Here is a 63,998-nt window from a genome sequence, read left to right on the forward strand (position 1 = left end):
TTTCTAGCATAAGCAATCAAATATCAATCCATCTAGAAAGCTAACACGAATTATTATATCTAGTTCAAAGCATATTCATCACATACGAAAACATGTGGCACCATAGAATGTAAATGATCTTATAAATCAACTAAATACTTGAGAATTTTATCTTACATCATTTTATGGGCCTTCAACTGACATTTTATATTTTTCAAAAAAACAATCACATTCAAGTGGCATGAGAGGATTCACTCGCCAATGAAAGTTACGAGTCATAATGCAGCCAACCAAGGTCATGATCAAAATCGTTTGACCAATGATGCTCCCATTGATGGAAGTTTCCACAAGAAAGTGCCTGTGCCAAGCTCAAGGTAAGTTCTGTGGCCACAAAGGGTGATGAACATTGGCCAACAAGCCAATTTTTTTATGCCTTTGATGACATGCCCTATAGGTCATCAACTCCACCAACCATGTGAACGACTTTGCAGCGACGAAATCAACGACAACTGTAGTTGGAGATGGGCAGGCAAATGGTGTGGTGTGGAGGTGTGTAAGAGTGTTTTGAGAAGAGAGAGAGGGGTATAAGGATAGGCCACTTTTAGTCTTAAAGAGAGCATAATAATTGAGTTTGGCTTCCATGAGGAGAAAAATATTTATGACATTGGTTTAGAAGAAAACACCATCTTTAACAGCAGTTGCATGGGGTCCAATCAACCCCTTTTCCATTAGTGAAATGGAGGAATAATAGAACTTGATCAGAAAAATTGGATATTCTTAGGCCTAGTTTAGATGTTGAGATGAGATTAGATGAAAAATTTATAAATAGTAGTGAAATAGTTTGTGAATAGTAGTGAAATGCTTTGAGTTAAAATGTTTTATGGAGTTTTGAAAAATGGGAGGAAAAAAAAAGTAGAATTAAAATATTGTTAGAATATAATTTTTTAATATTATTTTTGTTTTTAGATTTGAAAAAGTTGAATTTCTTTTTGTGTTTTGTTTGAAAGTTTGAAAAAGTGATAATGATTAGATGAAAAAGTAAAATATTTAAAATTAAAAAATATTTGTATTTGAGTAATGTTTAAATGTTGAAATAAGATAAGATGACATCGAATGAGCCCTTAGTGTCGACACAAAATAGAAAAACAAGAACGTCTATATTGGGTAAACAACAAGGAATGAACAACATAACTTAGCTATTCAAGTTTAAATATGCTGGAGAAGGTTATCTTTGGGACACAGAATGTATCCAGGGGCGTCAAACTTTAGGTTTAGTTTTTACTGCAATGGACTAGAGTTGTAGGTGTAAGCAAGGCAAGAAAGTATTGATGATCTTCTACTTCACTTTGATATGGCTAAAGATCTTTGGCCATTGATATTTCATTCCCTAGGGAGCAAGTGGATCATGACCCAATGGGTGGTGGACTTGATGGCTTATTCGCAAAGTTAATAGCCATAGCAATCTAGGGGTTTGAAGGATGTCTCTTTTGAGTTTAATGTGGTGCATCTGGCAAGAGTCAAAAACTGTGAGAACACTACTAGAAATTGGTCTCGTTTGATTACATAGATGAGATGAGAAATATGTGAATAGGGCATACATTTTTGTAACTGGCAGTTGTTGCCTTTTTGTTAATAATACTTATCTTACTTATCAAAAAAAAAAAAAAGAAATATGTGAATAATAGTGAAATAGTTTGAATTAAGATATTTTATGGAGTTTTGAGAAATGAGAGATAAAAAGTTGAATAAGGACTGGTTTGGTTTCATAAACCTTTAAAACCATCTCATCTCAGCGTCCAAACACTATTAAAACACAAACATTTTTTAATTTCAAATTTTCAATTAATCATTACTTAATCATTATAACTTTCTCAAACTTAAAAAAAAAAACACAAAATAATTCAATTTTTTCAAATCTCAAAACAAAAATGATATTAAAAAATTATATTCGAACCTTCTTTTAACTTTATAATTTTTTTTATTCAACTTTTTCTCTCTCTTTTCAAAACCCCATAGAAACCTTAAATCAAACAATTTCATTACTATTCACAAATTTTCATCTCATTTTATCTTTGTAACCAAACAAGACCTAAAAATATTATAAAGTTAAAATATTGTTAGAATATAATTTATTATTATTATTGTTTTGAGATTTAAAAAAGTTAAATTATTTTTTATATTTTGTTTCGAAGTTTGAGAAATTTATAAATATTAGATGAAAAGCTGAAAATTTGAGTTTTTTTCTTTTTTTTTTTAATGTCGGGAAACCTCTTCAAGGCAAAAAATTTGAAATGAAAAAATGTTTGTATTTGAATAGTATTTAGATGTTGAGATGGGATGAGAAGAGTTGAGACCATCTGTGAAACCAAACGGGGCTAAGAGCCATAATGCACAGTTCTCTTTTCTGTTTGGGTGGCAGTGCACAATAGCTTCTGGTCCCCTAGTTTTCAATACGTAGTGCAATTTTGTTGTTGTTCTTCACCCCTTTAGCTAGGTATATCCTTCTAACATATCAAAAAAAAAAAAATAGGTATATCCTTCTAAACTTTCAGCATAACCGTGTAATTGGGTTGGCATCCATCTGTGCCTTGAATAAAATTAAGGGTGTGTTACAGTGCTCCATCTTTTATTAACAAAATTTCCTCCGATCATCGCCACATGTGGACATGGGTCTTTGTATCAAACCATAAAAATATTACATATCTTGTGTCCGATTGTTCAAATTTGTTTTTCTCTTCTCTAATAGTGTTCCATCCAAATCATATTTTTTTCACAAAATTGATATACCAAATAGTACATGACTTTACTTATCAAAAACAGTACACGACTTTGATAAAACAGCAAGAAACAATTAAAATCAACAATAAAATTATGTGACCATACAGATAGAACTATAATAAAGCCGTGTATGAACATTCAAGCTGTGTTCATTTGATTTTTTTCGAAGATTAATCCATCTTGAGCTTATCAGCAAGCTACATATTTTGTTCAAGTTCATATCTATATTTTTCAAACAAGTTCAATCATGTACACAAGCTATTTAATTAAACTAATAGTTTTTGCATAAAATAATTTTTCTTTATTAAAACTATGCATTTTCATAAATTCATAAGTAATCACATAACTGCTGTTAAGTTAATTCTTAAACTTAATTTGAAAAAAAAAAGCATATTTATGAAACTTGCAAAACTGGAATTGGCCACCATGTATTTGGAATAAACCACATGGAATTTTTTTTCTGCGAAATAGCACATACCAAGTTTTGCTTGTTCAATAAATTAACCCAAACTTTTGCTCAACCTTGGCTCATTTAACAAATCAACCAAACTCGAGTTAAGTTTATAAGATAATACAAGTCAAGCTCGAGCATACCATGAAGGGTCAATTTATTTGTTACCCTAACCATACACACAATAAAAATAGCTTAGAAAAAAGTCAACAATAATAAAGATCAACCAAACAAGTAATTACCAATGAATAGATATTAGCTGACTAGACACAAATCTGAATAAATATACAAGAGAAACAACTAACTAGGAATAAGACAAAAGACAAGAAAATTATGAAGACTCAATAATACAAAGGCTATCCAAAGGAACAAAGTTCTTTTTAATTAATATTGTTTAATTCTTATACACATGTAAAAAAAAATACTCTTCCTTTTTTCCCAATAAAAGGTAGCTTACATTTGGTCATTGAGTGGGATTACCAAGAGTGGAAGAAAGCACAAAATGAAATCGAGCAAATTTTGGGGATGTCACTTTAATAAAACCATGTCTATTTCATTCGTATGAATAAAATTTACTTCTTACTTATAAAATTAAAAAAAAAAAAAAAAAAACCAGCAAGTTTACTTGTTTACTTAAGCGCAACAGCAATATACCGAGACCAAAGCGCTTTGGTTACAAAAAGTGAAGCATATTTACAAAAGAAGTGCTTTAAGCGCACTTGTGTGACCTAATTATGTAAACAAATATTCTTAAATATTTAGATAATATTGAAGATCATTTACATACCATGGTGCTATGTGTTGTCATATATGATGTATATGCTTTGAACCCGATATGATAGTCCAAGTTGGCTTTCTAGATGGGTTAACAATTGATTGCTTATGTTAGGGGTGATCAAGAACCAGCAGGACCGATCGTCACCAACGGAGACCCGCTGATGGAGTCAGGAACCGGCTGAAACCGAAGGAGAACCAGTTGATCGGCGGTAAAAAATGAGTAGAACTTACGTTGGTCGGTTCGATCCCAATTTGAACCGCCAAACCAACCAATATAATATATATATATATTTTATATATTTTTTATATAAAACGAAGCCGTTTCAAATGAAACAGAGTCGTTTTACTTTAGTCCATATGCAAAAAAAAAAAAAAAACTTAAAGGAAACGACGCCATTTGGTTGAGACCAAACAGCATCGTTTTTGGGTTAAACCTTCCCTGGGACCTTTCTTCTTCTTGAGACTTTTGTCGTTTCACACTTTCACGTTTGATCTCTCTCCTCTCTCAACCTCTCAAAAATCCATCGCCAACGAATCCCCATGCCCCACGGCGGCCATGTCACGGCCAATGCCTCTCGGTCCTCTCACCTCTCTCAAACTCCCAATTGGGAGTCTTCGTCTCTCACTCTCATCTCTTTCCCTCTCCCCCACGTCTGATGTTGTGCAACGCCGATTCCTGAATCCCCATTGTGAGTGTTTTTGTATTTTATCACTATATTTTTGTTATTTGTTAATTTTTTACAGCCTCTTCACTGTATATTATCATGCATTTTTGTTATTTGTTAAATTTTTTTTTTCAATCTAATTTACAATTTATCATATTTTGCTATGTACAGACATTGTAATTTACAATTTATCATATTGTTTAAATTATTTATTTGTGTATGTACAGACATTATTTATTCTTTTAAGTATTTTGGTCCAATTTGGATTGAAAGAAACACAGGGTGACTAATGTCGTTTGTGGTTAATCAATTAATCAATATGGTTAATCCGAGAGCTATTCCCGAATCCCCATTGTGAGTGTTCTTAATACGTTCGATTTAATATTTATTTTAGCATTTTGCATGAAAAAAATTATTATTGTTAATTTATGATATTCTAATTGTGTTGTAAAAATAGTTTGATATAAATTGAAAAAAGATGAGTGAACTAAACCTAGATTAGAATCTTAGACTTGTATGTTTGCCATGTTGCAAACTAGCTGTTGTGTAATTATAATTTGTGTTATGCACTATGTGAATGTACATGTAACATTTATGTTTTATTTTATAAATTAGATGGATTCTTCGTCAAGTCCAATTGATGTTGATTCAAATGAACCAACCATTAACTTGGAAGATAATTTGAAGGAGACCCAAACATCAAAACCCCCTAGTGCCCATATTAGTAGTACTTGTCCATTACTTAAAAAACGGAAAGGGAATGATCCATCAATTGTATGGAACCATTTTACAAAGGTGGAGGTTGTCCTATAGATGATCCGAAGGCTAAATGTAATTATTATAGCAAAACGTATGCTTACCACTCAAAGAGGAACGGAACTTCCAACAATGCAAAACTATTTGTCTTCATGTCCTAAACATCCTCATAAACGTGGGCCTCTGGATAGGTACTAAAAAATATTGACAGGTGAGGCAACATCTAAGGGGTCTGGAGAGAGTGATGGTACTACATTAAGGAGTCTCTTGTAACCCACAAATGCAGTGAAGAAGCTGTGAGATTAGCGATTGCAGATATGGTAATTATCGATTCAATCCCATTTGAAGTTGTTGAAGGATAAGGATTTATGAAAGTGTGTTGGGCTCTTGAACCTCGGTTTAAAGTGTCATGTCATGTCATAATTGCAAGAGATTGTATGAAATTGCATGAATTAGAAAAGGAAAAATTTTAAAAAGTGTTTAAAGATGGTGGCATGCGGATTTCGTCGACAACCAATACATGGACATCAGTACAGAATTTGAATTATGTGTCTACTAGCACACTTCATTGATAAGAATTGAAATTGCAAAAAAGAAATCATTAATTTTTGTTTAATCCCTAATCATCGAGGGGATACTATTGGGAGATATGTTGAGCCGTGCTTGCTTGATTGAAGCATTGATAGAATATTGACTATAACTGTTGATAATGCAAATTCAAATGATACTGCAATTTCATATTTGAAATATTTTTTTGCTAAGAATCTATTGGGGGGTAAGTATATACATATGAAATGTGCTCATATATTGAATCTTATTGTGAATGAGAGCTTGAAGGAGTGCAATGACGCCATCACAATAGTTAGAAATACAGTTAGATATGTGTGTTCATCCCTCGCAAGATTAGACAAGTTTAAAAGATGTACAGATATTTATTAGATGGTTGTGAGGCATTCAGCCCATCATTTGACTTGTTAACTTAGTGGAAAATTTATGAACCTAACTATCCTATACTCATGAGGATTGCATGAGACTTATTAGTCATGCATGTTTCCACAATTACGTCTGAGTCAACATTTAATACGGATTGTCGTGTACTTGATCCTTTTTTAAATTCGTTGGCTCCGAGAACCGTTGAGGCACTTATTTGTATTCAAAATTAATTAAAGTATCCATCAACAACCATTGATATCCGGGAGGTTTTGGATAATGTGGAGAGCTTCATAGTATAATCGGATAATGTTTTCATTGTAACTTAATTTTAGTATTTTTTATAATTCAAATTCACTAACATTTGATGTTTTATTCTTATTATTAATATTTATTAATATTTGTATATAGAGTTGGGTACACAATCAAACGTGACAACTATTGAAGATTGAAGGTTGAAGTAGTAAATATGAAGATTACTCCCAATTTGTTGTCATTTATCTTCTTTTTTTTTTTTTTTTTGCATTGCTGCCATGTTTAAGACAATTTGTTTTAATTTATTTATGTTATGTTTTTTAGTTGCATTCTGCTATGCTTAAAACAATGTCTTTTTTTTGTAATAAGTATTATGTAATACTAAACATCTAATGAAGTTATTTTTAATTTTTTTAATTATGTACTAAGTAATAAGTAATATCGTTAGTAATAGTAGAAATTTACAAATGACATTAAAATTAAAATGAAATTGACTATTTAAAATGGGTTTTAAAAATTTAGCAAATTTGAATTTGAAATCAACTAAAAAAAAAAAGCTCAAAAAGATCTTGGATAATGAATTGAGAAAAAAAACAGCCCAAAAAAATGTTGAATTGGGTAAGAACAAAGGCCCAAAATAGGGCCCAAACCGACCGGTAACCGGCCAGAACTGGTCCGGCTGGTTTCACCCCTCTACACAGGTCAGTTTCAGCCGGTTTTTAGGAATGAAAGTAACTAGTCGGTCGGTTGGTCTCGGTTTTGGACCAAAACCAAACCGACCGGTTCGGTTTTCAACCCGAGCTTATGTTAGTACAAAAGTCAATACCTCCATTTTATGAGCTTTTCTGGTCATGGAATTTTTGGTAAGTTTTGAGTTAACATAGAAATTTAATTTGACTATGGATATCAAGCAACATATATGTATGCAAGTAAAACACGAGAATTATATAAAATGCTATGTTTAAATTTTATGTAATAGATGATTACTTGACTGTCATGTTGGATTTTTTTATAGTATACATCATTTTTTTTAAAATGTGCACTTTACTTTGATTAGGCGCACACTTGCGCTTCTGTACCTAAGCTCTAGATGTGATTACTCTTAAGAGCACCTAGCACTTTCACCAACGCTGAATAAAACATCAATTCAGAATCATGAACATTACAAGACTAGAATATGCTTGTATTCAACTTACTATTCATAGCACACAAGGTGTTCTAGCATATACCTGCCATTGGTCAGCACTTGAATCAACTTGTCTTTTCAGAAAGATGGCCTCCCGAGCCAACAAAACCTGCTTCCACATCTCCTCCTTCCCATGAGACTTCCATTTGGACCATTCTGGTAATGAACCAACAGCACGATCACAAGGATTCTTTGCCACACCTGTAATCCAGCTGAGCATTCCACATAGAGACTCCCGCTTCCTCTTAACACAAAATCTCCCTGGGTCCAAGATCACTACATCATCGTCATCAATATCGCATCTCTTGCCCCCATCCTGCTCAGCTACCAAACTATTTACCTCAGTGTCACACAGGTTTCCACCATCCTGCACATTCGCAACACTCTCACTCGAATCCAAGCACACCTGTTTCTCCTCAATGATTACATCATTCTCGTCCCCATCCAACAGTATCTCCTCTCTTTCTCCTTCATTGCATAATTTCTTACTATCACCAATTTTTCCCACCAAATCCAAACCCGACAATCCCTCAACACCAGCACACTTTTCGCCCCCATTCGACTCCACCTCCTCAGATAATAATTCCAGATGTGGATACTCCTCGTCCTCGTTCTGCTTCTCACCCGGAGCCTTTGTTAAAGAAGCTCTAAGGTCAGCATGCGCCTCCATCAAAAACCCACTGAAACTTACACAGCTGTTATTCAAACCGCATTCCAAGCCCTTATTCTCGACAGCCCTCTTCGACCATCTCTCAAGGGTATCCAAATACTTTATGTAAACCAACTTCACCGGCGAAGCAAGATTCGAACCGAACAAACCAGACTCTTTAGCCACCAAATGCCACAACCCATTTTCCGAAACCGCATCGCACCCACCCTTCTCTCGCACAACCAAGAAAAGCTTAAGCAAATCCACGTGTTGCCCATCTCCAAGCATTGGAGGTAGAGGGAGAAAAGTGTTTTGGGTGCAGATCTCCTTGCCGGAACCTCGAAGAAACCCTTCGAACTCGCATCGGAGCTTGTCAGGTTCTCGTTCGCTTTCGACGCAAGCTTCCGAGGACTTATTGGACACTTTCCAAGCCGGTTCAAGGTCGACGCAGAAGCTCGGCTTGAGCTTCTTTCTTGGGGATTTGTCGCAATCTACAGCCGATCCGTCATCAGCTAGCATCGACCACCCTGCCATTTATTCCGAATTCAGACCCTAAAAACCAAATCACTCTCTCTTTAATCTTAGTAGTCTTATACAATAAAATCATCCAAGCAAAACAAAAAAAAAAACAGCACGCATAACCAACCAAAGAAAAAAAAAACGATGAAAACCGCATATAATCGATAAAGGAGAACGGACGTGAAAGACGAAGAACTTTGAGCCGATGAACTACAAAAATGAACGAAAAAGGGACCCGATCATCCATCTGGGTCATGCTCGTAAATCGTGTTTTGGGCGGGAAAATATCGACTCTAACGCTTTGAAGCTACTAGCCAGTTTGGAACCCATGACCACGCACTTTCTCTCTCTTGATTGCAGATATTTGTGGGTGCGTGCGAGAGAAAGAGAGGGAGGGCTAAAATTCAAGTTTTGAACAGATACAGACCCTCTTCTTCAAAATCCCAAAAAAACGGAAAATTGTCATTGGAGTAAATGGGAAAAAAACGTACCAGTACTATTTTTCTTCGAGAGAGAAAGAAAGAGAGGCTTTGACGACTGTTGTGGGGGTTTCCTATTCAGCTTTGGCCTCTCCCCCTTTCCCTACAAAATTACTAACTAAAAAAAAACATAGGCATACGAGGGTTTTATAAAAGAAGCCACGACACCCTATTTATAAGGATATCGTTATGCTACCTTGGTTAGTAATTAACTACATGCTTGAGTTAAGGGCATATTGTTTTCCCTTGTTGTGGGAAGGGTTTGGTTAACCATGGTTATTCTTGCACCAATGGGAAGGAACTACGAAGCTCAATGGACCCCACAAGTGTCTTAAGATCGATCATAGAACATCAAATATCATTATGTGGATTCCACTCTTGAACCAACCTGGAGATTTATATGGTTGATTAATCAGGTTTGGATGATTAAGAATTGAAAATATTAAAAAACTTTTTGCAAGTTTTATAACAACGTTAATCCAAGACTTCAAAAACTGGATTCACGTTTAAAATTGGTCTAAATTCGATTTGAATTGGTCTGAATCAACCAACTGAAATTATTCAAACTAATTCGATGAACGATTTAAGAATATACTAAAAGATGTTTGATTTCTTAGAGCATTCTTATTAACTTGGCTAAATGCATCTTTAAAATTTAGTCAATATCACACTTTTTTGTATTTGCCTATTCTATTTAAATTCAATCTTCACATTGCATTAGCCATTCACTTTCTATATTTGGTGAATCAACTGTGGTTCTCTATATTTGGCCAATCACTGTAACAGAAATTCAAATTGTTTTGGAGATGCCCAATCCAATGTTGAGTGTTTTTTATACAAATTATTTAAATTTTATCCATCCTTCAATTTTGGCCAAGCCAATGAGAATGCTCTTAGAGCATCTATATTGGCTTTTTCAAATAACATTTCATCTCTAAATTTAACTAATTTTATCAATTGTTAGCCCACATTGAATTAACCAAACACTTTTCATCCTAAATATTAGCTACATTAATTTTATCCTTTTCTTCAAAGATGAAAAGAACTGTTTCACCTCCAAATATATTGTTTATTAATTTTGGCTCTCTCTCTCTACCGCAATTTCTTTTTCTTTCTTCTTCCATCTTTCTCTCCCGCGTTTCTCCTTCTCTTCTTTCTTCTCTTTTTCCCTCTTTCTCTCTCGCGTCTCTTCCTCCATTCTCTTCTTCTATTTTTTTTTCTCTTCTTCCGCAACCATTCTCTCCCGCAACGACACTCTCCAGCATGGCACAGCGGCAACTTTTCTCCAGCACGACAAGCACACGGTAAGATTCGAAACCCTAGCCTTGATTTTACTCTTGATTTTTATTGTTGTTTGATTTTGTTGATGTTGTTTGGATTTGATTTGAAACCCTAGCCTTGATTCCACATTGGCTTATTGTTTAGGTTTGATTTTGTTAATGTTTGGGTTTGATTTTGTTGATATTTGAGGGTTTGATTTTATTGATGTTTGGGTTTGATTTTGTTGATGTTTGAGGGTTTGATTTTGTTGATGTTGTTTGAGTTCCCCGAACTGTCGATTGAATTATTTGGAGCGTGGGCTGAGTTTCTTGAGTTCCCCTGTAGTTGCATTATGGTCTTGGGTAGTTTGAAAGGGCCTCTGCTTCTTCTAATCCTGAAATAATGGAAATTCAATCATTTTTACAAAACTTTATTAGACTAATTAGTTTGAACCTCTTTTCCATTTAAGTTTTTTCTCACCAACTAGAGAACACCGAGAATATCATCACAATAACATATATTTGAACTACTTAGAGTAGTTTTCTAAAGAAAATTTAACTTCAAAACAACAAGAATCTTACATGTTAATTGAATACAACCCCCTATTGAAAAAGATAAAAATTTCTTGACTTATAACACTGATGGTTTCTAAAACCAAGCAAGAATAGTATGAAATTAAGAATAATACCTCTGGCTGAGGGAGCAAAGTAACCTGTATATAGACCTCGTCATTCTCCCTATTAGTCTGTTTCAAGAGAAAACAAATATTATTACCAAATTAAAAGAAACAAAAAGATGTTAAATTGTGTGGAAGCAAAATTGGAGGAAGCTGTAAGAAGGAAGAACACAGCATTCAACCCAGAAAATATATATATATATATATGTATTAGTTAGCAAAAAAAACTCGAAACTCACAAGTAGTTGGACATTTACAACCCTGCAGAAGATCTGTGGTTGGAGATCAAAGGTTGCAGCAACTAGAATGGCAGCCTCTAGGATGTTCATAGTTTTATAGGTTGGTTACCACCCTATTCATTACTCTTATTTTGCATTAGTTGTTATCAAAGCCTTGTATAGCCTTCAAATGATGGCAGCCAATCTTCTTTATATTGAGTGATGATGTTTGTGGGAATGGGTTTGGTTGCATTGAAGATTGATGAAATTATTTTGATAATATTGATATCGTTTGATAAAATTTTGTTTATTGGATTGTGAAAACGAATATGAATATGATTGTTGGAAATTATAGGTGATTATAGGAAGTTATGAAAATATAATTAACTAAAAAATAAAAATTAATTATAACAATATAAAAATAAAAATAATAATATTTTATTATTATAGAGAGTGTGATGACTAATCCAATGTAGACTTTAAGTTTTGAATGATTAGCTAAAAGTGAAAAAGTTACATATTAGTCAAAATTTGAAGAGTAAAATAGCTAATCCAATGCCAATGATCTTACCGATTAATATTGAGTCGACTGAATTGGTCTAGACTAAACCATTGTTTCGAGCCTTGCATTTTATGCATTCATTATAAGTAAGGCCCAAGCCATGGCCCAGACCCAAACACCCTCAAGTGTAGACTCCAAAAAATAACGTCGCTTCTATTGGTAAGTTTCTCTTTGAATTTCCCTTCATCCCAGATGCATTTCTTCCACCCCTCTACAATTTACTTCCACTTATTTCTCCCCTCCACACAAGTTCAAATAATTTCTATTCTCCCGTCCGTTGAACCACTTTGGTCTTATTTCCTATATTTTCCTACAGATTCATTCTCCATCTCTCGGGTTCTCTTCCTCTCTCACACGGTGCTCATCTTCCTACAGCTCTCTCTCTCTCTCTCTCTCTCTCTCTCTCTCTCTCTCTCTCTCTCTCTCTCTCTCTCTAACTTCGAACCCCACAGCCTTCATTGTAGACTCTCTCTCTCTCTCTCTCTCTCTCTCTCTCTCTCTCCACTATAGATTTCTTGTGGGTTTGGTGCTACGCGAGTATGTGTTCGTTCTTGGAGTTCTGAGTTGCCGAACTGTGGTAAGGCTCTTCTCCTTCTCTACTTCTTACAAATACACCCACATTCACTCCAAGTTAAATTCTACTCCCATGAAATTTTTGTGAAATGAGTTTCAATTGTGCAATATGTTGGTTTTGGAGATTTTTCCTACGTTTTATGCGATTTTGGGTTACTGTTGAGAATCTCTCACAGTGGTAAGCCCCCTCCCATTTCCCTTTTGTTCACACAACACACTTCAGTTTTTCACTCACAAATTCACTAATCACAGATCATAACTACTCTCTATTTTGCTCATCAAGTTGTGCACTTCCAGATTCAAGAAATCGTAAACTCAGTTCACACTGGTAAGACCCTCACTTAGTTCACATTCTTTTTCTCATTAATTAGTCATTGTGTTTTGTATGGTATTACTTAATTGAAAATATTCACACCGACTCTGTTGGGTATTGAGAGTGGTGGGCTTGTAATTTCTTGGTTGGATGAAAACGTGGATAGTGTGTGGTTGATGTGGTGGTTGTGTGGAATTTTTATAAGCGAACACCTTGTGTTGATTGGTCTAGAGTTTGGATTATTTGGTTTGGATGTGCAGTAAATGGATACTCGGGGTTTGAGTAGTGGATGTTTTTGTCCTGTTTAGGTTTTATACCGATTGTTGGAGTGGAGGTTAAATTATTTGGAGGTATATTATTGTTGTTTTGGTTGAGTTGTTGGTGGTTGCTTTTAGTTATGAGCTGATGAAGTGGGGTGATATATTGATTATTTGAGCTTGACGTTGGTTTTGGTGGATGTATAGGTCAATATTGAAATTGGTATATGGTATTCTAGGTTGAACTGTGGGATGTCTGCGTTATTATGTGGCTGTTTTGGTTGCGTTAATTTGCTGAAATATAGTTTGAAATTATGGGTTTTGATTATTTAGATCGAAGTTGTGTTGTTGATCATTAACACTTAGTGTATATTATTTTTATGAATATGTGACGAGACTAATAGAAGTCGAATTTAAGGTATAGATAATACGCTGCAAGAGTCAGATAAATAGGGTTTCTATACTAGATTCGTATAAAAAGAAATTAAATGAGATTGGTTTGTAAAAATGTGCATGTTGTTTTAAAAAGAAAAGGTGAAAAAAACCTCAGTATATGTTTTGCATTCACTCATGAAATATGTGTGAAAGAGAAAAGAAATGTTTTTGACATGAATAGTATAGACATGAGTAATATTTGACATGTTTATTAAATGTACAAAAGAACGAATATGATATCTGTGAATTTTTGTACATGTGATATGAAAATGATTTGGATCTATTTTTTATCATATGGAAATGATATGAATATGTTCAGCACGTGATTTGATATGATATGCATCTAAAAAACATTTGGCATGACTTATCTATTTTTACTTTGATTCTGATTCTGGTTCTGATATAATTATACTGGTTCACATGACATGATTGGTACCAACATGATATGATATGATATGAGTGCACTCACTTTGGAAACAAAGTGGTATTTTATGTGTTCTTTCCTATGTGCACACTCAGGAATCCGAGAATGAATAAGAGAAAGTTTCACAATATACTGCCTGGTTTGGCCATTGGGAATAGCACAACCCTATCACGGGAATTAAACATGGTGTGAGGGGACTTTCCCCCACTAAGCCCAAGAGGCATGTGAATGAAAGAGAAGCAAGATCAAAAGCCCAGCCTAGGGCAGAGAGTCCCTAACCCGGCCCACGGGAAAACTCCTTTGAACACAACCTGCAGGAGGGATGGTGCTGCAGGGGATGAGACTCGACGGTCTGAAGACCCCTCGAATAGTGTATAGTCCTCAAGTATCCGCCTGCATAGCAGGCATAATATACAGGGATCCCATGATCTACTGACAGCTAAGGTATGAACAGATCAGAGAGGAGACAGACTGAGAGGAGGAGGTCGGAGAACCATACCACATTAATGGCTCCACCACCCGAGCAACACGCCACATTAATGACGCTGTCACAGAACCACATTACATTTAAAAACTCTAACACAAGGAACAGTATGGAGGACACTGACTTCATGGGAGCAAGCATTATCTGCTCCTCAGACATGTAGTACAGATAGCATATCTCAGGTACTGGAATATCTCTCTGATGACTGATCCCTAAACTCCTTAACTTATTTACAAACTTCTAAGAATATTTACTAACTTTGGCATCGGAGGTTACCCGACCCCTAAGCCACCCTCTCCAAGTTGCACTTCTCTCCACCTTTTGCAGACCTATTATTGAAGACTTGAGTTGTCTGATCTTAGTCTAAAAGTGTGCAAAACACGACGTTAACACATAGTATATGATATGATATGGTGACATGACATGATATGATACGATACGATACAGTATGATAAGATGAAGATGTTCAGTTATATTATGCTAAAGTGTTTTTTTGAATATGAACATTTGGTTTTTGAATATGAATAGTTGTTTTTTTTTTAATATGAAAAGATTTAAAAGTCGTTCTGATTTTCTAATAACACGTTTTGAGATATGCATACGAAAATGAAATGTTTTGTTTCTGCATACCGAACTTTCTAAAAATGCCCATGTCTACATACTAGTATGTGTTCTCTGCTTATTAAGTTATTAATAACTTACTCATTATCTTCATAATATTTTCAGATGATATTGATGACCCAACTGGAGGTCAAGAATAAAAATTGGAACTTGGCTAGCTATGGATAAAAGGTCGAGTACCTAAGGGTTCCAATGTTAATAGAAGGGTTTAATTTAAGTATTTGGAGTTCTTTATGCTATTTGAATCTATTAAGACTTATTAAATTATCAGTCTATTATGTTAAGATTATTGGAAGCTTGTGGGGACATGGATTTATGTTAATTGATTTTCGCTTTGATGACTTTATGGAGGAATTTAATTATTAAGTTGAAAAAGATGAATTTATGATTGTTTTGAAATCTTTAGAGATTTTATTTGTATGTTTGAGTGGTATTTGAATGTTGAGATGAGATGGAATGAAATGAAACTATCTAAATATCCAAGCAACCCATAAGAGTCCAACTCCAGTAAATCACCCACAACAAGAAGATTGGATGGAAGCATTGTGATGAACCTTAGACTCCCATAGAAGATAATGATCATTAGAGATCTTGCATTAGTAGTATTTTGGAATTAGTTAGACTTTTAAATAAATAAATATATATTTTTTAAAGAAAACATAGTAATCTTTATTGAAATAATCAGCAAATAAAAGGAAGAATACATGAATGACTTTCGTCCAATCTAACCTCATCCTCTTCACTCTCTAAAGCATACTTAGCCAACACATGTGCTGCCATATTGACATTTCTTCCCACATGAATGGCCATATTGACATTCCAGTAATCAAATTGAGAAAGAACAAACTTAGCATCCCATAATAGAATCCCCGAGATATGGAACTGTGAAGTGTTAAGTTTGATGCTGTAAATTACTTGCAATGCATCCCCTTTCAAGATTATCCTCCTCAATCCTATGTCTCTTGCAAAAATGATGGTCTGTCGTGCTCCTTGAGACTCAGCTATATAAGAATCAGTATGCATATTCCTTTGCATGCTTTTGGAAGCCACCACCCTTCCCTCAAATCCCTTATAACGATAACTATACCAATGCTACCAACCTCATGTTTGACCGCAACATCCCAATTCACCTTATAAGTGCCTAAAGGAGGAGGTTCCCAACTAGTATGATTGCTTTCTGATGCACCTCTGGAAACTACCTTTGAAACTTGGCTTTCTTGATATTCTGCTAGTAGTTGTTTTGCTTGTTGCATTACCAAGTTTGGATGAATAAAATTGTCTTGAAAAATGAAGGAGTTTCTCCTCTGCCAGATTTTCTTTGTTGTCATGATAAACTCTTCTAAGGATTCCTTCTCTAACAAGTCAATCAAATTAGCTAACAAATGCATAAAACCCGATGCAAACAAACCACCTTTTTGGACTTTCTTAGAAGAAATACTCCATACGTCCTTAGCTACAGGGCAATCCCATATTGCATGAATGATTGTTTCTGCTTCACTCAAACAAATAGGGCAATCTAGAGACTCAACAACTATCTTCTTAAAAAGGTTAGCCTTTGTAGGTAAAGACTCAAAGCAAGCTCTCCATGTAAATACATTTGTTGCATTAGGGATATTCAGCTTCCATAGCTTCAGCCATACCTCTTTTTGAGAATTAGAACTCGATCCTTATCCTTTAACACTCCCTAATATCTTCTTATTGCAAGCAGTATGCACTCTTTACACTTTACAGAGAATATACCATTTTTCGAACATCTCCATATGATCCTATCTGGACAATTATAAGCACTAATAGGAATTTTCTTAACAATTTCAGCTTCTGTACTTGAAAATATGGAATCAATAAAAGGGGTACTCCAGTACTTCTGATCTGGGTCAATGAGTCCAGAAACATATTCATCACTATCTAACTCCCGCACAGGACTATGAATTCGAAAAGATGATGGTTGAGGAATCCATCTATCTTTCCAAATTCTCACATGCAGTCCATTGCCAATCCTCCACAAAGATCTTTCATCTACCAAGTGCTTTGATGTATGCATACTCCTCCAAATATCAGAAGGGTTTGACCCAATTTTAGCTTCAAAAAATGAGGAATAGGGAAAGTATTTCAGCTTCAAAATTTTACTTGGAAGAGCATCGGGTCTTTGTAGTAATCTATAGCCTTGTTTTGTAAGTAAAGCCATGTTGAAACTTTCCGAATCTCTAAATCCCAAGCTACCTACAAGCTTTGCCTTTCTCATTTGACTCCATGAGACCCAATGAATTTTTCCTTCACTATGCTGCTGATTCCACCAGAAATGCTTCATAATTCTATTGATCTCTCTTAAAAATGAGAAAGGAAGCTTAAAAGCTCTCATATAATAAGTTGGAAGGGATTGTACCGAAGTTTTTAATAAGATCTCCTTACCAGCTTGTGAGAGGAATTTAGTTTTCTAGTTACTGACTCTACTCCTCACCCTGTCTAAAATGCTACAAAAAGACTTTACTTTTGATCTACCTATAAGAGTAGGTAGACCAAGATATGTTTCATATGAATTTGAAGCCCTGGCCGCTGCTATACTCAGGATGAATCTCTTGGTCTCCTCCTTTGTGTTTATGGTAAAATGAATAGATGTTTTATCTTTGTTAAGCCTTTGTCCAGATGCTTGTTCATAAAGACTTAGAATCTTCAGCAATCGACTCCACTCCAAGGCATTTGATCTACAAAACAACAAGATGTCATTTGCAAAAAATAAATGGTTAATAAAGATTCTACCATTGGCAATTAGAATACCAGTGATAACTTTATTTTCCTTAGCTTGGTTAAAAAGAGCACTCAAGGCCTCTAAGTAAAGGATAAATAAGTAAGGTGATAAAAGGTCACCCTGCCTAATATCCCTTGTGGCTTGTAGAGTAGTTTGAGGTAAGTCATTAATAAGAATGGAGTAAAAGACTGAGTTGATGCATCTTATAATCAAACTGATCCATTTTGAATGAAAGCCCATTTTGGTCATCACAGCATGTAGGAACTCTCACTCCACCCTATCATAAGCTTTACTCATATTAAGCTTTAAAGCCATAAAACCAGATCTTCCTTTGAGCTTCTTATCCATTGAGTGCATGACTTCATATACAATAATTATATTATCCACTATTAATCTCCCAGGGACAAAAGCACTTTGAGTGGGGGTTATTACCTTTTACAGTATTCCTTTTAACCGATTGGCCAACACCTTTGATATTATCTTATAAAGAACATTGCATAGGGAAATTGGCCTAAAATCAGCAACCTTTCTTGCATTCTTCTTCTTTAGAATGAGAACAATATGAGTTTAATTTATCTGCTTGATATCACCATCTGAGTTAAGAAAGTCCAGCACAACTCCACATACCTCCTTACCAACCGTTCCCCAATGAATTTGATAAAACCCTGCAGGGAAACCATCTGACTCTGGTGAACTGATTGGATTCATTTGGAATTATGCTTCCTTCACTTCATCAGTTGAGAAAGTCTTAGTCAAGAACAAGTTCATGTCTTCTATGACTTTAGTCTTTAAATGCCTAATACAATCTGCTATATTAACAGGATTTGAAGAGGAAAACAAATCCTGATATTGATGTAAGAACGATCCTGGAATTTCCTCTGATGAATTAGCAACAAACCCGTCCTCCCTCTCAATAGTCTTTATGGAATTAGTCTTTCTCCTCTGATTTGCACAAACATGAAAAAATTTGGTATTCATGTCACCATCTTGTAACCATCTTTGTTTAGCACGTTGCTTCCATCTGGTTTTTTCCTCTTCCAACAACACATCAACCTCCCTTTGTTTCTGCTTAATACACTCATTAAGATCTCCTGTGTTAGTATCCCGCAAGCTTGAAATTTCCTTCAACTTCTTAAGAATGGCTCCCCTTCCATTTTTTGCATCCTTTTTACACTATTTAATCAATGATTCTTTGCAATTTTGGAGACCTTTTGTGATTGCCATTAACCTTGAAGGAAACAAGGTTGATTTCTTCCAACTATCTTCAACAATCTTCTTACGTTCCTCTTTCTTATCCTAGCTCAGCTCATATCCAAAAGGCCTAACTCTATTAAAGCCTTCATACCTGCTCTTGCTCACTTCAACCAACAGAGGACAATGGTTTGGAGTTTGAGCAGGGAGAATGAATACAGTAAAGCAGTCAAATAAACTTGCTAAGAAATTATTCCCAAAAGCCCTATCCGGCGTCTCATTTGTGAACATTTGTCCTCCTCTATTATTGCACCAAGTGAACTTGCTTCCTTCGAAACCCAAATTACTCAACCCACATTCCTCCACTGCTATTATGAAATTTTTCATCTATTGATAAGGCCTTAAAGCTGCTCCATGCTTTTCATGTTGGTGAAGGATTTCATTAAAGTCTCTTACACAGATCTAATCGAAATCCACTTTAGGTTTGATTAGTTTAAGCAATTTCCAACTCTCCTCTCTAAGGGCAGTGTTTGGATTTTCATAGAATCCTATGAGCAAAATCTGCTTTCCAACTTCTTCTGTTGAAACTGTAATGGCAATGTGATTTTGAGAATATGAGTTCAGACTAACATTGCTTGTGCTGTGGCAAAATAAAGCTAACCCTCCACTGAAACCCCTACTATCCACCACAATACTATAATCATATTCCAACTTATTCCTCACATACTTCACCTTATAATTGAAAGATACAATATAATTGTATCGTAAATAATAGACTTTCCTTAGCTTTATTATGTGAATTTATATTATTTAGCTATAATTAGGGATGGGCAAAAACTCTGACTGTGCCGATTCCGACTTCGTCAGAGTCGAAAAAATTAGAATTCAAAGTCAGAATCGGAGTCGGAGTTATTCTGAAAAAAAATTGACAGAGTTGAAGTCGGAATCGAAGCCGATATCCGCTTCGACTTTCGAACTCCAAACTCTAACTAAAAAGAAAATATATGTTGTGATTTCCTTTTCCTTCTTCGAACAAACAAAGAAAGTCTACCTTTTTCTATCTGTCTCAATCTGTATATCTACCTGTCATCAATTTTCAGTAGTCTTTCACCGTCTGTCTCAGTTTGTATATCTGTCTATCAATTATTTTCAGCAGTCTTTCTCAATCTTTATATCTCTTTGTCACTATTTTCAATAGTCTGTCACCGTCGTTTTACATGCTTTTATCAGGGTTCAAAATTTAAATCGTTGCCGAGCTTTGAGATTTTTATTTTAATTTTTTTTTAGGGCCCCGTGAATGTTATTATGTTAGCTTCGAGGTAGGTCCAATATTCATCTCCTCTCTTCACCACCACCTACTCTTCTCCATTTTCAGTTTTCATTTTCTATTTTTGTCGCCTCTTGCAGATGCCAGACATACTAATAAACGATGGCTTTAGTAGCATTGAGGATGCTACCACCGTCTAACGGAATGCGTCAACTTAGCCATATATATATATATATATATATATCTCTGTGGCTTTGACCCTCCGACTCTGATTTCAGTAACTCTGATTGGAGTTGAACTCCCACTCCCATCGGAGTCAGATTCGGAGTTCGAAATTATCTTCGACTACAGTTGGAGTCGGAGGTCAGAGGTGGGCTTTCCGACTCCGTCGAAGTCAGAGCCCACCCTTAGCTATAACTAAATATAATAAATAACGTAATAAAACTAAGGAAAGTTTATATTTACCATTTACAATTCTTATTGTGAGTTTCATTATATTTATAAAAAGTTAAAATATAAATAATTTTATGCTAATTAATCTTGGGTAGACTTCTTTATCAATATTATGCTTGATGTGTTAGTAAGCAGGATTACATGAAATATATTTATTTTTATACATGAATTATTTATTCATATACATGCCGAAACAAGAATAGAACACAGACTAATATTGAGATTTTGTACAGATTTAATTGGTTTGTAAGCCATATTACTAACACCATGCTAGTATCAGTTGGATAATCATACACCTATGATTATTTTCTAATAATTTTATTAATCATTTTTTAATCAATCAGTTTAATTATATCTATGACACCCACAACTCCAATTGGGATTATACAGAGTTTGAATTGTCGGGATATGTAACACAAGGTTACATACCCCCATTCATGACAGTTAAAGATGCAATCCACCTAACATGCATATAACAATATGTAATATTTGTAGTAGATAATTTTTTCTTTGAACAATACACAAACTACCAAAAGTACTATATCCCAAAAACATAAACATACTTAATAAATTACATAATAAACAAATATCCAAATGGGTTACAACACTTGTCTAACATATTTGTAACAAAATAAGTACTGGAGATAGAGCTCCATAATTATAGACTTGAATTAAAACTAATGTAATAAAGTGCTTAAGTCGCTCACACAGCTCAACGATAATATCTAAAATCACATCTAAAAAGTGGATAACTGAAACAATTAGTTGCTCGTTGTCACATTGTAGACTATTCGACCTCGTCCAGGCTGTCATGTGTGGGTTCTCTAGATATTAACACATCGTTTACCATTTTGGAGGAAATGGTAATTGAGATTACCAAGTGAGATTTGTTTACAAATCTTAGCAAGTAAACTACTAAACTACCAATAATATATATATACATGCATGCCTGTAAAATGACATGGATGCATCATGACATGGACATGAACATGCATGACATGACTTGGCAAATAACATGACATGTGCTTGACTTGAAAAATAATGTGACTACACATGGGCATAACATGACTTGACTGAACTGAACGTGACATGGACTTGACCTTCTACAACATATACATGGTTGATTAATTATGAAATTGCGGATGCTACACTGGTCCCCTTGAGTCATGTGCTCTTGTCGATACCATATTACATCATAGACATCTACACCAACTGTTGAGTATGTCATGATAAATGAACTGGTTTAAAATTGATAAACATGTAGTTGGCACCACCGGCATTGGATGTTTGACTTCGCTCCGTTAACTAGTTACTTAGGTCTCATTTGAAGTCTGTTGATGGTATTTTGTTCAAGGTTTTGAATTTCGTTCTGTACCGGCCGATACAGCCAAAATTTTTTGTACCGGCCGTCCGGCCGGTATAGGGACTATATACATTTCGTACCGGCCGATATTTCGGCCAGTGTTTTTTTTTTTCGTTTTTTCAAACTCTAAGTTTATTTTTTAACCCTCAATTCAAACTAGACTATTTATAATTTATGTATATGTATTTATATATAATTTATTTATATATCGACCATTCCGAAATGTTATCCCGAAATACTATCCTGAAACGGTACCGGTACCGAAATATTTCGTTCCAATGCCTTCACCGGTACAACGTCTGGTACGGTATTCAAAACATTGATTTTTGTTAACCCAATGAATTCCACAACTAATTTAAACACTCCATAGTGTATAAATGAGTTCCACTAGGATAACACTTCATCCTAGCACTTTGGGTCTTCATAAAAATAAAAGACTCCAATTGACTAGAAAATATTTCATGACAAACTCAATGCATGTGATATGACATGTCATGTAACAAAATGAACGTGTGATAGATGACGTGGCATATCATAGCATGTAACATGTAAATCTAAACAGTAATCAATGACATGACACGGCATATTATGAAAATTTATAATAATCATAAGTGACAAGAATATAACAGTAAAAGTCTTACCACCATACATATATAAATACTCCAAGAATAAGTTAGAAGCTAACTTACAATGATTTAGTGTACAAGTCGTGAACTGAAATGAGATATTTAAGGTTAGGATTACACACTAATTTCTTAGAAACATAAAAAATACTAACTTCTGGCTAAAATTGCAAAGTTACCCCTCTACTTGTGAAAATTACAACTTTAACTCTAAAATAATGATTTTTTATACTAACTCCAAATCTTACCAAAATTTACATTACCCATGTAAATTATGTATTAAATCAAAATATCAAATCAAAAAAATTTAAAACAAAACATAATTATGAGAACTACTCATTCGCCGTTTCATGTTATAGGCAAAAATATTATTTTTGTTGCAATTTGACAAATCATCAACCTAACATACTTAAACCGATTTTTGCAACACTAAAAAATCACATCATAGGTCCTAAAATCATGTTAGGTCAAATATAACTAACCCTTGATGTTCTTGGTCTAACACTTTTTAAATCAACTCGAAGGACTCCAAAAGTCCGTAAATACTCTCCTAACACATTTATCATTCAAATCTAGGTGCTATCATGATTGACTAACCAACAAGAAATACAAAACATTTCATAAACCAATTGGCTTGTACTGAAATACCAAAACTGAGTATAGCATGCTTTGGATATGAAACAAAACCACTAGATCCGTGATTTTCATGCAACAAATCTTCAAGAACTATAACCATATACCTCACATTCAAGTTCTAACTTGATCTAAGTACTAAATCTAGCATGATTTGGCAAAAAGTTCCTCCAAATAACAACTCATACCCGAGAACCTCTATATTGAGTTTTAAACAAACTCTTGCCTGTATAACAACATTACATTAAAGATCTAAACCAATATTCTCAAAAAATAAACCCTTAAACATATCAAACAAATTCTCAAGAGCAAAATACATGAAGACCAAGGCCATTAGATCAAATTTCTAGAACCAAAAATCACAACTTCACCAAAACATAAATTGTTTTGAGTCATCCAATTTCTAACACTTCAAAATCATGCAAAACTCTTTTATAAAAATATTATCATGCTATGAATCCAAACCTAACTTTCATATAAACATGTTAAAACTTCACCATCGCAAGATCGACCCAAGATTTCACCAAAAACTTCACAAAACTTTCAAAATTGCACATAAACATCAAAATTGTCTCCACCGAGACCTTTACATCAACATATTTAACTTTCACCAATTAAAAGTCCATAAAAGTTTTTTCAACATTTACCCACGTAAACTAGACTAAAAAAGGAAATAAAATATACGAAGATTTAGTCATAGAAATCGACTTAAAAGGATCTGGAAATGCAAGGGCAAAAATTGCCTCATGAACTCTCTCAATTTCTTTCTAGAAAAGTGAGGGAAAAAGTGTTAGGTGTTAAGTGAAATGTTGTGAGAGGCGTGTGACATAAGTGAGGGGATAAAATGAGGGTGGTTGAGTGACCCTTGGATGGGAGGGTTGAAGCCGAAAAGAGGGGGACAAAAGGGCTGCACAACTGCTGTTTCCAATTGTAGTTTGGCCGACTATATGGACTGATGTTGTGTACCATTTTTTATTGCCATCAAGTTACTATTTGAAGCTAGAAAATGAGTGGCACGTAAGCCATGGCCTTGGCCCTAGGAGGAGGAAGAAGCTTGGCTTGGTGGTGGTTTTTGGTGGGCCACAGATGGGCCTAACTGAGATTTGGGATATAGATAGGGTTTCATTTAATGTTTTAGTTGGATTAAGTCCAAATCAAACTTTTCCTGATCCAATATAATTACCAAGATGTATGAGAGTGCTTAAGGGTATATGAATATATAATTGAGTTGTTAAAATCATGCAAAAGTGGTTTAATCTAGTGATTAAACACTTAATCGAAACTAGCCACTTTAGGGTTAGCAAACCAAGTTTAAGGTTTCGGCCAATACATGGGATGTAGGGTTTCAGATGGTTTCCAATGGTTCAGGATTTCACTAGGGTCGAAACCTTATTTGGTTGATCAAATAGTATTTGGTTGAAAGGAATAGTAGTTCGCATAGGTGGCATGTTCACATGGCTTGATCTACCTATCATTCAATCACACTTCAATCTCCATGTGATAAGTGTCCTATTACTATTCCCATGAATGGGTAGGATTATGCCATGTGTCCAACCAAAAGTAATCCTAGAGATTCTAAGTGGAATTAGACATTTTACAAGGCGATTTGACAATTGTTTAAACTGGTTGCCACGTGGCGCTATCTTGAGTGCTACTATTCATCCAAAAAATTACGAAACTTTTTATTGCACTATAAGGTCCTAAATAATCATACGAGTCTAGTAGTGCTATTTGTTTCACGAAATCTGACTCCTAAAGGCACTCTTGTTCACTATTCATTTGAATAGTTAGAAACGTATTATTACACTATAAGATCCTAAATATTCATCTGAGGCTAATGCTACAATTCGTTTCACCAACTTGTATTTCTAAGTACCTTAAATAAATAGAAAGACAACTTTGTAACCAAATTGGATCAGGATCCGACTATGCTGACAGATTAAAACCTAATCAATCGCTCGATTCATGAAATTGTTTTAGAATTTTATGACATTCTCTAAGGTCTAAAAAAAATTTAGGTCATTCAAATATCATTTCATTAAAAATAATTTGAATTTTACATAACTACAATTCATTTAAAATATAGTTGATTAAAAATGTAAATTTATTATTTTTCACATGGAATCAAGCTGCAATGAAACTAATGACACCAGATTGAAAGCGTGTATACTTCAAAATTATCATTGCTCCTATCTATTTTGACATTGTTTGTGAGTAGGTATGAGTAATAAGCATGTTTCCATTGATTCACACAGTTTGAGAGGCCTTAATGAAGTAAATGAGCTTATTCAAATTACTATTATTTTTTATAGTTATCGCTCTAGATTGAAAGGGTGCCATGTTCCATAAGAAGATCTTCTAAGTGTCCATTGAGAATAGTTATCTTCATAAATTACTAAGGTCTGGTTTGTTTTCACAAACAATTTCATCTCATCTAATCTAATCATTATAAATTTTTTAAACTCCAAAACAAAATACAAAAAATAATTCAACTTTTTCAAATTTCAAAACAAAAATTATATTCCAACAATATTTTATTTAACTTTCATCTCAGCTCATATATGTAACCAAATCAGACCTTAATTTGTAAAACCATGGGCTTAGCCGTGGGTTTTTATAATCCAAGACCATAATCACGCTTTGCGGATATGTAAGTTAAAGACCCACAGTTGCAACCATGGGTCTTCGAGTTTTATGACCTAGGGTCGCGACCATGGCCCTTCAGTCTGTGCATAGATCTTTAGATATGTAACTTCGTTGGATTTGTGCATTTTTTTTATATAGATGCAATTTTGTTAGATTTTATTTGTGAAAAATTTGTTGTCGAAAGAGGTAGTTGGACAATGGTGGTGTCAATCTGCCCGCAGGCAGATGCAAATAGTCACCTCGCCCAAGCGGGGACGGGTTACAAGGGTAGATTTAGTAGTCACCCTACCTAGGCGAGAACGGGGTGCGGGATGGGTGGCTGGCCCGTATAGGTTGGGTAACACCCCTACTTTATATTATTTAAATATTCTTCACTTATTAGTTTATAAGATTTTCACTAACTTCCATTAAATATGCATATTCTTATATCTTCCAATATTTTCAATGTTTCCGCATATCTTAATGTGATTGCAACGTCTCTCCATTGCCAAAATGATAAAAATAGCTCAATAAAAATGAAAAATTGTTTGTCCTATTTTATGAACTTTTGACCCTCTTCATTGTTTTACAAATTTTTATCATGAGTTATTTTATTTTACTAAAATCTAATATTATAATAATATTAACTTTTTCATGTTTTATAAATAAAAGTGTAAATGCAAGAAATATAAAGCAAGAGACGGAAAATGAAAGAAGCAATAAAAAAAAAATGTTTACACTTTAAATAGATAAGTAGTACACGTCAAATGTAGAAAAACGCTTTCAGTCATATACATTTCGAATTGACTTTGAATAATTTCAATGAAAACCTTATTTTGACATGTTGTTAGCTATTTTGCATGAATAATGCTACATACAGTCGTAGAATGTATAAACGTTGTGCAGTCATTTTGAAAAATAGTGAAGTCTACTATTAAAAAATTAATTTCTTTTCATGTAAGTCTCATATTTATTCATTTTTTTCAAAATAACTACACTTCGCTTATACACTCATGATTGCAAGTATCATTTCTCATTTTGCATATAAATGCAAGATGACTAAATAATTATGAATGAAAAAAAGAGATGGAAATGAAAGAAATAAGAACAAATGTTTACACTTTACAGAGATAAATAGTGCATGCATGTTATTTAGAGCTGTTGTTAGCCATTTTTGCATATAAATATTGCAAAATGACTATACCATTGTATTTCATTTAAGAATAAAATTAGAATAAATTAATAAAAAAAATTACTTATATCAGCTTACTGTTAATATAAACCTCAATATAGTATTATTGAGTTTAAAAAAAAAAAAAAATTATATTATACAGAAAATGCGACTGATGCGTAATCGTGTTCAGTAGGTAATTAAACGTACAAGAGTGGTGCTACAGAGCACTGGATGCGTTGCATCGAAGCACTTCTGCACATATGCAATGCCTCCAAGCAGTTGCTATGCCCTAGGCTAGGAGGTCAACATCAACATGACAACCCTCTTCTGTCCACCCATTCTTTCACCAACCAACAACGTACTGTCTGACTCAGAACAATGCCCACGCCGCGAGGCAAGATCACCAGCGCACGCATGAGTAGCCCCACAAGTTTCAACTCCATTAAACTGGCTCCATGTCTGCAGAAAATTCATGTACTTGTGTGTATGAAAGTTGACGGCAAGATGATTAGGCTTCGTTTTGTTTCTAAATCATCAATTAAAATTATAATTTTTTTTAATTTTAATATAAAACATAATAAATAATTTAATTTTTTTAAAATTTTAAAATAATAATAATATTAAAAAATAATATTTTATCATCCCAACTTAATTCAATTCAACATCTAAACGCAGCTTAAATATTAATAAAAATATAACAAAAATAAGGAGAGAAAATTCTTAAAACCCTACGTGATAAATTTATTTTGCTGATGATAGTGCATGGAATTAACACTAAGAAGCAGTTCCATCATTTGAACATTACAATAATTTTGTACCAAGTATAATCAATAAAAGAGAAATGTACAAGAATATATACAACAAAAGAAGTCGAAGATCTGTATATTTTTTGGGAGAAGCCATAAAGAAGTCTGCAACGACAGATCATGTAGATTTTCGAGATAAGCCATAAAGAAGTCTGCAACGACAGATCATGTAGATTTTCGAGATAATTGCACAAAGGGAAATGCTTTGGGTCCCGAATTCGGGACCCAAAGTGTGTCCCGAATGTCTGTTTGTTTATTTATTTTTATTTTTTTTATTGAATGATTAAAAAAATATTTTTTAATGATATTGTGATTTTTTTATTTTTTTTAAAAATATTTATGATGATTAAAAAAATACATAAAAAAAACAAAAAAAATAAAATGTCTATTCGGGACACAAAATGGGTCCCGAATTCGGGACCCATAGCAGTGTCCCTTTGCTTCAAAGTGACACCTCTATTTGACCGTTAGTTAAATTTTTTTTTTTAACTTAATAATTAAGAAATTGATTTTAAATATATTGGTATATTTTTTTATTTTTTAAATGTATTTAAATATGTAAAAAAAATGTGAAAAGAAAAAAGAAAAAAAAAAGAATTTACGATGGACGGTAACCCCAGCGGTCAAAATGGGACGGCATAGTAGCCGCACCCCTAAACAAAACATACATATTTTTCATCTTACAGGATGTCAAAGGCCTATGACCTGATTGACATAGCTCCCAATCTCTAAAAAAAAGGTTTATAGTTCGAAATCTCACTCCCTCCACTCGAAAAAAAAAAAAAACCATTTTACAGGATTATAATCGTCTGCATTTCTCTCAATTAATTGGTGTGTTCCATAGAAAGTTTATTGGGTTAAGCACTATAGGTCCGTCATCCAATTCGGGGATAGTGAAACTTTATTGGAAGGAATTTGGAAGAATTACTTTTACATAGGATACTCCATTAGTCATAATCAAATATGGTTTGGACTTTGGAGGAATATCTTTCCTAGATATACTTGGTCCGTTTAGATAATGAAATGAGATAAAATAAGAAGATTTTAAATTAAAATTAAATAAAATATTATTAAAATATTATTTTTTAATATCATTATTATTTTGAGATTTGAAAAAATTGAATTATTTATTATATTTTATGTAAAAATTGTAATTATAAAATAAGATAAAATGAAATTGTTTATATATCCAAACGGAGCCCTAATAATAATACAAGATTAATAAGTCAAAATAAAATATTTGATGTTTATAAAAAAGAAAACAAAATCTTAAACCCTTTTCGTAATAATGAAATAATGTTTTTAATTTTAGACTTTGTCATTCTGAAATTAAAAAAAAAAAAAAAAGCTACAAGATAATTCGTTCCTTTGATTAAAACTTCGAAATTCTAGTTTTACCCAACTTTCTTGAAAGACAGAAAACAAAGGAATCACCTATCTAAACTACCAAAAAATTACAATTTATCCCTATTTTTTTTTTTTTTTTGGTTCAAAAGGGTATGAAAGGGCAGCTAGAAATGGCTTTTCTATCAAGTATTGACTATAATAGCATTCTACACCATATGAATCAAACAAAAGGGGGACCTAGACAATAGAAAGTCACAAGCATCGAGTTTGAATAATAACTTAAGACTTCGATTTCATTAGGAAATTCAATAAATTCTTATACAGCAAATACAAGTAGTCAGACTCTTTTGGATATTAAAAATATCTCAAAATATTTGTGAATAATAATAAAATAATTTATAAATAATAATAAAATAATAATGGATAGTTTGTAAATATTAGTAAAATAATTTAAAAATATTTTAAAACAGTTATGTTTCCAAATAGGCCATAAAATGAATTCATATTTAGATTCAAATTCAATACATAATACACACAAAACTATTTGGGAATAACTCAAAAACATTAAACCATCACAATTAATGGTAAATTGTATGGTAATTTGAAACAATTATATTGTATGTTATAACTACAATCTATGTATGAAGTTTAAGTAATGCTATTTATTATTTTTTTAATCATCTTTTTATCATCTTATAATATGATATTATAAATAATATAATATTAAAAGATGTTGAGAAGATGATTGAAAGGATATAAACAAATTTTTCCATGAAGTTTAAACCCGCCGATTTGGCACTAGAAAAGGATACCCTTGATCCTTCACGTTGACAGCACACTGCAGTAGGTTGAAGTGGGCCATGCTCATTATATTTCATGATTGAAATTAAAAAGCAAGAAAGCAAAAAAAAGCTAAATGCTGCTGTAGTTCTGACCTGAGATAACAAACAGGGCAATATCCCTCTGCATTCTACCTACATGGAATGTCAAATTTGTGATCATGATTGTACCGAAAAACTTTCCTACCCCACCATTAAAATCAAAGATAGTAGATAGGCCGAGGGTTGTCCAAAGTCATAAACCCAACTTCATTTTAGACTTTAATCATGTTTGGTAAGGACTCTCTCAACCTAGTCCTATCTATTATGGGCTTCAATATCTCTCTCTCTCTCTCTCTCTATATATATATATATATATATATATATATACAGAGAAATCTGCAGACTGCAGTAGTTGAATCTACTTAAACCGCACGTGTCGTCCAAAGGTTGTACATATGCATAGCATCATGTGAACTTTACACACAGATTAGGTGGCACATGAGGTTGTTTTGCCACGCTTCATAGCAAGATTGACCTCCGAGGAAAGACTAGCATCGAGCGATGTCTGGATGTTCAAAATAAAACTCGTAAGATTCTGATTCTCCCATTGAAGTGTTCTATGACAAAAGGGATCCATCAATTTAAAAAAAAAAAGGAAAAGGGAGAGACATTAGTGTATCATTTGAATAAAGAGATGACTAGGCCTTGGAATCTTGTGAACTCCAATACCAAAAGCGGAAACTTTCCCAATAGCAAAATCAAGCTTTACATAAAAAAACATCTACAGCAGATCGCTTGTGGTACTTCAATTTCAAATGAAAAAGAAACTCAACAAGCATTACTTGCTTGTATGCAATTAGGCACAATCAGTCAACCTCATCAAACTTAGGTACATTCTCATTTGTTGCAGATGAGGCATCCCCAAGAGATGATTCTGAAGCACCAACCGACACAACTGCCATATTCTCGCCATAAAAGCCACCAACAGCGGATACCCCATTGCCTGAAGAGGCCTTAGCACCGCTAAAAGACTCTCCAGAAACCAGTGCTTGTAACAATTTCGGCACGGGAGGAATGGTCACTTCCACCACACCTTCCAGCATTTTTACCACCATTCCCATGCTAGGCCTCACTGTCTCATTATCCTGTATGCACCACACTGCCACCAGTGCAGATCGCTTAGCTTCCTCAATATCATATGCGTCACCAAGTCTACTATCAACTACTGCCCCCAGATTGCCCTCAATTATCTGTTGTGACGCCCATGGAGGAAAGAACCACTTACCCACAACTCCACCAGTTCTGCCCTCTCCGTCTGCTGACTGGGGTGCTTCCACATTCCTCCTACCCCCAATCAATTCCAGCAATGTCATGCCGTAGCTATAGACATCGGCTTTGGTGGTAATTTCGATCCCAGAAATCCACTCCGGTGCAACGTAGCCCCATGTGCCCCTCATTGTGGCCAGGACCCTGCTGAAATCTCTACCAATTAACTTAGCCAGCCCGAAATCAGATACCTTGGCCGTGTACTCACTATCAAGCAAAATATTTTCGGGTTTGATATCGCAATGTATGATACAATCCCTGCATTCCTCGTGTAAATATGCAATGCCTCTGGCAGTATTAAGTGCCACCCGAAATCTAACATCCCAGCTTAAATTAGGCCCCTCTCGGCGTAGATACGCACTCAGAGGACCATTAGGCATGTAATCGTAGACCAAGAGTCTATGAGAATTTTCGGAGCAGAACCCTCTCAGTCTCACAAGATTGAGGTGTTGGATGTTCCCAATGGTGCGCACCTCCGCACGGAACTCTCTCTCTCCGCCGCCCGGCCTCTCCAGACGTTTCACGGCCACTAAAGTGGAGGAATCCGGTAAAACACCTTGAAAGACCGTTCCAAACCCGCCATGCCCGAGTTTCTCCGAGAAACCCCGAGTTGCTGAATGAAGCTCTTTGTAAGAAAACACTTTCAAATTCATTGCCGGAAAACCACCATCTTCGTCCATTCCTTTCCTCTTCTTTCCCCTTTTTATAATAAAGACAAACCCCACCACCCCTACACATCCCAAAACCAAAATCGACCCAACAATGCCGACAATCAAACCCTCAAGATTCAACCTTTTCCTCTTCTCCTTCGTTCTCTTCACATACAGTACTTGTTCTTCAGCACCACCTATACCATCACTCATATTCTGGAGATTCAAAAGCGACCCATATATGTTCTTGCACAAACTACTCCTCCCGTCGTAATATAGTCCAACGCAAGCGCAATCATTCAAACACGCCCTTTCGCATGCCTTTCGATTACCCGAAAACGACCGCGTCACGGCCCCATCGAAACGTACGGCTCCGAGCCTCTCAAACTCGTCATTCCCATTACACGAGCTCTCGTTCTCCCGGCGACACCCACCGGAATAGTCTCCAGACTCCCATGCCCCGTCGTCTACAGGTTTGAATCCTGGGACAGGTAGACATTCGCAGGGCCTCGATCCCATGCTACCGCAGAGACCGAGACTCCCGCACAGTCCGTACACTCGGCACACGCTCTCCGGCCGCGCCCAGAAACTGTTCCAGCTCTCCGACCGTTGCCACCACGAGTACTGCTGCAATCGGCCCATACAGTCAATCTTGAAGCCGGTCAACGGCGGGCCCGACCCGTTGTCCAGCGACCTCAAAGTGAACCCAAACGACGCCTTCGGGGTGAAGGGGTCCACGAAACTGAAGTTATAAATGTACGGTACAGTCATCTCCGGCACATTAGCAAATGCCTCACCGGTCCAGTTCCCAGTGATCCAGTAAACCTTAGTGGCATTATAAACGAGCTCGAACTCGCCATAGTTCGATGTCTTCAGCCGCAAAGAATACAATCCCGGGGAGGGATTTGACGAGCTCTGCCAGGAGGTTAGGAACTGATCGCTCGTGAGGTTCATGCCGGGAAGCCACGTGTCCGTCGGGTGATCGAAGCTTTGCCAGGAGACCATACCCTCCGGAGTGAGCAGAACCAGATTCCCATTGTCCAGGAGCTTCAAGCCCGTCGAGAACTCGACGTTTGAGCTTTGCCAGACCGTTAGGTTTTCGGACTCTTTCACCGCTAACCGACCGGACCGGTCGACTTCGAACGTCGACGTTTCGAGTTTTCTGGTTGGGTTTTCGCGGTTGGCGACCCAGACATAGGTCCGGGATGGGATGGAGGAGTACCAAATGCCCAAGTACCACTTGGACTCGCCGTTGGCGTTGAAGAATCCCATCTGGAACGTTCCGTTTTCGCTTAGGAGTGTGGTGGAGCTTCCTCTGACGACAATGGTGCCATTCGTTGCTGAGGCAAAGGCGAGGAGGGAGAGAAAGAGAGCAGTAAAAGTCGGGAGTAGAGTGGGTGATGGTGGTGACATTTCAGTAAGATTCCTCAACACTGTTTGGTACGCAAGAAAGCATTTCTCTGGAAAATGAAATGGAATCTGTAAAGACGAGAGAGAGAGAGAGATGAATCACACAGGCCTCTTTCTTCATAGCTATCAAACAGATAAAAAGTTGCCCATTCCCAGATTCACGAAGCTAATGAGAAACCTTATACCTTGATGAATTTACAAAAACACCCTCGTACTCCTTTTTAAGGTTGTTTTTTTTAAACAAAAAACAAATTATTATTCTCATAATGACTTATATAAATACTAGTTTTTTTAATATTGTAATATCATATAATGAGATTAATGTTTGTACTCCAATACTACTTATTAATTTTTATAGAAAATGTAATTCATGCATAAGATCACAAAAAACATATCTACATGATAATTGGAGTTATTAAGACTTTGTAAAATAGTATTTAGCAAATTGTTTTTATTATTAAAAGTAAGTGATTTTTAAGGAAGATATTACATATGTTTAGGCAACTTTAATCCAAAAAGGTAAATATACAGTTCTTTTCTTTTCCTTAATATTCTACTAAAAAATGCAACAAAATAATCCAAGTGATTAAAAATGATAAAAAAATATAATAATATAATTCTTTTGGTATTGGCATGATAATATATGTTTTATGTTTTAAACGAAAAAGGTAATTAAAATGGAAGGATAATTGTTCAATATTTGGCTCTGCAACAAAAATTAAGACATCACCAATATAGCTTGGATCATCAAATGTTCCAAGTATATAGTGAAAAGGTCAATTTCATGTCTGTTTTGTACAAGTGTCAATCACTTCTTAAGTAGTAGTTCTTTACGGCTTTTATGCGAAGCTTGATTAAGTAATTAATCCTACAAATAAAATCAGGACAATGACAGTCTTGAACGGCTGATATAGTTTAATGACACAGATTAGGTCCAATAAAATCTTATGGGAAGTGTTATATACATAAAGAAATTATATAAAAATAAATTCACAAATTGATATGATTTTATTAGATTCGTTAGATCTACTTTACAATAAAATAATTTTATAATCTAACGTATCATATCAAGGTATATCATTTTATAGGTTTACTTTTGTATAATCTTTTTGTGTCTAAAATATTTCTCAAACTTTATTAGTTCTTGCTAAGTAATTTTTTTTATAAATTTATAAAATTTTATCATTGTATAATTAATTGTAATAGAAGCATGAGATATCATTTGGACATTTGTGAGCATAAAAGTAATGGTCCTAATGGAGACTTATCAAAAAAATAAAGGGTAAAGGGGAACCAATGTTTTCATAAACTATGAATTTGTCAAAATATTCAAGCAGTTGGAGTTATAGAAATTTAAGGAAAAATAAATGTTGGAAAAAATTCTTTAAAGCAATATATGAGATTGTCACGTATTGAAAAAATTTTCATAACACTTTACACAATTATATTTTAAAATGAGGTATGTTTTGTAAAATATCTTGTAAAAATAAAAATATTCTAATTTTAAAACATGTGAAATGTATTATAAAATGTGTTATGTACGTAACATGATTGAGTTTTACTACTTATCATTTACGTATATTATATATTACACTTTTTTATTTTTTATTTTAAATAATTTTGATTTTATTTTTTTAAAATTAATTGAATTATTTTATTGATTATTTATATACTACATATTTAATAAAATAAAAATAAAAATAAAATATTATGTATGGTGAGTGAAGATTATAAATTAAAAAGTTTCTTATTGTATATATACACATAAATATACAATATTTTGTGTCGAGGCTATTCTGGTCAAATCCAAACAGGTCAAGGAAAGTGATCTGCTAGTGCTAGCGGACAATATTCTGAAGTCCACTCACGAGGTGCCCCATCTTTTCAACGAATGGGATCTGAATAACCAAACAGGGATAAAAATTATTATTTTTTAATAAGTTTCTTTTGGTTAATTAAATTTAGATTTAATTGGGTTAAAATCACTATATTAAACTAGCCAAAGTCATATTTTTTTAATTTTCAGCTACAAAGAATTCACCTCTCTCGTCACTATTGGTGAGCAATTGTTGAAAGATCAAATGTTTATTTTATTGTTTTATCCAATCGCCTCTCTCTTTCTCTCTCGTATTTTCCTTTCTTTAGAAATTCTTATTTCTCTTCTCTTCATTTTTCTTTTTATTGAAACTCTTCTATTCTTTTCTTCGTTTGTCTTTTTTCTAAAATTTCTCTCACTCTTCTCTCCATTTTCTCTCTTTCTCGATCGATTGTCTTTTTGTTCCTAGGTCGATCTTTCACAGTTGTGTGATTCTCTCTCTCTCTCTCTCTCTCTCTCTCGACTTGGCTCAAGAACGCAACACTCTCTCTCGGTTTGAGTTTTTCCACTACCAAAATTTTATTTGGGTAAGCTTTGTATTGAGTATTTTGAGTATGAAATGTGTATGATTTTGAAGAACACAACACTCTCTCTCGATTTGGGTTCTTCAGTTTGTGTTTGTGAATTTTCTTCTTGTTATTATCGTTCGTTGGGTTACAAAGTAAAAATAGAAGGGTATTGAGAGATTGATCTATGGCCTCTTTACTCTACTAAGGCTACTGGATAACAACAAATTTTTTCGAGAAAGTGGAGGAAAGTGGTCTGTTTGGATGCGTAGAAAGTGGAGGAAAATAGAGATGTAATGGAAAGTTAGGAACTTTTAATTAGTAGAAACATCTCGGACTTTATCTTCTCAACTCTCTTCATCCAAGTTTTCTTGGCATTACCATATTTTGTTTTATTTTTTTTCTGTTTTTGGAGAATACGGCCACAATGGTGGCGATAACGACGAGAAGAAGGAGTTCGAGCCTATATTGAAGTTTGAGGAGGTGATGAAGGAGACGAAGGCTCGAGGGGTTGAGCTTCCTTCAGATATGTTGGAGGCCGCCAAGACGACTGGAATTCGGCAACGGCTTCTTGAGCGGTATTTGGATTTGTAGGTGCATGTGCGATTAAAGAAAGATTGGGATCTTGATGTGTTTTAAGGCTCTATGATGAAGATTTGTTGATTGAATGGAAGAAACAATATGTAGATTGAATCCAGATTGTTTACGCATTATAGTTTTTAAAATTGTAAAACTGTAAATTGTAAACAATTGTAAAATTGTTTATAGTTTGTAAAATTGTTTACGCATTAATCCACATTAGAACGTTAATCAGTTAGTTGGTATGTCATCTTGAGCAATTCTGTAGTCTAATTTTGTTTTTGTGGCATGTGCATACCAATGCTTGATTGGTGTTTAAGACTGTAAGCATTTCAGATTGAATGAGTGCATATTTTAGGGTCTTGGAGTTGTTTTCAAGTTTATCGTGTTAATGTAATGAAGATTTCTTATTGTTGATCTGGTGTTATGCAGATAGTCATAGATTCCTATTGTGCAACATTTGCGAAGGTTTAGAAAAGAGGGAAGGATTTTTTGTCATGAGTTTGAGTTGTATGTTGCATATCTTTTAGTTGGTGTGGTTGTGGATATTGCTTTGGTTGGTTTGTTAGCACCTTATGTTCGATTTGGCAAGCCATCCACATTGAGAGGTTTATTTGGACGCATACAACATGCTTGTGATGCTCTTCTTAGCAAGTTTTATTGCATACTGGCATTGTGAAGTTTTCCATTTTATGAGATTCAGCTAAAGTTTATTTTTCTGTATTATTTTGGACCTGTATGTTAAAACTAGGAGATATTCTCCTTGCTCCTTGATGTTGTGGGCTGGATAAGTTTATATACTAGATCAGTGATTGTTTAGTAGATATAAAGTGCAACCATTTTAGTTTGCTTTGGTTCATATCTCCTAGTTTGATTGACTTTGTTTGCGTTGGATAATGTTGTGTAGACATTGCAATTATTTTTTTTGTACAGTATTGGTAGAAATTGCAACCATATGGTAGAAATTGTGTTGGTAGAAACTGCAATATAGTTGAGAAATAATCATTTTAAGTAAAAATTAAAGTATTAATTAATATATAGAGTGTATTTATAAAATATTAAAAAAGAATTATAAAATATTATTAAAATATATAATATTATATTATTATTTTGACTTTAAAATAGCTAGTCCATTGTAGATTCACCTAGCCAAATGTTAATTTTATAGCCAAAACTCGAAATTCTAACCAAAATTTAGACTTGACAATGGTTACAATACTTTAGGTAACTTTCAAATTTTTTAAGTCCAAGACCCCAATTTATAATATTTACTAAATTAATATCTAAACTTTTGAAATGAAGCCCTCGATGTCCAAATGGAATGAGATGAAATTAAAAATATATAAATAATAATTTAATAATTTAAACTAAAATATTTTATAAAATTTTGAAAAAAAAATATTATAATATTATAATATTATTATAATATTATTTTTTAATATAATACTTGTTTTAAAATTTAAAAAAAATTTAAATTATTTTTTATATTTTGTTTGTAGATTTAGAAAAATTGTAATTATTAAATGAAAAAGTTGAAAATTTAAAATTGAAAAATATTTATTTGTGGTGTTTGGATATTGAAATAAGATGAAATTAAATTAAATGATACGAGATCATCTTGGAATTAAACTGAAGATTATTTGTTTTTATATTTGCAATGCTTGGATATTAGATAAAATAGAATGGAAATGGAATGAGGTGAGCTATTTTTAAATTTACAAATTAATTACTGAAAACTGAGACATAATTACAAAATCATGAAAATGCAAACTCCGAAATGAATCCAAGAAACTAGGTTTGAAAATTACCCCCTGGTTCGAGATTGTGCAGCGGTGCATTCGTGTATGGCTGAAAGAAGTTGCCAGAGAGAGATTTTGTAGAGTTTCATCGTCTGAGTAGCCTAAGAATCACTTCAATTATATGAGCAGAAGATCAGAGTCTTCAAATAGATAGATAGAGTTGAAGTAATTGAAGAACAAAGAGGCACAGCCATGTCGCAAACGAGATCAGACTAGGAAACAAAACACAGAGAAAATGAACAAGGACTCACAATTTTGAAAATGCACCTTCTCCTCGAGAAAAAAAAAGGTTCGTAACTGTTTCAGTCACAGGTATGAGCTGCTCTGGCTGATTTGAACGGACCTGAATGGCGGAAACAGTCGGAGATGCTCAGAATACTCTGAAACAGGTGGGAATCGAAAGCGAAACGGAGGAAAAGATCAAAGTCATCGGTATTTCGATCGGTACGGAGAATTTTGGACGTTCCCACCAGAATTCGAAACTTTACTTTGAAAAGCAGGCGGAAAGAGGGAATTAGGTCATCTGGGGAATGAAAGATAGGACCACGTGGCAGGTGTATGAAATGAAGGACACAGAGTTTTGTCCAAATTCATTTGGCCTGCAGCTTGCCAGCTGTCATTGTTTTATTCACAACGTTCTTCTCCTGCTTTGACCTTTGCTCTTCTATTATTCTCCAATCATAGAAAAATGTGATCACTGAAATCATTGATATGAAAATAAACATTTATTACTACTAACTTCGACATGTACTAATTTCGTAATGGGATTTGGTACAAATAAATTAATATTATTAATTGATGTAACTAAATAAATAAAAAATTTAAAAAGAGTAACGCTACACGTCTCAAATGTACAAACTTTTTATAAAAATATAAATCTCATTTCTTCACATTTTTTTATAAGAGTATTGCTATAGGTTTAAATTTGGGATCTAAAAAATATCTTGAATAGTATAATTTTTTTTTCTTTTTATGTATTTTTTAATTATCATAAATATTTAAAAAAAAAATTCACAACATCATTAAAAAATATTTTCTTAATCATTCGGTAAAAAAAAAAATTTCAGTTAGGACATTTTTTGGATTTCGAATTCGGGACTCAAAGCATTTCTCTTTTTATAATGAAGTCATTTTTTTTATAAAAATTTGCGTAAAATTTATGCATTTGAGACTTATATATTATTTATTTTTTCATCATCTTATAACATAACATTAGATAATTAGATATTGTTTATTTCATCTAATATCACGTCATAAAATAATAAGAAAATAAATGATGAATAAATATTTTCTTTTTATTTAAGTTAAGATAAAACTAAATTACCTTGATTATAAAGTTATTTGAATTTAAATGAGATGAGTCAAATTTTATAGTCGTATCATTTAATAAAGAATTATAACATTGTATCGCCGGACTATTCATTAATAAATGAATTGAGCTATTGAGTGTAAACAATCTCGTTATCTGCATTTCACTCTAGGCTACTATTGAGTATAATGTCTCGTTAGTTTTCATAATTCATCTTATTTTATTTAATTATTATAATTTTTTAAAATTTATATATAAAATAAAATAAATAATTTAATATTTTCAAATATTAATTCATCTCATCTATAAAAATAACAAAATAACCTTTTGAATTATAATTATAATATTCCGATTATAGGTTTTTTTTTTTTACAATTTAGAGACAGATTGACTTGTTATACCAAAATTTTGAATCACAGGAGAGATATCAAATCAATTGAAGACCTCAATTATATGTTATTAAGAGTAATGTTAGATATAGTTTTAAATCTGTAAGTCTCACTACTCTATTTTTTTTTAAAAAAAAGGGTCTATCATTAAATAATAATTTTTTAATGTGGATATCAGATTTATCTATTATTTTAAAGAGAGCGGGCAGAATTTATACAACTTAAGACTGTAAATATCATTTTTCTTTTTATTAATAGAGTCAATATATCCTTAAAAAGAAACAATGAGTATTTAGAAAATAATGATCGATTAAAGTCTCGTTTGGTTACATAAATTATCTTATCTTATCTAATCATTATAATTTTTTCAAAATTTCAAATAAAATGCAATAAGTAATTTAATTTTTTCAAAATTTAAAATAAAAATTATATTAAAAAATTATATTCTAATAATATTTTTTTAACTTTCATCTCATCTAATTTATATAACCAGAAAAGGCCTAACTCTGAGCTAGCATAAGTGAAATTAATAGTTTATAATACTAAAATTCCATTCTTCATTTCTCTTTATTCTTACTAAAATCGGTTGTATTTACAAACAATATCGTCCACATGATTTATCAATTTTTTTAAATTATAAAAATATAAAATCCGTGATAATATTTATATTTTTTGAGATATTATTCATCCTAAGAATTAGATTAAAAAAATAATTAAGAGATATTTTGACAGTAAATTGAGATGAAAGTTAAAAGTTGAATAAAATATTATTTGAATATTATCTTTTAATATTAATATTATTTAAGAATTTAAAAAAATTTTATTATTTATTATATTTTATATAAAAATTTTAAAAAAAATTATAATAATCAAATGAGATACATGAGATAATTTTTATATCTAAGAGCACTAGTAATGGACTCAACAAAGTGAAATTTTGACTAAGAAATAGCTAAGGTGTAAAATAAAGTGTAATAATAGACTCAACAAATGAACAGTAATTTTAGCCACATATTATATCACTGACCAAATTTATTGAGCCCATAGCCAAATATTATTTTTGAACTAAAACATTATTTTCTTGCTGTCTGCTTCTCTCCTGCGCAAGAAGAAAAAGTAAAAGAAAAACCCACGCATAAAACCCGCTACCTGTCTTTCCTCTCTTTCACTTGAACAAAACCCACACACCTAATGCCATCGACTCTCACAGTCGCCACCGTGAGCCATGCCGAACTCTATTTTTTCTGGTAGGCTTTTTGCTGGATTCTTCATTGATTTCTAGATTCTTCTAGTATTTTGGCATCCTGGTTGAACGCCTCCCCGTTTCTAGCCTTATTCTTCTTGTTCTTCTTCTTTGTGATTTTCTTGATTCCGTGTGTACTTTTTTTTATTTCCTCTTTTGGACTGTGGTTTTGAATTTTGAGAGCTTGATTGCGATGTGAATACATGGTTTGTTTTTTTTTTATCAAATTGGTACTCTTCAATTTTGATCATTCTACGCCTTTCTTTATCTCTCTCTCTAACGGGTTTTACTTCAATTTTGCCATTCACAATTTTTGGTTAAAACTGTTACTCCGTTTGAAGTTGCCATCAACGAACAATAGGTAGTTTCAAAACTCCATGAATACAATCATATATCAGTTGAAAAAATATGGCCATTATTAAAAAAAAAACCATTAGAAATTTTATCCATTAGAATAATATGAACGTTAAAAAATTAATGTGTAATTTTTTAATAATAAATAAATATTCAAATTACAATTAGAATTAAAATAAATAAAAAGTTCAGAATCATATTTTTTATAGAATAATGTTAGATTTATTGAGCCTGTTATTTAATGTTGTAAAAAAGTGACTAACTAAATTTGTAAAAGTGAATTTCTTAGTTAAATTTTAGACAAAATTTATTGAGGCCACTACTAGTATTCTAAGCCAGACGTTAATAGATTTAGCTCTCCACGACAATAATGTCTTATGGTCACAGTAGAGAGCTACTGGCCTAAAACTCCTTTGAAATTGGGATAATGCTAGAGCCACTGTTGGGGCTCCCGTTGGGCTCTTTTATGTATTTTTATTTTATTTTTTTATTTTTTTACATAGATTTTTTTAACACTTTTAAAAAATAACAAAATCATTTAAAAATATTTCTTTAATCATGAATTGCTTTATAATGTGTTTTTTAATGATTAATATTGTTTTTATTAGCTTCAGTGGGAAGATTAATATATATTTTTTTTTTACTTTGTGATTAAAGAAGTATCTTTTAATGATATTATAATTTTTTTTATTTTTTTAAATATTTAAAAATATTAAAAAAATCTATGTTAAAAAAAAAAAGCCACATAAAGAGCTCAACAGAAGCTCCAAACGGTCTCTCTAACATTATCCTTGAAACTTTCCTCGTCTCAAAACCCAATGTAGCCTGCTTTTTTTTATTTTTTTTCTGCTGATTGTCGGGAATGTTTAGTTATAAATTTATAATCTTATGTAATTCAATTAAATACGATATATTATACAATTATTTTTATTATAAAATAAATTTAATATATTATATGATGTCATTTAGTTTATAAATTTATTTTAATAAAAAAAATTAAATTATAATACTTCTCTTTTATCTCAATCAATATATATGAACTTAAAACTCATAATTATTTTACCTCATGGCAAAGTACGAAAATATCACAATGCTTACAATTCCTACCAAAACTCGTATGGTTGGTTAAGGAATTCGAGAGTAATTTTTCAGAAAGGTTGAAAAGAAAAGTGGGGCCGGTAGCCCCTCATTTTTCTTTCAAAAGACACTGTAGTATAGTGGCGCCTACCTTCCTGGAATTTTTGTGTCGTCGAGTTAGGCCTGCTGTGACAATAAGGTTGTGTTTAGATTTTGAAGTGAGTTGAGTTGAGTTGAATTGAGATGATAAAATATTATTAAAATATTATTTTTTAATATTATTATTATTTTAAAATTTGAAAAAGTTGAATTGTTTATTATATTTTATATTGAGATTTGAAAAAGTTGTAATTATAAGTTGAGATGAGTTGAGATGAGTTTGAGATCCAAACGAAGCCTAAAACTCTTCCTTTGTATTACTTTGGCAGCGATGCATCTCTCTCTCTCTCGTCATGATGCCAAACCATCTATCTCTCTCATCACATTGAACCATATCTAAGTTTCGAATCATTCGTGATGCCGAAACTTTCAACTTTCTGTTTTATCTCAATGCCAAAGGGATGACAACAACTGACAACTCACCGGGATCACGCCAAAACCAACTTCGCCGGTTTTCTCCCCTTTTACCGGCCGGTTTTATCCTTGTATATACATTGTCGGTTTGGTTTTGATTTTGGATTGAAACAGTCGGTTCTCACCATTATGAGAAACCGTAAAATCACAAAATATATTGGATTTCATCATAAGTGGCGAGCAATGATGCTTGCCACAAGCTACAAGTAGTTGTCAACGAGAAATAATGCTAGCACCAAGTAGCCTAAAAAATAACAGCATTTAGTTCACCAGTGCAGCAAACGTTGTGCACTCTAAGCTCTAAACCCTTTTACATCACGGCGAACAAGGAAGCTTGCCCCAACTCACACGCTTGGCAAACACTTAGACCATCAATGACCAGAATCTTGAGTGAAGAATGAGGCACACTCACCGGAAACAAGTCTAGCGAACATCGACGACTCGCATCACTACCGAGCAAAACACCATTTAGCCCACCTTGCATGTCAAGGGCGAGCTGTGAAGCTAGTCCCCCGAGCAATTGTTGAGGCGACAAATGCATGTAGGGAAGCTCACTTGCACCAAGCTTGCCTCGCACAAGAAGCCTTGTGAGCCTTTTGGTCCCTGCATTGTACACAAGAAGGGCTATTGTCGCGTATTAAGCATTGACAATGAGCAAAGATGCTTGCCACCGAGCATTAAGCATTGCTCTCCACGAGCAAGGAAACTTGCTCCCCATGCATCCTGTTCGAGCAAGCTATGCACCTTACCCCTCGAGAATTAAGAGGGTAGGGACAATCAATCATGATCGCCCCAAACAGCTGGGAAGGACCATGGGCAAGCAATGACACTCGCCATCTAGTGACAAGGAGTCCTAGGTGAGCAATAATGCTCGCACCGAGCACAAGGTGTCTCCTAGGAGAGCAATAAAGCTCCCCCAAAGCAAAAAAACTAACGGGCACTTTGCTCGCTCTCACAAGGATCATCACAAGTAAAACTGTAAGCTCGCCAGCAACAACTAAATGCCCGGGTCTGCTTTCCTTAAACTCACTATTTTAAATATTATTTATGCTAACAAGTTTGAGTTTTAAATGTTTTCTACAAAAAGCATCTCAGAACTCTATGTGGCTTGGGCCTGTTTGGGAACAAAATTGTTCTTAGACATTTATAAACTATTTCACTACTATTAACAGATATTCTTGTATCCAAATGGATAAACGATGAACTTCACTCGCCAATCTTAATCAACGACATTTAGACATCCTAGGCTCAACTACGAGTATGATACATGTGAGCAAAACAAAGAGGATAACCTCCATCAGGCAAAAATCATATAAAAAAATCACATAAAGATGGAAAACCTCTATCAATCAAAAAATCACTTAACAACAAAAAATCTCCATCTGGCAAGATGTCTTCTTCAACCCACTGGAGTGAATCTCACCCCCAAACGACCCATGGACGTAGGCTTTTATACCGAATCACGTAAATCTTTATATATCTCTCTATTTATATTTATATACTTTATTTATTATTTATTTTATGGATGAGCACCCGAACATCATATCAACACACAATCCATCATCATGAACCATTCAATTGTAATGTTGAATTCCGACCTTATCGAAAAAATGTATCAACACATTTATAAAATGAATATATGTTAAAATCTATCATGAAAATTTAGTAACATTAGTATTAAAAGATAATATTAAAAAAGTCACAAGTTAGATGCAAACCAAAGAAGTAAAGAAAAAAAAAACAAACCATCAGAGTCTGTCGAAGAAGAAGCAACTGAGAGCCCCTTCCTCCTTAGCAACCTGAGACTCCAAACTAAACTGCCATCTAGGAGAGGAGGAGAAGCTCAACTCCACCCGTAAATGCCCTCCTTTCCACTATTTTCCTTTCTCCCCCTACCGTCTCCTCTTCTCTATCTGTCTCTCTCAAACCATCCTCAATCCTCGTTGTTGTTCGGTTAAGATTGGTTAGATCTACCACCTTGCACTCATCACTAACCTATACCACCTACACCCCAAGATTCATCGTCCTCTAATCCATCCAGATAGATTGGAGTTTGTCCAACAATGCCTGTGAGTGATCCACATGAGCCTCCCCATGGGACGAAGTCTAACGTGTCGTCGCCTCCACCCAAAACTAAGTGAGACCGTGACGCCGGAACAGAATAGGAGATTATTCTGAAAGCTAGTTAAACAATGGAAGCTAGAGATTGAGATTGAGAAAAGTCACAAATAAAGAGAAACTCTGAGATTAGGATTTTATTATAAAATAAATTGAATGTCCTTCTAAAACCCACAAGCTGGGCTTAAAAATCTAACGAAAAATAGTAAAATTGTAATTATGGCCAAACAATAGAATATAGAATAAGATACCTATGTTTAAAATCTAGCCTAAGAATCCTGAATAAAATTGTTACTAGAAATAAAAATACCATAAAAGAAAATTAACCAAAAATGAAAGAATTAACTAAAAGTAACAATTTGGAAGGAGAAAGGGCTGGTTTTGGGGTTGACAAGGGGCCCATCAGGTGAAGCGTGGTGACCAGGACGTGCGCGACAAAGAGAGTTTTTCGAATTGAGGTCATATTATGATTCTGACACATGTAGCTAAAGTTATGGTTAAAATACTAATATCGTCACTTCTCCTCGCCCAATTGTGGAATAAGTCTTCTCGCCCAATCAAGGAATAAGTCGTTCATTGCCCAAATTCGACGAATACCGCTTCGCGCCTAAATCCTAGGAATACTCATATCTTCTCGTCGATTTGTGCTAGTCTACCTTCTCGAAATAGTTGAGTGCTTTTAACATTGCATTTGTCAACTGAGCCTTATCAGACTCGGATCCCCCTGATCAGACTGGCTCATAGTTATTTTTCGTTGAAAAGTATTACAACCACAAAAAGATCCCAATAAAATAAATCTATAAACTGAAACTTCATATAATATGTTAGATCTACTTTATAAAAAATTAACTTTACAATCTAACGTATTACATATAATCATCTCAATTTATGAATTTACTTCTGTAGAATCTCTTTGTGACTAAAGCATTTATCTTTTCCGTTTGTTTGTTTGTTTATATCTTTTACTTGTATTTTCTTGTTTGGTATATTTGTTAGAGTTCCTCTCCTCCATAGTTTGTACTTCCATTTAGTATTTAATATAATTATTATCATGCTCATAAAAAGGAAGTAAAGAAAAATAAAATAAAATAGTTAAGTTTTAAAAATGAGTGAAATGTTATAAATAAGTCTTACACCACACACCTCTACCTAATCAATATGTAATTTGTCATTTTTATCATTCTATTTAAACATACATATTTAAACATACATAATAAAAGAGTAAAAATAACAAATTACATGTTGATTAGGTGAATATATGTGGTGTAAGACTTTTGTGAAGAATTTTTATAAAAAGAATGGGATCTAAAGGAGAAAAAAATGAAGAAGTTATAAAAATTTAAGATTATAAAAATGTTATTAGATTGTTACAAAAATGCCACTCCAAATTAAAATGACAAAAATGTCATCCAAATTCAAAAAATTACGAAAATGTTACCAACACATTCCAGACGAAATGCAAATTCCAACCAAACAAATATTTGAAGTAGGGCTGAGCACCGACCCTTTCGGAGTCGGAGGGCCCAACCTCCGACTCCGACTCCGACTTTGTCGGAGGTCGAATCCGACCTCCGACTCCGACAAGTCGGAGCGAAGTCGGAGCGGAGTCGGATTTTTTCATTTCAAAATTCCTCACTTGGTTTACACGTAAAATTATGGAGATCATTTTGTTATGTATTAAACTATAATGCCAAATCTGGAAATAAACATAGAAAAAATCAACATTACCAAAAACAGAGACATGGGTTTAGACTTTGGGTAACCTACCGAATCTTCAATGGGCAGTGATTGATCTATGATCGAATTCGAGGGACGGTGTTCCGTGTTTGCACAGCTGCAATACACCTCAAGAGGCCATCGACGGTGACGACGGGTCACGGACTCGCGGGACCTAGGGTTTCAAGGGAAACTGCGAGAGAGGCTACGCGAGAGAGGGGCTGCGCGAGAGGAGCTGCGAGAGACTGAGAGAGGAGCTGCGCGAGGGAGGGGCTGCGAGCCTGCGAGAGGGAGGGGACTCAGGGGAGGGCTGCAGGCCTGTGACGCGTGCGAGACGGAGAGAGGGGAGGGCTAGATTGAAGATGAAGACGGAAGAAATAAGAATTGAAGATGAAAGAGGGGGAAATGCCGAAATGGAACTCCGAACTGATTAATTAACAAGTATAAACGGCGCCGTATTGTACTATACAATACTAATCTATTTTATATATTATATATATATATATAAATGAAGATTCACAACAAAATTATATGATATATATTATTATATATGAATATTAAATAAATGCAACATATATGAAATATTAGTAATACACTAATATACTTGCTATATATATATTAAATCTCTAATCTCTTATACTTGATATATATATATTAATATATTAAATCTCTAATCTCTTATACTTGATATATATATATATTAATATATATAAATATTAGTTATACACTAATAGTATTAGTATATTAGTATTAGTATTAATATTAGTTATACTAATAGTTATATTAGTATTAGTTATTATTAATAATATATATTATACTAACAATGATATTAATACTATATATAGTTATAGTGATTAGTATAACTATATTAGTATTAGTTATAGTGATTTAGTATAACTATATAATATATTAATATAAGTTATAGTGGTTTAATATAGTTATAATACTATAAGTTATAACTATAGTCTATATTAGTATTACTATTAGTTATAGTGATTAGCATAATTATATATTAGTATTTGCTATAGTGATTTTAATTTAGTATAACTATATAATAGTATTAGTATAAATATTATACTAACTATATCACTAATAGTATTAGTACACTAATGTCTAAAGACTAATACTAGTATATCACTATAGTTAATAATTTAATAGTACCCTATAGTAATATAACTATATTTGTATAAGTTATAGTGATTTAATATAGTTATAATACTATAAGTTATAACTATAGTCTATATAATAGTATTAGTATAAATATTATACTAACTATATCACTGATTGTATTAGTACACTAATGTATAATACTAGTATATCACTATACTAAATATATAGTAATATAGTATTAGTAATTAATACTATAGTGATTTGTATAGTAATTTATATATAGGCTTAAAGTGGTTTACTAATTTATATATAATAATTAATACTATTAGTAATTTATATGAATAATACTTTAGTTATTATACATTAGTATTATATGTTATTATAAATTTATAGATTAGTGTTTATTCATTAGTATTACAATATTACATGTTGATGTTATTATGCATCTTAGTGTTTATAGTATATTATAGTCATATACTAAACTATTATTAGTCAATTTAGTCTATATATTATAGTATAAATATATTATTTAACTAGTATATTATTGAGTTTAACTAACTATATAAGATATAGTTGTATAAAATTTAAATAATTAATATATAGAAAAACACATCTTTTTATAAAAAAATGTATAAAATCAGAGGCGGAGGCGGAGTCGGAGGGACACGTCGGAGGCGGAGGCGGAGTCGGAGGCGGAGGATCGGAGTCGGATCGGAGTGGAGTCGGAGTCGGAGTCGGATCATCAGTGAATCCGAATCCGACTCCGACTTTCAAGAGGAAAAAACCTCCGACTCCGAATCCGACAAGTCGGAGTCGGAGCGGAGCCGGAGCGGAGTCGGATTCGGAGTCGGATTGTCGGATTTTTGCTCAGCCCTAATTTGAAGCCAAACAAAACAAATGGGGTATACCTACCACTATATCTACAAAAATGCTAGAGTTACCGAATGTTGGGTCCTGGCAATTTTTTTTGTACTTAATAATTAAAGAAGTGTTTTTTAATGATGTTATAATTTTTTTTAAAAAAATGTTTAAGAATATAAAAAAAAATGAATGAAAAAAAAAAAACATTTTTGTTCTTATCGGGATGAGTCTCGTACTACATCCTCAGTGGATGTAGCACTGCTCCTATATCTACACCGATTACTACGCCGCAATGAAAACCCAAAAATCCAACCAAAAATAGAACGAAATTCAAAACTATGTACTAAGTTCATAAAAAGACTTAAAAAGTTTATATTACAAATTGACATAATATACTCGTTTTATTTTTACATCAAGTCATGTCAATTTGTAAAGTAATATTTTTGGTAACTTTATTTGTATACCAAACGTTTATCTTAACGTAACTGCATTATAGTGAACATGGTTGCACAATAATACAATATGCATATTACTAATGATAGATCATACAGTAACAACCCTTTCTATCCAATTTAAAAGATTAGTCGTCCTTCAGAAGAATGCTGATAGAGGATATCAATGACATCACATAAATTTTACAGTTTGTTCAAAGGTAATCTCTATACAAAATACAGATTATGGTTCAAGAAATCATAATTTCCACTCGAAACAGATTAAGGGTTGGTTTGGATTCAGAGATAAGATGAGATTGTTTCTGATGAAAGATGAAGTATCAGAAGCGAAATGTTCAAAAATCCTAGTTCAAGTCATAAACTCTTCAACTGCAAAGATTGAGGAACTTCTACCCTCTCAAATATTCACACTTCCAAGAAAGGGATATGAATGTTTGGAAGATAAAGCTGGAAAAGAGTAGGATCTACTTGCACAAAGTAATACAGGTCTAATTGGTCATTCCATAACACTTTGGCATACCAATCAAATTCACCAATCTTAAATCAATCTGAAATTAAAAGACTATTTACAAAACCAGTCCCATAGACCAAAACAAGTCCATGTACACCATAAAAATAGGTATAATCTGTACAAGAAAGAGAAATCTAGCAAGTCAACATGCCAGGCAGCAGTGACTTCACCTAAAGGAGCATTGTTCAAATCTAAATTCCTATTATCCTAGTTTAAGCAGTGACAGATGAGATTAATGAACCAATGCACTATTTTCACTTGTGTGATAACTTCGTTTCTTTCGTTCGATTTTTCCACAGAGACAATAGAATTTAAAAAAGACAGCAACCAAACTACAAATAAATCTGTGGAGCGTAACCAAATAACCAGTTACGAAACAAATGAATACTATGCATATATAGCCACTGAGTTGGCAAGCTTTGGTTGCAAAGAGCAAAGAAGCATCCATCTTGAAAGAGAATCAGAGAAACTAAGTGCTGATATTATCAAATGCCATTTCCTGTTACAATCATACAAGTAAACATTACATTATAACTATAAGCCATATCTAATTACTCCACTTGCCGATTATCGATGTTCAAAGTCACAGTCATCATCAGTATCAGTTATCTCACCACCAAAAAGAAAAAAACTCTGGGTAAGTTCATAGTTCTTTAAACTTTTTTCGTTTTTTATGAAACAACCTCCATAAGGACATTAGTACTTGCAGTGGGACTAAGGACAAACTATTGGAGTGCCAAGGGAGATCATGGTGATAAAAAAAAAGTTAACCATAAATTATAATTCGAAGAAAAATATAAGAGAGGTAATAATCATTCTAATAAGATGACAATAAAAATATTAATTATGTCACTATTTTAAAGGTTTGCTTGATCTGTTTCAAACATTAAATAATCTGGCTAGTTCTTTTGGTTTGAGACCAAAAAAATTTAAAATTGACAGAATATAATTCAGGTGGCCATCAATTTACTTGATGCAAAGGAGAAGTGCTTAAAGAATTCTTCATATTTTAAAGGGCCCATGGCTGTGTCATTGGTTCACACTTGGGCCCATCCATGCAGAAGTTGGCATAAAGCCAAGAACGTACTGTATTATAATAAGAAAGTGGAAACTAAACAATGCATATATTCGTGAGAGGCAAACCAGATACCTGATCACATATAGGGCAGGCATTACTTCTTTCCTTCCATTCAAGAATGCAGGAGAGGTGAAAGTGGTGCTCACATCTCGTGATAATATTTGGATTCTCAGAATCATACTCTGCATTTTTGGGTGACAGAAAGTTTAATGATTAGCTATGAGCTTTAGTTTAGCAAATCAATGCAGAAAAGACTATTATACGACAACAAGCAAACTGAGACAGGCTATACAATGAACTGAAACACCAGTTCCCTGGTAATGCACCTTCAAGGCAAATAGGACAAACATCCTCCTCCTCCACTGAAGATACATTAGTCTCATTCAAATTTGGACCTTCTAATTTTCTTGGTGAGACACAGAAAGAATTGGCTTGAGCTTTGCAGTCTGATTCCTCAAGATCTTCACATGTAGTCAAAGTTCCAAAGCTACTGCCAATAATTGTTCCGGCGAAGAGAGAATCTGGTGATTGTGGACATCCCAAGAGAAAATCATAAGGAAGAGGTGCAGGAGGGGTTCGGTAAGTGTCAGGGGTTGATGCATCCAGACCCAAATCAACCAGGAATCCTGCTGTGAGTGCAGAGGCTATGCCATCATGAGATGTCAGGGACCCGTGCTCTTCCAAACCCCGTGGACACTGCAGAAAATAGTTAAAATTTTTCAAAAAATGGTTATTTATGTAATACACAGTAATTTCATACACCCAATTTAGCAAAAACTTGTACTCCAAACTCCTATTGTCTTTTTGACACATGAGAGGCCATTACCAAAATAGGACATGTTTCGAAGTCATGGCTCATTTCCACAAGAAAAACAAGGAAAATCCATGCAAGTACATCATAACTCAAGGAGAAAGAAGCCAGCAATTAAGAAATTACCACTGCATCCATATAAATGTTCAGATTATGTTTTCTGACAGCCATTTGAAAACCCTGCCACTTTTCATATGACAACTAATCTCTAAAAATAACAAACACTCAGAAATAATTAAGCATCACAATTACAAACCCATGTTTTTGCTTTTCCCTTGTTCTCATAAAAAAAATTGTAAGAGTAATTGTCAAGTGAACATATTTTCTTTAACTACAAAATTTCTGGCTAAAGATGAGATGGTTTGGAAATTAAGGATCTTAGCCTCAGATTGCTAGTTTTGAGCCTACGTTGTCCATGGACATTACCTTTCGGATGTTGTCCCCTATAGATAAATATAGCTTTCATCATCCCAGATTCAGGAAATTCTGCACAACTCAGTTGTGCTTCCAGTTTCTAAATCCGTTTTAACACTTAATTCTGTACTTATGTTTCTTTGTTATTCTTGAAGGGCATCTGATATGATTTTGAGGGACAACTTGTTGTGGAGTGCAGACACGCAGAATTAAACTTGATTACTGCTCTCTACTCCAGTGGTCCTAGCACAAGGAACACGTCAATGATGATTTTAGTAAAATTATATATATTGGTAACAAAACAACTTGATTACAGATTTTAAACACTTCATGATGGGTACAGATAGTTAGCTGAAATAGCTGTAAATGGGCATGCTCTTCAGTGTTCAGGAAGTTTAAAGCTCAAATTTCCTAATCATAAAGCTCAATTGTCTTGATCAACAGCATTCTCAAAGAAAACTGTAGAAAAAGAAGCCATTCCCACTCTCAAAATACACAACAGACAAAGGAAGCCAGAATGGATCCAATTACCGTGGGGTCAAGTTGATCCTACCACTCATATATGAAATGCAAACTATCTTATTGGTTAAAAAGGATTATGTCCCAATCAGGTTTCCAATCCGAACTTAAACTGGGCCAGCAATTGGGGTGGAGTCACCCTCATTCAAATGTCAGGTGGGGAATGGATGCAACTGATGGAGATGTGGTGCAGGAAGGAAAACAAATATCTAATTAGATCAAGTAACTCAGCAGAAATCCAGCAGTAATATTCATGTTATCAGATGTGATCTGGTTCATAGTGCCAATGTGAAGTCACTAAGGAGGGCAGAGACTCCCTCGCACAACGGGAATGTAATTGGACTTGCCAAGGGGGAATACCTATGAGGACAAGAGAAGTGTAGACACATGTAGTCTGATCATAAACCTTTCTGAAAATCTAGAAAGCCCATGATCAAGACTTTTTTGATCAAATAGAACTTTGCAGCAGTACTAGAGGCCACCTGTTATCAGACTCTAGCAGTATTTTTAAATCTAAAAGGTGGTGGTAATAAGAAAGGAAATCTACAATTCCTGGAAAAAGATACAGCACACTAAGGAGAGTCCTGGCTGTAAACCAGTAATGTTTCACAGAATACTAAAATTAGCTATAAAAACTTCAGAAAAGCTTCTCAAATTACAGATCCTAGATGATTGAAGTACCTAACAAATTCAGGATAAACATACAAGCCTTTAAGAAGGAAAACGTTTCAATGTATCTGAATAAAATAAAGAAAAACTAGAAGAGAAATTGGGTAATTTTACAAATTCATTTCCATTTTGGGGTTTATTTTGAAACCCAGTGTTTATACAAACAATCAAAATAGCAGCAAATGATATTGGGGCATTAAATAGAGCAGCTGCAATATATACTACACAGATAGCAAGTCAAGAACCAGAAGGGAAGCACAAAACAATAATAATGCCAGTCGTGTATAGTTAGAGAGAAGATTTTGCTGACATAGTAATAGACTGGTGTTCCATGCAGATGAGCTTTTCTGGAAGAACAGCAGCAACCTCCCATCCCTTGAAGTTATTTCTGTTATCCACCCAAAATCACCATTGATTGGTTCAACAAGTCTGTTATTGGCATCAGATTGCGGCCAAATGCCACATTCAAAGTAAACAGATGTTACTACAAGCACCAATTTTCTCTATATGTAAACAAAACCCAGAGCAAAGATGTAAAAAAACTGACATGGGAGTATAGGATAGCAAACACGGCCAGAAACAAGTGGAAAAATATCAAAATTAAGCTAGCCATAGACTTGAAGATGGAGGATCCAGACATAGTTGGCAAGAAACTTGTAAGAAAATACTCAAGTCACAAAACTAACTAGTGCGCCAATGTCTAGAATGACTAGCTTCATTGCATGGAGGAGGGTATGCTGGTTACATTGATTAGAATCTGTAACCTGAATTCAGAAGTGCAAAGTGGTGATAAATTGATTGGCTGATGACAAATAACTATCAGCCAACAGCCTAGAAACTCAGCATATAAAAATGAAAAGGAAAACTGAGCTTGTTACCTAATTAAGCTCAATAGCTAAAATACAACTCTACAAGTCCCTCCTGCCTTTTGCAGACGTTGCCAACTGAACCTTAAACTACCATTCTATTAAAACTGGCAAAACCACCCCGATAAAATCTCTTTATAAAATTATACCACACATGCAGAATCAATTCAAATAGCCTCATCCAAGTTTGAATTAATCTGCTCTAAAGCACAAAATGAGGAGTTTTGATGCATATTCCATACTTGTCACGTCTAAATCACTAACAAATAAAGTAGCATCAGGGCTTTCAGACTCGTCAACACATTTTAAGGAGAACTAGCTAGCTCTGGGCACTGCCACCTCCCTTCTCATCTCAAATGGATTACAAGGCACCATAGTTTCAAGTTCTTCAAAATATAACAAAAAGCGAGTGTCTATGTATATACGTAAATGACTAAATAAACAAACTTCTTTTCAAAGCGTAATGAAATCTGAGCACCCACATGCTCGTCTGAATTACTTCCTACGCATCCAGCAAAACTCGTAATAATCAGTGTTTTTTGAGGAAAGAAAAAAAACCACAAATAAAAATGACTGATTCAAACAACTTTATCCAAATTCAGATACAGCCACAAAGAAAAAACATTACCCAAAATCTATTGAAAATTAAAAAGACGATTTAACAAACAAATTGTAACTTTCAAACCCCATATCCTTCAATCACGTTCAGTTTAATTCGCAAAAAAGAAAACAACAAAACCCAGATACGAACTTGGGTCAAAGAGACAGATGATAGAGAACTGAAAGGCATGTGCATGGAAATAATAATCTTAATTGCTAAAAAAAGAAAGAAATTCTGTAACTAACAGATTGATCAACTGAGAATATTACCGCTAGGAAAAGGAGAGAAATTCTTGCAGAAGTCGAATAGGGAAAGAAAAGTTGAAGAAAGGTTCGCTTTTGTTTCCTTCTACTCTCTTGCACTGTGTGCGCTCCACTCATTTCTCTCTCAAATGGCCGACGCCATGACGGGTGTACAAGTTGACGAATTTCTTTTGATATGTACTTAATTGCACTGAGCAGTATTTACAAGTTGACGGGTGTACAAATTGACGGCTGCATCACTGCCTCTCATGTCTCAACATCTCCTGGAGCTAATGTTGAAGAATTAAGATGAGTTGGGAAAGAAAAACATATATTATTATAAAGTAATATACTTTTCTTAAAAACTACTTAGTTGTTTTTAAGAAATTAGTTGTTAATTTCTTGGTTGAATTTTAACAATGAATTTCTCAATAGCTCATCTTTTTAGGATTTAAGAGAGGTATTTCGAACTACATATTTTCATTTTGGAAGCTAGAAATTATGCCAACCAGACACCTTTGGCCTCAATAGCTCATCTTTGAGATGATGCTTTAGTTTCTAAGATTGAATTGATCATTTATTTTTCCTATTTTTTTTCAGTATTCCTTATTTTCTACTTAGCATTCCTTAAAATAAACAACTTCAATAAAATAAAAACAAGTTAAAGATCTAAAATCAAACAATGCATATGCAATACTAGTTTGAAACTACCATGCAACCTAAAACAATAACGATAAGTATTAGAGTGTACGTATTAACATTAACTACTTTTAGTTATCCCAGCAATTTATTGATAGTCTTGTTTTTAATTCTATCACAATATGTTAACCATACTAATAGATTTTAATTAGATAATTAGCCGAATCAGTCCGTTAATAAATGAATTCAGCTTCCTTAATAAGTAAAGAACCTAATGCAAATTAAAGTTCCATTTGGAACTTAGATTGAACTGAAATTAATCTAATTTAAAGCTGAGTCTAACATTCAAACACCTAAATCTCAAATTATTAAATTCATCTCAACTCAAAACATCTTTACAAGTTAGACTCACAATCTTTTTCAACTTAACATTTTATTACAAACGGGACCTATAACTTTTTTTAACTTCTCATAAATACATCTAAACTCATCTTAGGTGGATTTCACAAAAATCACTCAATCATCTCAACTTACTATTATTCATAAAAAATTCAACTCAACTCAACATCTAAATGGAGCCTAATACAGGTTGCTCAATAAAAAGAATCTAAATTACTTTTGTTCCATGGTCTTTAGCTTAATCAAATGAAATTAATGTCTTTCATATGAATAGGCTTTTTTAATTTTTTATTTTATGGGACCTTGGCCAATGAATTAAGGACCTAGGACGGTGGCTTGATCTTTTACCTAATCCTATCTATCTATTAGCACTTTTAAGTAAAAGGAAAAGACAAGAATCCCGTTGAAAAGTTTCTAAAATGGAACTAAAAAAAGATCATTACATAATAAAGAGGAAGTTCATCAACCATGAACCTACTTTGGACCATAGTAATATATTTCTCAATCAATTGTTTTTTTAATTCATGCATAATCATATATGCCTCCTAATTCGTGATCTTTAGAGTGTCATGATATTCAACACGATTCTTAGGTTTTTTTTTTTTTTTTGTCGGTTATGGATTTATGTATTATATGAGTAAGAGATCAAAGGGCTGAATGAGTGAATGTTGACTTTAAAAAAAAAAATTTAGTGGGCTGCTAATGGTTGCTCTTCACATGGACAGCGACAGTAGCACAGATCATCTGCAATTTCTTCCAACTGCGGGGAGATTGATGTGAGGGCTTTGTTAGAAATATTTTATGAAAAATGCTTCAGCCACCGCTGGGGGTTCCGGTGGAGCCTCCGGTTGGCTCTTTTATTCGTGTTTATTTTTGTTTTTTGTTTTATATAGATTTTTTTAACATTTAAAAAAAAAAAAAAAATTTATAACATCATTAAAAACATTTCTTTAATCATGAAGTGTTTTTTAATGATTAACTTTTTTTTCTTAGCTCTAGTGGGAAGACTAATTTTTTTATTTAAAAAAAAATTTTACTTCGTGATTAAGGAAATATTTTTTAATGATATTGTGATTTTTTTTTAAATATTTAAAAGTGTTAAAGAATTTATATAAAAAAAGAACAAAAAAGAAAAAAAAATACACAGCATTGTCCATATTTTAATTGCTGGATTTATAACACATTAGAATACTCACGTTGGACTCTTTAAGTTGTGTTTGGATATTGAAGTGATCTTAGATATTTTGTAAATAATAATAAGAAATAATAAAAAGTGATCTTAGATATCAAAGACGTAATCACTTTGATAGCATCCTGTGATGCCCCAACCTCTGCTTAGGACTTGGCGGTGATTGAAGTATCAGGACATGAAGTATTGGGTTACATACCACCGTTCATAGATGCAAACTTAAAGCTTGGAATCCGATACATGCTTGAATACCCTATTTCTTTTGATTCACATTCTTATGCACCTTGATGATTTTTCTTACTCAGATGTCCACTTTCATTTATAAATCAAGCTTCAATCTCTATGTATTATAGCATACATGAGTATCCTTTCTTTATGAAGATCAACTCAAAGATCTAAGTGCAAAACAAGCTCTAACCGAAACATGCATGCTTAGATGACACTCTAACTTTTGTTCCTCAATCCTTACACAAGATCATAAATATATATTAACATGATAAAACTCATATATACTCCGGAAACAAAGATCTAAGCATGGCAAACCAAGTTATGAAAAATTCAACTCTTATCTACTCCAAACCAAAGCTAACAAAATCATGAACACCATTTGATGGCAACCAAAACCTCAAACCAACTATGAACACAAACACTATTATTCCTTTGAAGAAGACTTATATACAAACACGAATATAACCATCTAACGTATAATAAAAAAAGTTAATTGAAAAACTTACAAAGTTGAGGTACTCCGTTTCAACAAGAGAAGCTTCACCACAAACTCACTAGTTCCACTTTCATGATTAAGCTAATATTAGAGGACTTATCAGCATGTAAAACAGCCTTGTGAATGCCGGACTTATTAAACTAATATTGGACATAGAAGATCATATCGCTACGTTGTTCTCTCCAATGGCTACAAATACGCTCTCTCTATCAAGTTTCTACAATATGGTTTGACATGGATTCTTAACATATTTGGATTCTCTAAATCAAACAAAGTTTTACACAAACTTTAACCAAGGTTTAGGGATAAACTCAATCTGAGGTAACAAGAGAATGTTGTAAAGCTTCTTACTTAGAATAAAGGAGGTTAGAGGATATATGTTTCTGCATTTGCAATTTGGTATTTATGTGTTTGAAAATGAGCTCTTGCCACAATTGAAAAACAAGGCAAAGACATAACAGGTTCACATCGATCACATGTTGCAGGCCTCAATTATATGAGTTAAAACACCTATTTTGAGTACTCTGAAATCTGACCTAATTTTTTTCGAGTCATGTTTCATTTCAATAAAAGAAACTTCTGGAACTTAGATATCCTACAAGTATATATAACATTAATGTGCATGCATATTACTTTCCTTTTTAATTTTGATATATGTAGCTCTCATAGCTTCTCTAGCTCATACCTTATGTTATATTGCAAAGAACATTCCCGTGGGAATGAGATGGATGAGTTGGGTTATTGGTGGATATTCGATTAAATAAAGTACTACTTCCAGGAAATGAGGCTCTTTAAAAAAAAAGACAATATTTAGAGAACTTTTATTAAGGATGATGAACAAAAATGCTTACCTTCTTGTTCTTCAGTGGTAACGAAGACACCCATTAAAGCCTGTAAGCTCAAGATCAAACAACAAGTTTGCAACAGCAAAATTCGAAACCGTTAAAGGCCCAGTTTCAGAATTTGGCTTTAATTAAACTGGCACTAATGGATCTTCAATGGAAGAAACCAAATTCAAATTGTGACGATCCACATAAAATGCTCGTCCAAAATTCGAAAGAAATGTCAGAAAAAAAAAAGAAGAAGACAAAAGCCGAAGTAGAAGTGGGCTTCGGAGATCTTTGTAATTCCAATGTAGATTTGCTCTTCCTCAAGTGCTTCTTAGGAAACGGTATTGTCGACGGAGATGAAGATGGTGAAGCTGAGGGTAAGACTTCCGGAAATGTAACTTTTCTCTGTATCTTTTCACTGATTTTCTCTTCCTCACCCCACTGATTTTCTCTTTCACTAATTTCGAAATTAAAACTCCCCACTTTTATGTTGTAGGTGGCATGCCAGGTAAGGGAGTGCGCAAGGGAGTGCACGAAATCGACTTCCTTTAGAATTTTCCCATAAGAGAAGACTGATTATGGCATGAAGATTATAGTTATCCTAGTATGTAAGGTATTACAATAAGAAAAACAATCATTGAAATCGTTTGGGTTTGGCATGATAAATGACACTTCGATGATTTTGTTATAATCTTGAGAGTTACATGTTTAACCAAATTAGTATCCATCAACTTTAGGACTTTTTGATCAATGGTTAAGTTTTTCAAAGATTTAGTTATTTCTTTTATCAAAAGAGAGATTTAATAGAGAGGAAAGGATTTTTGAATTGTTCGATTATCTCAATTTTAAATCGAGTTCACCTTCTAATGAGATGATAACGAGAAATTACATAGATGCTTGTCATTTTTCAGATTTGGAGCTGTTTGATTGAGAAGTGGTACATTCTTAGAAAGTAGGGTTAAGCAGTCATCTTCCTCGTAGTAAAGTTTTATGAGTTTTGTGAGTTATGGGTCAAATTTATCTCCACATTAGCAGCATATAAGGTTTGATGGGCCTTTAGCTTTTGCAATTTAGGAACAATAATCTGTCATCTAAATAACAGAAGTGCACATAGGGATGGAAATATGTATATATATATATATATATATTTTTTTTTTATGTTGGAGAACCTCTCCAAGACAGGACTCTTCTGACCCACACCTACAGAGTAAATCTCAGTCCCGTGTACCGTACCCTCGGGATGGAAGTATTGATAGACACATGCTAATCAACACACAAAATAGAAATACATTTTTATCACTTATTTACTTTAATAGTCTTGGAGTTGGATATTTTTTAGTTTTAGATACATAATTAAGGAATCTATTACTTTTAATGCTATTGTTTTAGTCCGAATCCTATTTTGAATTATGAAGAGATGTTCATTTTTGTTATGTATTTAGACGCTTTTTAAGGGCCCTTTATTTATTAATAAAATCATGCAAAGAATTATTTTTCAAACTCAAAGAGTATTGGCGCAACTGAAATGCCAGCTAATGAAATAACGCAAGCTATGGAAACTGCAGAGGAAGCTACGGAAACAACGAAACAGAAATGCCAACTACGGAAATAACGCAAGCTATGAGGAAGCTACGGAAACAACGAAACTTACGGAAACGGCAGATAACTGGATGCATAAAATCTGGGATTTAAATTTTGTATTTCAAGTTGCGCCAATAATGTAGAAACTAAGAAAGAAAGGTATATACGTTTCCTCTGTTTTTCATTGAATTCATATGCGTACATGAGTTTTTATATATAATACAATTTAGAAATTCAAATTTAAAATACAAAATTTAAATCCCAGATTTTATGCATCCAGTTATCTGCCGTTTCCGTAAGTTTCGTTGTTTCCGTAGCTTCCTCATAGCTTGCATTATTTCCGTAGCTGGCATTTCTGTTTGGTTGTTTCCGTAGCTTCCTCTGCAGTTTCCATAGCTTGCGTTATTTCATTAGCTGGCATTTCAGTTGCGCCAATATCCCCCCGCAATCGAGAGGGCAGATCCTGCAATTGAAGATTGGCACGTAACATAATGAAGCGAGGTGAATTTAACGCTTTGGTGAGCAAGTCAGCTATCTGGTCTTTTGAGCATAGAAATGAAACTTGGAGCTACATAATGAAAATCAATTTCAATATGCTTGGTGCGGGCGTGAAACACGGGATTGGATGAGAGATATGTAGCACCAATATTGTCACACCACAACTTTGGACAATTGGGAAGAGAAATATGTAAGTCATGTAGAATCGATTGAATCCATTGAAGTTCTGCGGCGGTGTTGGAAAGAGACTTATACTCGGATTCGGTGCTACTTCTTGCAACGGTTTGCTGTTGTTTACAACTCCATGAAATTAAATTGTTGCCATGAAAAATACAGTACGCACCAACACTTCGACGATCATCACTATCCCCTGCCCAATCGGCATCACTAAAGCCATGAAGAGCTTGATCAATGTTTCATGAAAAGTGAAGGCCGAAGGACAAAGTTCCCTTAAGATACCGAAGGATCCTCTTTACCGCCTGCCAGTGAGGTTCTTTTGGTTGATGCATGAACTTGCTTACACGATGAACACTGTAAGCAATATCGGGTCGTGTAAAGCCAAGGTAATGCAAGGCGCCAACTGTACTACGATAAAGTTGTGGATCATGAAAGTCGGCACCTTCAAACCTAGAGAGATTGCAAGTGGTTGCCATGGGAGTTGCGCATGGTTTAACTTGGTCCATTTTTACTTTTCGTAGTAAGTCACCAATATATTTGCGTTGAGTTAAGAATAAACTTTCACCAATACGCAAGGTTTCGACGCCAAGAAAGAAGGAGAGTTGCCCAAGATCTTTCACGGGAAAAATATTTGATAAGACGCCAATTAATTGATCAATAGCCTTTGTGTCCGAACCTGTAAGAATTATATCATCCACATATATGAGAATAATTAATTGAACGTTGCCTTGGTGAAAGGTGTAGAGAGAGGTATATGCTTTTGAGCTCTTAAAGCCAAGTGTTTGCAATTGATCCGTGAGGCGAGAGAACCATGCTCTTGGGGCTTGCCGAAGACCATAGAGACTTTTTTAATTTGCAAACATAATGAGGATAATCCGGATGAATAAATCCTTGCGGTTGTTGCATATAAACATCATCTTGAAGAAATCCATGAAGAAATGCATTTTGGATATCCAATTGGCGTAGTGGCCAATTATTAGAGACTGCAAGTGAAATGACTAGGCGAATGGTAGTTGGTTTAACCACCGGGCTAAAGGTCTCAGTAAAATCAACACCTTCTTGTTGATGAAAGACTTTTGCTACAAGGCGGGCTTTGAATCATTCAATAGTACCGTCCGCCTTCTTTTTAACACGATAGACCCATTTGTTCCCTACAAGATTGTATTCTTGTCGAGGTGGAACTAGATCCCAAGTCCCATTTTGAATTAAGGCATTAAATTTAGAGTTTCGGGGTGAAGAATTACCTCTACCAAGGCCACGATTTGAGCTTCCATTGCCACGGCCACGATTTCTGAAAGAATGTTTCTGGTGGGTAGCTACATTGGCTGATATGTTCGTAGCTGGGGTGGACTGGGAATGATGTAGAATTCGAGCTTCACAAGTAAGAAGCAAAGAATAGACCTCTTCCATTGTGAGTGACTCATTACGAGCAGAGATGGTAGTAACGAGAGAGTCATATTCGGGTCCCAAACCAGCAAGCAAGTAAGTGATTATGTCATCCGTGTTCAAGGGCTGTCCAGCAATAGCAAGGGTGTCCGCAAGACGTTTGATATGCATGAAAAATTCACTAGCCGTCTGGTTATTTTTGCGGGCTGTGGATAGTTGAGTCCACACTTGGATGATTTGAGCCCTGGACTGAGAAGCAAAAGAGGATGTGAGAGCAAGCCACACTTCATGAGAAGTTGTGCAATGAGCAACCTATGTGAAAAATTTGGACATACTGCCTTTCGGTGTTATAAGCGTTATGATCCTCACTTTCTACCTCCACCACCACGCCGGAATGCACAAGCCAACCTTTGCACCAACCAACCTCAGCAGATGACTGAACAAGAGTGGCATGTTGACTCTGGAGCAACACATCATTTGACAAACAATCTCAATAATCTCAATGTCCGTGGAGAAGAATATGTTGGCACTGATCAAATCCAAGTCGGTGATGGTTCAGGTTTGTCTATAACCCACACTGGCACCACTTCTTTATCCACATCTTCAAAATCTTTTATTCTTGATAAAATTCTGGTTGTTCCCCAAATCACAAAAAATCTAATCTCTGTTCAAAAATTTACTCGAGATAACAATGTTTATTTTGAGTTTCATAACAATTTTTTTCTCATCAAGGACTACTCGGGGAACGTCCTTCATAAAGGCCACAGCAAAGATGGATTATACTGTGTTTCTCCACCACTTCAACAAGTTGTCTCTTCTGCCTTTGTTGGTATCCGTGTCTCTATCACTGATTGGCATCGTAGACTAGGCCATGCTTCTTTTCGCGCTGTTAATCATGTGTTAAATTCAAATAAAATTTCTGTTGAAGTCAATAAAAGGCACTCTGTTTGTCCTGATTGTGAGATGGCTAAAAGCCACAATTTGCCCTTTGCAAATTCTGTTAATCATGCGACTCGACCTTTAGAACTTATTTTTTCTGATGTATGGGGACCAAGTGCTGTTACCTCAACCTATAACTCTCGTTATTATGTTTGCTTCTTGGATGACTGTACGAAATTCATTTGGCTTTTCCCTCTCAAAAATAAATCTGAAGTTGAAAATATTTTTTTCCAATTTCAAACATATGTTGAACGGCACTTTGATGCAAAAATCAAAGCGGT

The 63,998-nt window shown here is 34.0% G+C and overlaps 3 protein-coding genes across 7 annotated transcripts in view; all 3 read right to left on the minus strand.

Moving 5' to 3' along the window:
* LOC109002050 (AT-rich interactive domain-containing protein 1) overlaps positions 1–9,548 on the minus strand; it is a 12,953-nt gene extending 3,405 nt beyond the window's left edge. Inside the window, exons 1-2 of one of the 3 annotated variants that reach the window (XM_018979628.2) lie at positions 9,437–9,548; positions 7,821–8,953 (exon numbers count right to left, since the gene is read on the minus strand). In XM_018979628.2, the coding sequence (XP_018835173.1) occupies positions 7,821–8,945 (1,125 nt within the window). In that variant the 5' untranslated portion in view covers positions 8,946–8,953; positions 9,437–9,548. Of the gene's footprint in view, positions 1–7,820; positions 8,979–9,125; positions 9,416–9,436 lie in introns of those variants that run through there. The other 2 variants (XM_018979627.2, XM_018979626.2) reach the window with 2 other exon arrangements.
* A 21,156-nt stretch (positions 9,549–30,704) lies between these two features.
* Positions 30,705–38,964, minus strand: LOC109002052 (G-type lectin S-receptor-like serine/threonine-protein kinase SD2-2). 2 transcript variants are annotated; one of them, XM_035683897.1, is made up of 4 exons: positions 38,694–38,964; positions 38,452–38,543; positions 31,190–33,751; positions 30,705–30,861 (listed from the first exon to the last, which is right to left on the minus strand). In XM_035683897.1, exons 2-4 carry the CDS (start codon positions 38,479–38,481, stop codon positions 30,784–30,786), a joined length of 2,670 nt encoding a protein of 889 aa, XP_035539790.1. In that variant the 5' UTR covers positions 38,482–38,543; positions 38,694–38,964; the 3' UTR covers positions 30,705–30,783. The 2 variants fall into 2 exon arrangements, with proteins under 2 accessions (XP_035539790.1, XP_035539789.1); XM_035683896.1 differs by having other exon boundaries at positions 38,452–38,553.
* An 11,179-nt stretch (positions 38,965–50,143) lies between these two features.
* Positions 50,144–55,675, minus strand: LOC109002054 (probable E3 ubiquitin-protein ligase RHB1A). Of its 2 annotated transcripts, none has more exons than XM_018979637.2 (5): positions 55,383–55,675; positions 53,957–54,075; positions 51,560–51,929; positions 51,306–51,415; positions 50,144–50,654 (listed from the first exon to the last, which is right to left on the minus strand). In XM_018979637.2, the coding sequence occupies exons 2-5, from the start codon at positions 54,017–54,019 to the stop codon at positions 50,625–50,627; spliced, it is 573 nt and encodes a 190-aa protein (XP_018835182.1). In that variant the 5' UTR covers positions 54,020–54,075; positions 55,383–55,675; the 3' UTR covers positions 50,144–50,624. The 2 variants fall into 2 exon arrangements, with proteins under 2 accessions (XP_018835182.1, XP_035539149.1); XM_035683256.1 differs by having other exon boundaries at positions 53,957–54,034; positions 55,383–55,628.
* Between the last annotated feature and the right edge of the window lie 8,323 nt (positions 55,676–63,998).

The sequence above is a fragment of the Juglans regia genome, chromosome 12, assembly GCF_001411555.2.
Source record: "Juglans regia cultivar Chandler chromosome 12, Walnut 2.0, whole genome shotgun sequence".
NCBI classification, from domain to species: Eukaryota; Viridiplantae; Streptophyta; class Magnoliopsida; order Fagales; family Juglandaceae; genus Juglans; species Juglans regia.

Excerpts from the sequence above, each read along its gene's own strand:
- LOC109002052 (XM_035683897.1), bottom strand. The coding sequence starts at position 38,481 with ATGCACCGCTGCACAATCTCGAACCAGGGG. Across the intron at positions 33,752-38,451 it reads GCACAATCTCGAACCAGGGG|ATTCCATTTCATTTTCCAGA; the intron begins GTAATTTTCAAA and ends TCGTCTTTACAG. Across the intron at positions 30,862-31,189 it reads CATCTGCAACAAATGAGAAT|ACATCGCTCGATGCTAGTCT; the intron begins GTACCTAAGTTT and ends TTGAACATCCAG.
- LOC109002054 (XM_018979637.2), bottom strand. The coding sequence starts at position 54,019 with ATGGGAGGTTGCTGCTGTTCTTCCAGAAAAGCTCATCTGCATGGAACA. Across the intron at positions 51,930-53,956 it reads GAACACCAGTCTATTACTAT|TGTCCACGGGGTTTGGAAGA; the intron begins GTCAGCAAAATC and ends TATTTTCTGCAG. Across the intron at positions 51,416-51,559 it reads TTGTCCTATTTGCCTTGAAG|AGTATGATTCTGAGAATCCA; the intron begins GTGCATTACCAG and ends CCAAAAATGCAG.